Raw genomic sequence first — 72,089 nt, 5'->3', positions numbered from 1 at the left:
TAGTGTCAAAATGATGATGGAAGAGTTATGGCTATATTAGAATACACAAGTGAAATTGGTTTTCTAGTGCAATGTTCTATATCCGACATAGCATTTGTAATTAGTAAATGAGTAGATTTACTAGCAATCCAAATGATGAGCATTGGAAGGCCGTCACAAGGATTTTCGATCACAAGGATTTTGATTATCTTTTAAACCAAAGTCTTGACCTCTATTATGGTAGGTTTCCTTCCATATTAGAAGGATATACCAATATGAGTTGGATATTGAGTGTTGGAGATCATAAATTTACAACAAAGTGGATATTTACACTAGTTGGGGTGATATTTCTTGGAAGAGCAAGAAACAAACATGCATCACTCTCTTGACCATGGAGTCATGGTGTGTGGATCTCGCTTCCACTAGTCAAAGAAGTTGAATGGTTTAGGGACCTTATGTTGGAAGTTTCATTGGCTAAAGACAAGTTTCAAAGGTGTTAACACAATGTGTTAGTCAAGCCAATTTAGCAAGACAATTCAGATAAGTGTAAAATGAAAAGTCTGGGCACTGAGGCCTTAGACATTCTTTCGTGAGAAAATTGATTAAAGATGTAATCATTTCATTCACATATATACGATCGATCTATAATTTGAATAACTCATTTACTAAAATATTGGCCAGGGATTTAGTAAAGACAACCCTAAGAGGTGTGAGGTTGAAACTCCTTGAATAAGCGTTCCGACAATGATAGCAACCCAATCTGAAGTTAATACATCTTAACCTAAGATTCAATGTGTAACAATAAGTCGTTGATTTGGAAGTTAGTGCAACATTTTGTTACAATGTTGACTATTACATAATTGAGGGTTGAGTTTTTTAAAAACTCTTAATGAAGTTCTATATCGAGGAGGATATGTATCTCAAGAAATAGATACAAACTGAACTTCACCTATATGAATTTCAAGATGGTGCCTTCTTAAAGTGAGAGTTGAAGTTTCTCTCATGAAAACAGGAGAAGCACATGGCCATAAAATAGTGCTAGGCGAGATATGTAAGCGAAGAACCTTTAAAGAGTGTGTGTATAGTATTCCGGTCTGATCACATGGAATAACGGTTCAAAGCATAGCTACCTAACATTCTGATTAGGCTTTGTGTTGTCTTTACTAAGGTTAAGTTCAAATCAAAAGATACCTAACTGTATTAACACTCTTTTGCTTTTTACTTTCTGGAATTGATCTTGTCATTATTAGAACAAGTGGGGAATTGTTGTAATTATTATAATAGTTGTTCCAAAATGACAAGAGAAGTGGATTTGAAAAAATGGCAACACTTCATGAAGTGTTTTAGAATGAAACCATACAACTTTTGAAGTGTGTTGTTATAGGCCAATCATTGTGACTTTTGGTAAAAGACATTGTTTCACCAAGGGTCGCTACCTTGTGAAACAATACCAATGTGGCCTATAAATAATTTATTCTGAATTCAGAAAATCACAACACAAAAACGCAAATCCTCTAGAGTAAATTCCAGACACTATTCGCTACATTCAAGTTTTCGTCGGTCTTGCACAGACGAGAGAATGCTGAATTATCATGGGTATTCCTACATAGAAATTCTAAGACAATTTGAGAGTGCTTGAAATACTATAAGAAAAGTGTTATGTACACGATTCTAGCCTCAATTCCATTTGATTTAAATTATTTTTCTAACAGTTTTGAGAAGACAAGACATGTTTGAACTTGAAATAAAGTGTTTTTTTTGTAAAGGCCAAAATTTTATTCAAACATTTAACACTGGAAGTGCACATTACAAGTATTGTCACAATAAATTATAATTACTGTCAAAACAACTAACAAGTAAACCCAACACCAAAATAATAAGTAGATCCAACACCAAAAAATCCTCTATTTGGAACACAACCCAATCCTAATAAGGAGACCAACTGCTAAGATACCAACTCCATTCCAAACTAATAGGAATTAACAAAAGAATTATTTTTATGTAGTATATGACAAAAAAAATGACAGTATCTCCATTGACTAAGCTAAATTCAGCACCTGCATAACCAATCTAAATAAATCCAAATTGTTTCAGTCGACACCAAAAATGACACTACCATCCCGACCCGGTCGAACTCAGAGACACAGAGATGATGAACGCCCTTATGCTCCTCATGGTGTTCAAAATTCAATCTACTAATGTTTACCTCAACAGACATAGAAGCGCTTTAGGATTCCTAATAACACCACTCTAACAACACAGTATTACACTTATAAGTCTGCAAAAGCTCCCACCACACCAGGGCTAATATCTCAGTGCTGCTAAGACATGTTGCAGCAGACCAAAACTCTTGTCCAGATTGGAACTCTGCAAATACAACCTTGTATTAAAATACCCTCCTAAACTTCAACCACACTATCCATCGTGACAGAGATTCACACCACAACAATTAGCTACCCGAAACACCGAGACTTAGACAACTAGTATCAAAATATACTAGAGTTAAAGTTGACTCCTTCAGAGCTCCTTAGCACCACCTAACTATCGACACAACATTGTTTTAATGACTCGATCATCCATAATGGCTCTGCGGCGAAAGAGGGATCAATGTTGACTACACTGACACTCACTATACAACTAAGCACCAAAGTCGGGCCAAGCCAAAACACAACAGGACTCCTTAGACAAACACCCGCCAGCAGCTTAAGCCGAATCAAAATTACAACTAGCGAGCGAACCAACCACTCATTCATCCACTTGCTGAAGCTTCCATCTTGCAGGATCCGAAAGCCTTCAATTATGATTTTGTATGGTGTCTCGATATGAGTATTGAAAGCGGAATGTATGACTTTCATTAAATGTTGGTGCAGACGTTTAAAGTTATATGTGGTGGTATCTTGATATAATTTTTTTTTGAAAATATTGGTCCCTCATGTGTTCATATTTATCGTATTGAGTTGGTACAAATTGTATTGGATTGTATTAACGTATATTATATCATATTTATGTATGACATGTTTATTTAGACCATATTGTTTGTATATTGAATTGTATTGTAATCATGTCAATGTTAAGTGAACTTAATTGGATATCAATTTGATTATGTATGTGTATGAAGTTAAACTATATTGTATGCTTTTGTGGATTCTCATGCGTGGAGATGTTTAGTTTTAATTTAGATCTACTGCATAATTGTATGTATTTATTGAGGTATATTTTTGCTATAATGTATGTATTTGGTCAGTGTATTTACATTATATATTTTTAATCCTTTGCATTACACGAGTTTATTTAAGATTATTTTATGTACTGTTGTGATAATGACAATGTTCAATTTAAATAAACACTTTAGATATGTGGGAACAAAGAACAGTGAAAACCAAATGTCCTCAAGTAATAAAAATAATAGTAGGCGAGAACACAAGAAAATCATTTACTATGTTCGATCAAATGATCTACGTCTGGGAGAGAGAGCAACTCTCTAATTCACTATATTTAGAAGGTTGTTATAAGAGATTACATATGAGTTACAAGAAAATAGTCTTCTCCTTGAGAGATCCCAAGAATAAACCCTGAAGGCTCCCAACAACAAACTTATATTTGCTACCAAAGTGTTTCTTAATCTCTCCAACTCTCAATATATGAATCACACAAACCCAAGGTATCAAGAAGTGTTATTTGACCTTTCATTCAAGGTATCAAGAAGTATTATTTGACCCTTCTAAATAACTCTAAAAGGTTTTCCTTGATTACTAAAACCATTATTTATACCTTATGCTGCTCCCACTTAATAAATGAGAGAAAATCCATATTTAACTAACAATATTAACAGATCCAAGATATGACCCTGTAACTCGGTGAACTGACTTTATTTTTAATATGCAACAATGTTGCGGTGAGCATGAGTCGCCACCGACTTTTATTTTGTCCAATGTTAGGAAAGGTAAAAAGTACAGAAAAAGACCTTATTTGAAAGAAAACGGGCTCGGGGGGTAAGTTATGAAAAGGGAAGGTGTAAGCACCCTTTTCATCCGTAGTTATCTACGGGCTCTTAATTTACTTAGCTCATGTTTGATTGTTTTGAATTGAAAAGGGACATAAGGACTTTAGCGTAAATGCGTAGCCTTAGTTTTTCGAAAGAGTTTTGAAAAGATGTTTTTTATTGAGCTAGGCATATTAAGAGCACTACCCTAAATAGTTGGTCTTTTTCTATGCTTTTTAAAGTTCCTAGGACTATCCATACTATATAGAAGTAGGTAGTCCTTGTTTATATTGGACGTGCGGGTCATCGAAGAGTCATCGACGGTCGTTGAAGGCAACATGATAGAAATACCTTAGCAATTTAGCGGGACTATCATCATTTTCCGAAGGGACTCCGAGGGACAAGATCTTTTACCGTATGCAACTCCGAGGGACATCGAGGGACTAAGATCTTTCTATGATGATATTTTCGAGGGTCATCGTTTGCTAAAGTATCTCTACATTCGAGGGACATGACCGTTATTATTCGTAAGGCAACCAAGAGGGGCGTACCCTAGAGGTGAGTGTGTGAACAATAAAATGAGTATGTTGGATTCAGATATTTAATCTTTAAAATTAGTGAGCTAACGGTTAATTAAATTATCTTGCCATACACACCCTAATTAGCATACATCTAAACAATATAAGTTTTGCAGGAAAATAAAGTGCAGAAAGTAAATCCTACGCTATTACATCGCTTCGGGGTGGGGAATTACAAACCGCATGAAAATGAAGGGGAAAAAATAAAAGATAATATGTAAAATTAAAGATAAAGCTTGTTAATGTCCATGAAGTAGTCCAATGTATCATAATGGTACCTCACAATAAATAACAAAAAAATGTTAGTAATTATTCATAAAAATGATGTATGAGAGTTGACAAAATATGAACAAATATTGATCAAAATATTAAAAACAAAAAAAGTCTAAAAAATAACCAAATTAAATTAAAATTAAAACAAATATATTGACAGTTTATATTATTAAAACTCTAAATAACTAATATATTTTTTTTGTATTTTTTATGAATTGAAAGATAAGCAGCTATTAAAGAAAATAGAAACATTAGAATTAAAGGACAAAACCAACAGCAAAGAGGAAGTGCAAGATTTAATAAGGCCCAAAGTTCTAAAACTCTACTTTTATTCTATATAAAAATATAAATGAAAACTAATTAAAATAAAAAAAAACAAAATAAAGACAATAATATTATTCTAAAAATAACTGAAATGGGGGAAGAAACAAAATGGGGTCATACGACCACTCCCCATATATCTCATTTTTTATTTAATAAAAAAAACTTAGATAAAAATAAAATCTAATTAAAAAAAACTAAGATCCTAATTTTTTGGTGAGAATCGGTCTTCTCTTTTCAATTTTAGTTTTTTTATTTTTTAAATTAAAAGGATTAAAAACAATAAAATAGAAATAAATGTTGACTGAATTAAATAACCATAAAGACCTATTAACACTCAATATCTATCAATTAACAATAAATAAAATAAAATAAAATGGAATAAAAGTAGGAGAATAGGTACACGTAAAAACATATTCATATCTCTTTCTTCATCAACTCTCAGCGTTCTCTCTCCCAACCGATTCCGCCATAGCCAAAAGATCCATCAACATCACAACTCAAGGAAAACACAAAGTGCAAATACAGTTCAAAACAGGTTTTAACCTCTATCCAAATCTCACCCTTCAGAACTTTTGGGATCAAGACAACATTAATCGATTTTCAGTTTAGAATGTAACACACATCTCAAATCAAATTTAAACACCACACAGAAACTGTATTACTGAGGCATAGATTAATGAGCATTTGGATCATCATCACTGCAAATCAAAGAGGGAAAACTCAGAACTGAAATTAGACGTTACCGATCCGAAAGTTATCGGAGTGACGACACCCAAAGGGCAAGCTTTTCTCTGTGAAATCGCCTCTGAAGTCGTTCTTGTGTCGAGTTGCGATGATGCTCGTTTCGTTGATGACTCGCAGTTTGCGTGATTACGGATCGGATGCTGATGCGTTCTTTGTGCGAGTTACTTCGAACACGATCGTTGCGGATCTCTTGCTGCAAGCTGTGATGTGCCGAGCGCCGTTGAATGTTGCGGTGATTCAGTTTCCTTATTGATAACTTCAGTTCTTATTCTGTAAAAAAAAACACAAAAACATCTGTACAAATCTATATGGTCATGTTAAACTGTGGCTTTGGTGCCTTGAAGTTGAATGAGATTGTAGGTTGTTCTTTTGAAGGACTATGATAGAAAATGGTTTGTGGTATGATGGAAGGTTTGGTTATAACGGAGGACTATACTTGTATTGTTGCTGTAACTCTACGTGAAGGTTTTGGTGGAATTAGTAACTGGAAGTGGCCTAAAAAGTCAGAGAGAGCAATCGTGAGAATTGATAGTTTATGTCTAGTCCCCCCGATGGAAATCGATAGGTCTCTTTCTTATAGTGAAATTTTATATTAGGAAAAAAAAATTGAATTTAAGCTGAGTAATGTGAATTAAGAAAGGTTTTGAATGAGCTCATTATGATTTTATTTTGTACAGTTTTTTGAAATTGATATATACACGTAAACATGATGATGATGGATTTGGAATGTTTGATTTTTTTTAATGAAAGATTAGTAACCGAAACAAACAATTAAATGACCTAACAATAATTAGTTTAGAGAAAGAAAAAAAAAAAAGTTAATATCCTAATAAATGACAGTAAACACGTTAGTTTAAAAATTAAAATATGAAGAAAAAGAAAAATTATAAAAACAAGAAAATTAGAAAAAGGTGACAAATAAGAAAATATATTTAAAATAAGGAAGATGGTAAGATTTGAACTCGGGACCTTCTGCATGCAAACTTTATACTCTTACCAAACGCGTCATCACTTTTATTTGTAATAAAGCGACATTTGTAAATATATGAGTGCAAATTTTGGGGTACAACAGCTGCCCCTGTTCAATCTTCTTAAACCTGAAGATGTAGATTAGCGTGTTCGCCACTCGGAATCTGAAGGTGGAAGAGGATTGAACAATAAAATACCCAAAAATTTGCACTTGTTGGTACAGGGAGTAGTGCTATTGATGGTTTGAATGGGCTTACTGATGCCATTTGTTGGATTGACAGGATGTTATCGGAAGTGGGCTTAAAGATGCCATTTAGTTGAGGTATTTGTCAGCAACCTGGGGGGTCATGCTTCCCAGGGTGCGTATATGATAGATCTTCAGAATGTTTGGGGTTCAAGCTTCCAAACGTATATCTGGAATAGAGGCTCATAGATGTTCGGGGTTCGAGCTTCCAAAACATCTACCATAGAATTCAGATCGTTCGGGGTTCAGGCTTCCGAAACATATCTGCCGTAGATTTCAGAACATCCGGGGTTCAGGCTTCCGGAATATTTCAATCGTAGAATTCAGATTATTCGGGGTTCAGGCTTCCGGAACATATCTGGCGTAGGACATCAGAACGAGTTATTCATTAAACCATATCTGAAGAGGAATACCAGAACGGGTCGTACATTAGACCATATCTGGAAGTAGGACATCAGAACGAGTTATTTATTAAACCATATCTGAAGAGGAATACCAGAACGGGTCGTACATTAGACCATATCTGGAAGTAGGACATCAGAACGAGTTATTCATTAAACCATATCTGAAGAGGAATACCAGAACGGGTCGTACATTAGACCATATCTGGAAGTAGGACATCAGAACGAGTTATTCATTAAACCATATCTGAAGAGGAATACCAGAACGGGTCGTACATTAGACCATATCTGGAAGTAGGACATCAGAACGAGTTATTCATTAAACCATATCTGAAGAGGAATACCAGAACGGGTCGTACATTAGACCATATCTGGAAGTAGGACATCAGAACGAGTTATTCATTAAACCATATCTGAAGAGGAATACCAGAACGGGTCGTACATTAGACCATATCTGGAAGTAGGACATCAGAACGAGTTATTCATTAAACCATATCTGAAGGAGAACATCAGAACGAGCCATACATTAGACCATATCTGATGAAGGATACCAGAACGAGTCGTACATTAGACCATATCTGGAAGTATGTCAGAACGAGTCGTACATTAGACCATATCTGAAAGAGCCACACTTTAGGCTGTATTTAACTTTGTTGACGATAGTTGCCTGACCGATTGGTCGACCCGAAAGATAAAGTTGGTTTTATGCAATGTCATGATGTATGTATTGTATGTTTTTGAGATGAATGAGACTATTATGCATATGCCGTGTATGATGTATGAATGCAAATGTTGTTAATGATGACAGTAAATTGTATCAGTGTTTTGCGGGGAAAATAAATCCCCGAGTGTTCAGTGCCTTTGAGGTATTATTTGAATCTCGACTTGACTGCCCCAGATGAATTGGACAATAAAATGTCATGCCCCTTGTACACATTGGCGTTTTAACCAAATGAGTCATTTGTAGGAAAAATTTCTGCTTTTGACGTGCTTTTGAAGCGACTTTGTCTGTCTGGAGGACTTTCTGAGTTCTGTGATACCACAAGCAACCTGCCCCCAGTATCATGAGTTTAGGAACGATGCCCCTGATTGATCAACACTTTTTGAGAGAGTCCTCGAGTCTTGACTTGATTGCCCCAGATTGACTGAACTATTACTCAACGGAGTATCCAACTGCTTTTGTGCCCCTGAGGGTGATCAGAACTTGAGATATTCTCGCTCGAACTCAACGGAGTTCTGAAGATAACTTGTCCCTTGAAAGGATTAAACTTTTCATCTGCAGCTCATGATGGAAGCTTTCCTGGTGTCAAGTACTTGTTCATATGCAAAGAATGTTTAGAATGAGAAATATAATTCTAATGCGAAGTTCATACTTGTCTTGAAGTTTTAAAGAGGAAATTTTTGAAAGGATGTTAAAACATCTATTTTTGTGAAAGGTGGTGTGATACCAACTCAAGCGTTTTAGCAGAACTCCTAGGAGTCAGTTTACCGTATTCTCGTTTACAGTATGCTTTCGAATTAACCCTGCTTCAATTAGGACTTTTGAGGGTTGTAACGTGGTCAGGTTCACGGTTTTTTTTTAGAAAAAAAAAAAAAATGGATGTTTAGGCTCAAAATTTTATTGGTGCCCACCCCCTTCGTGATGTTCTCCAACCTAAGTTCAGTTAAATTGACGTGAGCATTCATCCTTCAAGAAGAGTTTGAGTCGATTTGAGGAATCGATGAGGTGTTCGGACGTGGCAGTCACTTACCTTTTATTGTTGGTGTCTGATCACACGATCTTGAATTTATAGACACGCGAATTTGCCCCTTTTGTTGAGGATCTTTTGCGTGGGAAAATTCTTTTGAATTCCGAGTTTGAAGTCTAGCGGGATGCCCTAACTTTTGCCTAAGTCATTTTTTTTTCAAGTTATTGACTTAGCGGGCTTTCTTTTTTCTTTTTTCGATTCGTTTTTTTGAACAAGTCGTATGATCCTGAGATGTCTTCGATTTGTTGGAAAAATTGTGACTGCCTCATTTCTTGGTCGACGAGGGATAGTCGTTGTTGTATCGTCATACTTTAACCTCCTATTGCGAGAGATGACCATTGCGGTCTCGACTTTTCCTCAACCTTTTGAAGGATAACCATTTTTGTATCCTTAGATGCGAGCTCCTGCTGAATTTTGAACACTCAATCAGGTTAACTGAACACTACCCTGCCCCTAGGTTAAATGTGAGGGTTTTTTCGTATAGAAAAGAAACTCCTACTTCAAGGCTCAAAGGGGTTGACAAGGGATTAACTTCCTTATATCTCCAGTGTTTGGATTTGAAACAATGCCTGTACGTCATCAACAGGGTTTTACTCGAAAGCACACCATTTGAGATTATAGGTATTATAGGTTCGTCATTCTCCCTTCAGAGTCATCATGCTTTATCACTGAGATTTTGGTATCACAAGCAAATAAAAACATATTAGAGCGAGAGCGAATGGATTTTTTCAAGACAAACATATTCAATGCATCATTATTATAGTTCAAAAACAAACAAGTATGACATATAAGCAGTATTGAACAAGAACAAGAAAGATTACGCATGAAAATGCATGAGAAATTACGAATTGCCAACATTGAGGAGATTTTCTCCGTATGGACTTGTTGCTTCAGAAGGTCCATGGAGTCGAAGGAGAACTTCAAATCTGGCCTGCAAGTGTGAATATGATAGCCTTTGCATCAATCAGGTCTTGTACCTTATCTCGGACTAGTTGGCAATTATCGATCGACTGACCAAGTGCCCCAGAGAAGAAATCAAACCAAGTGTTCGTATCTGAACTACAGATTACTTCTAAGAAGAAGATTCTGACGAAGCCACAAAGGAGTTGTAAGTATCAAGCTTTAGGGATTTGAGGCAAAAAATGATAAGCTCGTTGTCTGGAAACCTGTTATGCAATGACATGTATGCAAATGCATATGCAATGTTTTCAAGGATCTTTCTGGAACCCAATTTGCAACATTGAAATGTAGTTGCAGCTTTGTTGAAGAACTACGACTTCCATCTTTGAACGTCCTTCTTTAAGAATCAGGCTCACCATATCCAGTGGGTCATAGCCTCTGATTCAGGGTATGGTACTTTTGAGCTTAAGAGCATGTGGCCAAAGGAAAATAAATCCTCTTGCCCCTTGATAAGAACTGTACCCTTGAGTTTGAAGACATTTGGCTAGAGGAAAATAAATCCTCTTGCCCCTTGATAGAAATTTTACCCTTGAGTTTGAAGGCATGTGGCTAGAGGAAAATAAATCCTCTTGCCCCTTGATAGGAATTGTACCCTTGAGTTTGAAGGCATCTGGCTAGAGGAAAATAAATCCTCTTGCCCCTCGATATAAATTTAGGCTCTTGATAGTCCTTCCATAGTACCTGGAAAGTATGTGTTATGAATCCCTAAGATCCTTGAAAAAGGTTAGTCAGCATGTTAGGTAAAAGCATAAGGTAATATGGACAAGTAAGTCCTACACACAAAACCTGTTAGGGTATGAACAAATCCTGCAAGGAAACCAAACGATTAGGGTATAAACAAACCTTGCAAGAAAACCAACGGTTAGATAATGAATACAAACAAGTCACACAAGTAGCCTTAGGTTTAAAGGCTTGCATGAAGTTCAAAGGTAAGTACCCTCCCACTGAAGTTTAGTTGGTTCAACCTGTCCTAGATAAAGATCGGGTTCTAGGGAGCTCATATCATTGACCTTTCTCGAAGGCGCTTATTTCAGTTCGGCGATCGAATCACCAACCGAAAAGGTCCCGAAAGTCCAGTCCATATGAGTGTAGCTTCGAGTATCAACCAACTTCAGTCGGAACCAAAGCCAGCCATCTCGCTACTTTCTAAAAGGCCAAAGTTTAGTTCAACTAAGGTTCTAGGGGCGAATTAGTGCTTAATGACACCACGCGGTAGCCAAGCATTTCCTCGAGTCGGATCCCAAGGAACACCAGGACAAACCAATGTGTCGCACTAACGATGGCCATCAGATCAACCACATCAGTATACGCTGTGCAGTCTCCTTGATCTCATGCCATTTACCTAAGGTACTCAGATCCGGGTGTAGGATCTTTCACACAATAACAAACCCAAGCATTTTCCAAACAAACAATTAAAAACATTTACAATGAACTAAGCCCTAAGGTATACCCCTCTTAAAGACTCCCCAGCAGAGTCGCCAGTTCTGTAACTCGGTGAACTGACTTTATTTTTAATATGCAACAATGTTGCGGTGAGCATGAGTCGCCACCGACTTTTATTTTGTCCAATGTTAGGAAAGGTAAAAAGTACAGAAAAAGACCTTATTTGAAAGAAAACGGGCTCGGGGGGTAAGTTATGAAAAGGGAAGGTGTAAGCACCCTTTTCATCCGTAGTTATCTACGGGCTCTTAATTTACTTAGCTCATGTTTGTTTGTTTTGAATTGAAAAGGGACATAAGGACTTTAGCGTAAATGCGTAGCCTTAGTTTTTCGAAAGAGTTTTGAAAAGATGTTTTTTATTGAGCTAGGCATATTAAGAGCACTACCCTAAATAGTTGGTCTTTTTCTATGCTTTTTAAAGTTCCTAGGACTATCCATACTATATAGAAGTAGGTAGTCCTTGTTTATATTGGACGTGCGGGTCATCGAAGAGTCATCGACGGTCGTTGAAGGCAACATGATAGAAATACCTTAGCAATTTAGCGGGACTATCATCATTTTCCGAAGGGACTCCGAGGGACAAGATCTTTTACCGTATGCAACTCCGAGGGACATCGAGGGACTAAGATCTTTCTATGATGATATTTTCGAGGGTCATCGTTTGCTAAAGTATCTCTACATTCGAGGGACATGACCGTTATTATTCGTAAGGCAACCAAGAGGGGCGTACCCTAGAGGTGAGTGTGTGAACAATAAAATGAGTATGTTGGATTCAGATATTTAATCTTTAAAATTAGTGAGCTAACGGTTAATTAAATTATCTTGCCATACACACCCTAATTAGCATACATCTAAACAATATAAGTTTTGCAGGAAAATAAAGTGCAGAAAGTAAATCCTACGCTATTACATCGCTTCGGGGTGGGGAATTACAAACCGCATGAAAATGAAGGGGAAAAAATAAAAGATAATATGTAAAATTAAAGATAAAGCTTGTTAATGTCCATGAAGTAGTCCAATGTATCATAATGGTACCTCACAATAAATAACAAAAAAATGTTAGTAATTATTCATAAAAATGATGTATGAGAGTTGACAAAATATGAACAAATATTGATCAAAATATTAAAAACAAAAAAAGTCTAAAAAATAACCAAATTAAATTAAAATTAAAACAAATATATTGACAGTTTATATTATTAAAACTCTAAATAACTAATATATTTTTTTTGTATTTTTTATGAATTGAAAGATAAGCAGCTATTAAAGAAAATAGAAACATTAGAATTAAAGGACAAAACCAACAGCAAAGAGGAAGTGCAAGATTTAATAAGGCCCAAAGTTCTAAAACTCTACTTTTATTCTATATAAAAATATAAATGAAAACTAATTAAAATAAAAAAAAACAAAATAAAGACAATAATATTATTCTAAAAATAACTGAAATGGGGGAAGAAACAAAATGGGGTCATACGACCACTCCCCATATATCTCATTTTTTATTTAATAAAAAAAACTTAGATAAAAATAAAATCTAATTAAAAAAAACTAAGATCCTAATTTTTTGGTGAGAATCGGTCTTCTCTTTTCAATTTTAGTTTTTTTATTTTTTAAATTAAAAGGATTAAAAACAATAAAATAGAAATAAATGTTGACTGAATTAAATAACCATAAAGACCTATTAACACTCAATATCTATCAATTAACAATAAATAAAATAAAATAAAATGGAATAAAAGTAGGAGAATAGGTACACGTAAAAACATATTCATATCTCTTTCTTCATCAACTCTCAGCGTTCTCTCTCCCAACCGATTCCGCCATAGCCAAAAGATCCATCAACATCACAACTCAAGGAAAACACAAAGTGCAAATACAGTTCAAAACAGGTTTTAACCTCTATCCAAATCTCACCCTTCAGAACTTTTGGGATCAAGACAACATTAATCGATTTTCAGTTTAGAATGTAACACACATCTCAAATCAAATTTAAACACCACACAGAAACTGTATTACTGAGGCATAGATTAATGAGCATTTGGATCATCATCACTGCAAATCAAAGAGGGAAAACTCAGAACTGAAATTAGACGTTACCGATCCGAAAGTTATCGGAGTGACGACACCCAAAGGGCAAGCTTTTCTCTGTGAAATCGCCTCTGAAGTCGTTCTTGTGTCGAGTTGCGATGATGCTCGTTTCGTTGATGACTCGCAGTTTGCGTGATTACGGATCGGATGCTGATGCGTTCTTTGTGCGAGTTACTTCGAACACGATCGTTGCGGATCTCTTGCTGCAAGCTGTGATGTGCCGAGCGCCGTTGAATGTTGCGGTGATTCAGTTTCCTTATTGATAACTTCAGTTCTTATTCTGTAAAAAAAAACACAAAAACATCTGTACAAATCTATATGGTCATGTTAAACTGTGGCTTTGGTGCCTTGAAGTTGAATGAGATTGTAGGTTGTTCTTTTGAAGGACTATGATAGAAAATGGTTTGTGGTATGATGGAAGGTTTGGTTATAACGGAGGACTATACTTGTATTGTTGCTGTAACTCTACGTGAAGGTTTTGGTGGAATTAGTAACTGGAAGTGGCCTAAAAAGTCAGAGAGAGCAATCGTGAGAATTGATAGTTTATGTCTAGTCCCCCCGATGGAAATCGATAGGTCTCTTTCTTATAGTGAAATTTTATATTAGGAAAAAAAAATTGAATTTAAGCTGAGTAATGTGAATTAAGAAAGGTTTTGAATGAGCTCATTATGATTTTATTTTGTACAGTTTTTTGAAATTGATATATACACGTAAACATGATGATGATGGATTTGGAATGTTTGATTTTTTTTAATGAAAGATTAGTAACCGAAACAAACAATTAAATGACCTAACAATAATTAGTTTAGAGAAAGAAAAAAAAAAAAAAGTTAATATCCTAATAAATGACAGTAAACACGTTAGTTTAAAAATTAAAATATGAAGAAAAAGAAAAATTATAAAAACAAGAAAATTAGAAAAAGGTGACAAATAAGAAAATATATTTAAAATAAGGAAGATGGTAAGATTTGAACTCGGGACCTTCTGCATGCAAACTTTATACTCTTACCAAACGCGTCATCACTTTTATTTGTAATAAAGCGACATTTGTAAATATATGAGTGCAAATTTTGGGGTACAACAGACCCATTAACAAACGAATCTACAAACAAGCCCAAAATTGTCAGTACCAAAATATTTCTATTTTCTTTCTCTTTTTTCACTTGAGGTTTTAAGCATATTGCAACAACTCTCCATTTGACTTTAAACTGATGGTGATGCCAATTTAACCGCCAACCACCTTACTGTTTTCTCCAAAGCTTGAACCACTTTTCAACAAATTTGATCAAGTCCAAGCAATGCTTGAACCTTGATCTTGGCAATGATTTGGTGAATATATCAGCTAGATTCTCTTCCGACTATAATTTCTGAACCTGAATCTCCTTTGACTCTATCATGTCCCTTATAAAGTGTAAATGGGTGTTAACGTGTTGTCCTCTCATGATAAATTTGATGATTGGCCAGGTGAATGGCACTTTGACTGTCACAATTTATCTTTACATATTACTTAGTAGTCCCTAACTCCCCAATCATGCCTTTTAGTCATATGCCTTTGTTGACCCCTTCAATAAGGGCAAAATATTCCTCTTTAGTAGTAGATAATGCGACCACAAAACCTGATAAGGATTTTCTAGTGTCCACATTACCTGCATAGTCAGAATCTAAAAAAAACCTCCAAAGTGTCTTTCTCTTGAGTTGACCTTGTGTATTTTAAACCACTCTTTAGCATACCATTCAAATACCTCATTGCCCACTTCAAAGCTTCCTAATAAACCTGGCCAGGATTTACCATAAATCAACTTACTATGCTGATTGCATATACTAAGTTCAATCTACTATACACCATACCATACATAATGTTTTTCAGTTCCACTTGCATATGAATTACTCTCCATTATCTTATTCTCTTCGTCGGCTTAAGGACATTGTTTAATCGAAAGCTTCGTGTGATGACCCAAAGGAGTGTTGACGGTTTTAGCATCACCACATTCTAAACCTGTCCCAAATGAGTTCGGATATCCTCGCCCTGCCACCATCCATTTATAAACATCAATTTTTTAATAGAAATATTTATTTTTACAAAATCAAATTGCATTATAAATAATAAAATAAAACAATCTCAAAAAATTTCATACATACATTTCGAATATTTTAAATAATAAATACAAATTAAAATATCAAAACATTAGTGGCATATTCAATAATCTAGATTATAACAACTAAATAATAATAATATACATCATGTAATAAACTGGACAGGTTTAGGGGTGGGTTCGGGTGGATAGCCGCGAGTACGGGTTATGTTGCCAAGCCTGATAAGAATAATTCACTCTTCTTGTAGTTTCTCATGATATCCATACCCACGATTCTTTTAGCTTCACCAAGATCTTTCATCTCAAATTTACTATTTAAAATCTCATCGAGCTTACTAATCTCGTTTTTGCTAGAGTTTGCCATCAGAATATCATCAGCATATAAAAGGAGGTAGATAGTGACTTTCTCGTTCCTTTTCAATATGTATACACAACTATCATAATTACTTTGTACAAAACCATGTTTAAGAAGAAATTCATCAAACCAATGATATCACTGCCTTGGGCTTTGTTTCAACTCATATAAAGATTTCTTCAATAAACTTACCTTAGCCTTATCATTTACAACCTTTAGGTTATTTTATGCAGATTGTCTCTTCAAGGTATCCATGCAAGAAATATGTTTTGACGTCCATCTGTTCTAACTCAAGATTATATTGATTTACAATTTCCATAAGTATCCTTATAGAATAATATTTTATCACAGGTGAAAAAATTTCATTGTAATCAATCCCTTCCACCTGAGAGAAACCCTTCGCTACAAGTCTTGCCTTAAACCTTGGTTCTTCAATTTTTGGAATACCTTCATTCTTCTTGAAAATGCACTTGCATCCAACCACCCTTTGTTTCTTAGGTAGTCTCACAAGCTATCAAGTACGGTTCTTCATCAATGAATTCATCTCATCATTTACTGCAATCAACCATCTTTCTCTATCTTTGTTTTTTAGTGCTTCCTTGAAGGTCTCTGGTTCTGAATCTTGCACCCCTGCAACCGCATTCAAAGCATAATAAATAAGATCAACATAATTGTACCTTTGGGGTGGTACAACCCTCCTCCTAACTCTATCATAAGCCAATTGATAATTAGGAGACATTATATGTTTTTCTTCAATAGTATTGGAAATAAGAGTTTCTACTACCTCCACGTCTCTAGTCTCACTAGTAGGAACCTCCCTCTCAAACTGAGTCTTTTCCACCTTAGTTTTTTATTCTTTAACATCCAATTATTTGCACTTCATCCCCATACGAGTCTCGTCAAAAGTAACATTCCTACTTATGTTAAATTTTGATCCTCCAAGTTCCATCTTCCATAATTTGTAAACTTTCACCCCTTCAGGATAACTAATGAAGACACATTTCACAACCCTAGCATCAAGTTTGTCTTATTTGATATGAGCAAACGCCTAGGCTCCAAAAATCTTCAAATTTGAGTATTCTACTGGTTTTCCATTCCAAACTTTCTTAAGTGTCTTGAAGTTTATTCTTGTGGATGTACATTTGTTGATCAATTCGACAGGATCTTAGCATGTAGTAGTCAAAAGCCTATAATGTTGTAGTCGAAGTATGCTCAAGTATGCAGTAGTCCAAATGCTAAGTTTGTTAGCATGTCGAATTGGACTTGTTTGTTAAGTCCAATTGTTTAAGTTGGCTTATTCACTAAGTTAGCTTGTGTAATGGATCTGCATGTAAAAACCTATTAGTTTAGTGTGATAATTTTCTTATAAATAACATACTAGTCTTTTATCATTGTAATTGTAAATCCTAATCTTGTTCCAAAGAGAAATCAAATAATCACAATTTATAACTAATTCATTATATTCTTCTTGCTTCTCTCTTTTCTACCTTTTTTTATTGAAAATGAACACCAATCTTTTACATACTAGTATAGGTGTAGGCTAATAAATATAAAATTTACTATTAAAAAAATCCTTTGTTGTGTGTGCCAAAAACATTGTAGCCCGTGCATGATCTAAATCGAAGATAATCTTCTCGTTATATCGGTCCAATCTATTTTAGAGATAAGTTTATACTAATAAATCTAAGTGTTACTAAAAGAAAATCTTTTCTTGTGTTTGCCAAACAAAGATAAGATGAAAAAATAAAAAAATAATTATAACATTTGTTATACGCACTCATAAAAAAAATACAAAAAATAATGGATATTGATTACGTTTCCATTTTTTATAGTTTATCATATTCTTACATCAAAAACGTGTTTAAAGTTATTTTCAAGAAGATCAGAATCATTTATTACGCAATTTTAATGAGATTAATAACTAAAGACAAAAAAAGTAATTATCAAGTATCAACCCAAATAAAAAGAGTCAACAAGAGTAGAGAATTTTTTCATCTTCCTCTTCGTTTGGGTCTTTCGATTCTCAATTTCCCACTACACCAATGGCGCATGCTGATGTGAGAGACTTACAGCTCACTTTTCTACCCGCCGGCCGGAAAATCACCGCCACCGATGACTCCGATGACTTGGAACATGCATTGCTCCTTGACTCCCGCGACGGAGTTGACGATGAGAGAAGAAGAATTCAGGTGAGAATCTCCGGTATGACATGCACCGCTTGCTCTAATTCCATCGAATCAGCTTTGAAAGCGGTTGACGGAGTTCTCAGTGCTTCCGTTGCTCTACTGCAGAACAAAGCTGACGTGGTTTTCAACCCTGCTATGCTTAAGGTTCTCTCTTTTTTCCTTCACTGCTCAACTTTTTTTTTTTACTGCAGTAATAATTTTAAAAACTAAATAAATTAAACGTAATCACTGCCGATTTTTTTTAAGGTGACCGTGCTACAGTACTCCTGTAACATTTATCTGATGACTTTGATAACTTGTACTCAATTCAACTCTTTGTAGCAGCTATTGATTACAATTATGTAAATTATCAACTAGTGGATTTTATGTGTAATTTCTTGGAAATGATACTCTCATGCTACATTTTCATGACGGGGCGGCCATAGTTTAGGTGCGCACCTAAAACCTTGGTATGTCCCGAAAAAATATGAGGCTCGGGGCGGGGCGGCATGTGGGCCTTGCTTGCAAAACAATTTGTTAATACCTGCGCCCGCAAAAGTCCGCAAAAAACGGGACGGGATTAGAGAGTATGAGCCTAAAACATTTGTTTGACATGCAAAAAATGTGGGCATAATGGCTATCCCCGGCGGGCCGAACCTGTTTTGCCACAAATTGTGCTATCACATTTTGTGAATATTTATGAAGAGAGAGACGCACACAATTCTATTTGTTTTAGATTTTGATAGAATTGATGTTTAGAGAATTGATTTTAAGAAATTGAGTTTGAAAAAATTGGTTAGTGTTTGATACTTTGATAATGATGTTTTAAAAGGGAGTTTAGAAGAATTTGTTTTCGTCTGGATGAAAAAAGTGGAATCACTTTAGATGTGTAAATATAAAGTATTTTGTATAGGTCCACTCCCATAAATGATTTTAGTCAACCCAAAAGTTAGGGTGGTGTTGCTTCCATATTCAATTCTCGTGGTCTCAAAATTGATATTTTTTTCCCACCTTGTTTTTGTAACCAAACACAATACACTAAAAATTGATTAAATACATTGAAAATAATCTCAACCAAACTGATTAATTAGTACACTATGCAATTTTGTATCTATAAAACTATAGAACATGTATATGAGAAAAAAAACAAAAGAATACAAAATTGGCTCGGTGTCAGGCATGGCCAGTAGTTCCCTCTCCCACGCCCAATCTTGTACCAGTGTTCTTTGTTATGCCTGTTCCTCTACTTTGAGAGGTGTATTTTTGCATTGGGATATAGGATTATAGGTAATCCCTATAATCTATACACAATACATTAATCAACTAACATGTGAACTAAAATTTATTTGATGCTTCTTCTCAGTTTTATCTCATGATAATTCATATAGAAACTTCAACTGATATGCGTCCTCCTATTTTTTTTTGTATACTGGTACTTTTGTAGTAGTACAAATGCCTTGATGCTCAAGTATGAAAATTGTGTTGCCCAGTAAGTGGGCTTCTTTCAACTATCTGGCTCTGCTACTATTTACAAATAATATCTTTCTTGAATAGCGAACTATACAGATGCACACTAATACCTGAAATGCCTGCCCTTATGTTACATATCCGTTGAGTAAAAAATAATAACAAATTAAGCCTTTCTTCATCCATTAGTATGCATCTGTGTAATTCACCATTCAAGAAAGAATTTTAATAAAATGTCTGTATGAATTACTACCAGAAGATTGTATTCAATAGACATTGAATTATATTCTGAAACTTGTCATATTCCAGGATGAAGACATTAAAAATGCAATTGAAGATGCAGGGTTTGAAGCAGACATATTACCCGAATCCAGCGGACTTGGAAATATTCCACATGAAACCCTGGTTGGACAGTTCACAATTGGAGGTATGACATGTGCAGCCTGTGTAAATTCCGTTGAAGGTATTTTAAGAAATCTTCCAGGGGTTAAAAGGGCCGTGGTAGCTTTGGCTACTTCGTTAGGCGAAGTCGAATATGATCCAAGTGTAATTAGTAAAGATGATATAGTCAATGCAATCGAAGATTCTGGCTTTGAAGCCTTGTTTGTACAGAGCAATGAGCAGGATAAAATAATTTTTGGAGTTGTTGGTGCGTACAGTCTAATAGATGCACAAGTCATAGAAGACATGCTTAGTAACATGAAAGGAGTAAGGCAGTTTAATTTTGACCGGATATCAGGTGAATTAGATGTTCTATTCGATCCTCAAGTTCTCAGTCCAAGGTCCTTAGTTGATGGGATCCACATGGAAAGCAATGGAAAGTTTGAATTACATGTTAAAAGCCCTTATTCAAGGATGGCTTCTAAGGATGTTGAAGAAACCTCATCTATATTTCGGGTCTTTATCTCCAGCCTTTTACTTAGTGTGAGTATTTATTTGATCTCAATTTACTTAACAATCTTATGATTTCTTTATATTTTCCTGTTTTTCTTTCTTCATATTCCTTTTCACGTGATCATGAATCACAATTTCTTTGGAGTATTTGAAATCACTTGCAAAATTACTGAATAACTTTCGATTCCAATCTGTATAAAGATAAATTACATAAGTTCTGTTAATTGCTATTCTAAAATTAAGAAATACACGTTGTCATCACATTCAATTACTGATATTGTGTTAGCATACCTTATGTTTTTATGTTCTTGTTTGATCTTTTGAATTGATTTTAGCTTGATGCATTTATCAGGTTCCTCTCTTCTTCATGAAGGTAGTGTGTCCTCATATTCCATTTATGTATTCCTTGTTACTTCGGCGATGTGGGCCTTTTCTCATGCGTGATTGGGTGAAATGGGCATTAGTTAGTGTCATCCAATTTGGAATTGGGAAGCGCTTTTATATTGCAGCTGGAAGGGCTCTTAGAAATGGTTCAACAAACATGGATGTCTTGATTGTTGTGGGAACTACCACTTCTTACGTTTATTCTGTTTATGCTCTTCTATATGGCGCTCTTACTGGATTTTGGTCCCCAACTTACTTTGAAACAAGTGCTATGCTTATAACATTTGTTTTATTGGGGAAGTATTTGGAAGTCCTTGCTAAGGGAAAGACATCTGATGCCATCAAAAAATTAGTAGAACTTGCTCCTGCAACAGCTTTATTAATTATTAATGATAAAGGTGCATATTACATTCATTTTCTATGTTTGTTCTCTTAGGTTGAAATATCATTTCTTTAAGGCTATGTTTGGGAGTTTGGAGGGGAGGGCTTCGAAAATTGATTTTTTTTAAAAATATAGAGAAATTTTAAAAAAAAATTTAAATTTTTTTTTTGTTTAGAATGATAAAATAATGTTTATCATTAATGTATATTTACTTTTTGAAATACTATAACAACAAAAATTATATTTGAACATTTTGTCTAAGCCCTCCAAAACCCTCTTTTAATACAAATTTTGAGTTCCCCCAAATTAGGGGTTTTTTGGTGTTATGAAGAAAATCAAATCCTCCAAAACCCTCCAAACTAAAATTTTTCTATTCTTTTCCCCCAATCCTTCCTATTTTTCAAAACCCTCCCCTCCCTTCCTCTCCAAACTCCCAAACATAGCCTAAGGGTACTTCTTTTCTAATGTTTTAGACTTCATCAATTAATTGACAATAATAACTAATAAGCATGTCGATTTTCTAGATGGTAAGTCTTTTGAAGAAAGAGAAATTGATTCTTTGCTTGTTCAACCTGGTGACACATTGAAAACTCTTCCTGGTACAAAGATTCCTGCTGATGGTATTGTTACTTGGGGCTCAAGTTATGTAAATGAGAGCATGGTAACCGGTGAATCTGTACCTGTTTTGAAGGAGGTGAATGGTTCTGTTATTGGGGGTACAATAAATATGCATGGCGTCCTTCACATTAAAGTTACTAAAGTAGGATCTGATACAGTTTTGAGTCAGATAATAAGTTTGGTTGAAACAGCACAGATGTCCAAAGCTCCCATTCAGAAGTTTGCTGATTATGTAAGTATTTGGGTCTTGGTTGTTGATCTTCATGTTCTACGGGAGTTACTTTTCATTGTGTACGTGTTTCTGTATGTAGAACTAAATTGCATCATTCCCACTTATGAAGAATACAATTTTAGACTGAAACATATCTTCTGTTCTGTAAAATATTCTTGCGATTGACCGGAGGTAGTTTTACGAGTGGTTTTTTCTGCATTTTTATTTAGTTATGCAAAACTTTCAAAATTTAGCATGCGTCAGCTTATAAAAGATACATTGAGTAGCTCGGAAACAACATTTGGTTAAGGTTGCATAGTTGGGGTAATATTTTGAAGGCTCTCTGATTGCTGAAAAATGTGCTGTTAAGGAATCAACTTAAGCTGTTTTTTTGCCTGTTCATTATGTTCTGAAAGTAGAATTTTTTTGCCGATTCAATAACATCCAGTAGTTGACGGGTTCACAAATGATATAAACTCGGGTATCGTTCTCTTGGCTGGCAGGTAGCAAGCATATTTGTTCCGACCGTTGTTTCTTTGGCCTTGTTGACATTTTTGGGTTGGTAAGTTCATTTTAACTGGTTTTGTTATATTGCTTAAAGTTGACTTCTATAATATGACCGAAATGTTTATTCCTAATTTTATCTTTAAATTTGAATTTTTTATCTGCAGGTATATTGCTGGAGCTGTTGGAGCTTACCCAGAAACATGGCTGCCAGAGAATGGAAATCACTTTGTGTTTGCCCTAATGTTCTCAATATCTGTAGTGGTGATTGCATGTCCATGTGCACTTGGCTTAGCAACACCAACAGCCGTCATGGTGGGAACAGGGGTTGGGGCTAACAATGGTGTATTAATTAAAGGAGGAGATGCCTTGGAAAGGGCTCAGGTGGTGAAGTATGTGATATTTGATAAAACAGGCACTCTAACTCAGGGAAAAGCCAGTGTTACTACTGCCAAGGTATTCACTGGAATGCAACGTGGGGAATTTCTTAAATTGGTGGCTTCTGCTGAGGTGAATTCTGTTTTTTTTGTCCATTGTTGTCTTTTCATTATACTGTCACATCTTCTCATTCCTCCCTTCCTCTTGTCACAGACTGCTTAACTTCTTTAACTGTGTTATCGTTAGAATTCAAAATTAGTGTCACCACGTCAAAATTGAGCCACTGCTGTGATTTCTGTCAATCACAATTAGGGCTACAAGGTTATATTTTGTGTTTAAATTATACAGTCCTAACCCTCACCTTCGCTACGCCCAAGCAACTATCCACTTATTAGTAAATATGAGCAATACACATCAGTTAAGGCATGCTGTCATGGGCATGGGATATGCAACAAGATTGGAGTAGATTTATTTTCTTATTTGTTTAATTTTTGGGAAAAACGTACTTTTCTATTTTAGAGGGATCAATAGCAAGTCAATAACTTATTTTATTTGTTTATATAATTCAGGCTAGCAGTGAACACCCATTAGCAAAAGCAGTATTAGCATATGCACGCCATTTTCATTTCTTCGATGATTCTTCAGCTACTACACAGAATGATGTGAAGTCTGGGTGGCTTTTTGATGTCACAGACTTCTCTGCTCTCCCAGGAAGAGGTGTTCGATGCTCTATAAACGGGAGGCTTATTTTGGTATTGTCACTTTACTATTGTTTTGTAATATGTCTGTCTTTGTATCAAAAATACGTTGAAATTAACTATTTTTCTGTAAAGAGTTTCTTATGAGAAGCAGCATATCCTCAACAGGTTGGCAACAGGACGTTGATGGTGGAAAATGATATTGATATTTCAAAAGAAGTGGAGAATTTTGTTGTTGAGCTGGAACGAAATGCGCAGACAGGGATACTAGTAGCATATGATAATATATTGATCGGAGCTTTGGGGGTTGCAGACCCACTAAAAAGAGAAGCTTCTGTGGTTATAGAGCGCCTCCAGAAAATGGGTGTCATACCTGTTATGGTTACAGGAGATAACTGGAGAACAGCTAATGCTGTTGCCAAGGAGGTCTGTATATAACAGTACCATGTTTCTTTTTGTGCTGGCTAGTAAAGCCTATTTTTCTGATAACTAGGATTATTTATTTCTCTGAACCAAAATTGACAATATTGTCAATCTTGTGATGACAAATGTTTTGCATGGCAGGTTGGCATCCAAGATGTGAGAGCAGAGGTGATGCCTGCGGGGAAAGCTGACATTGTTCGTTTATTCCAAATGGATGGAAGCATAGTTGCAATGGTGGGCGATGGTATCAACGATTCTCCAGCATTAGCTGCTGCTGACGTAGGCATGGCAATTGGGGCTGGAACTGATGTCGCAATAGAAGCTGCTAACTTCGTTTTGATGAGAAATAACTTGGAAGATGTGATCACAGCCATCCATCTTTCTCGGAAGACGTTTGATCGTATTAGATTGAATTACGTATTCGCAATGGCTTACAATGTTGTTGCTATACCAGTTGCAGCTGGGGTTTTATATCCTTCACTAGGTATCAAGCTGCCACCATGGGTTTCTGGTGCATGCATGGCTCTGTCTTCTGTAAGTGTTGTATGCTCTTCTTTGCTTCTTAAAAGGTATAGAAGACCCATACTTCCCACAGTTCCTGAAATAGTTGTAGAATAACAAGACTAGTGAAAACAATAGATTACACCTTGTAACCCCATTGTAAAGGACTTTTGATCGGAACTTGTAATTCCAGTTTTGTGCTTGTGCCTTCAGTTTCTGCATCTATAAGGGTGAGTTATTGTAATTGTAGCTGCCAATTGGTTGTAAACTTTATTGTGGTTTATTATTGGTGTAGAAATGTAGGTTCTCGCCGCTCTCGACACATCTACAAGTTCATCCATCATTACTTGTGCGTATCTTCTCCCTTGAAGCCAAATGTGTAGTTAATACAATTAATTTCAAGTGTTCACGAGTAAGTTATCCACCCCTTCTCAGTAGAGTTTTATTGGTAGAAACCTAAACCGAGTTACTACTAATAATCTATGGTTTGGCCTATTGGAAGCGCGGAAATTAGAGATGCTAATGAGCTGGGTATTATAATATTCGTCTCCATATTCATGGTTTTATAATATTCGTCTCTATATCCATGGTTTAAAAAGATTATCTAAGTTATACACGTACTTATACTGGTTTACCCGTTTTTTTAATAAAAAATAATATATAATTTATCATGTTGCTCTAAATTTTTAACAACATTAAAAAGAATAGAGGATGTTATCATTGAGTTAAGAAATAAACAAACATTTATGTTAAAATGCGTACAAGTTTAATAGTAAAATCGATAAATTAACATGAGTATATGATAATAAAATAAAAATATCTAAATATATATTGTGCGGGTATGAAACGGGTGGATACTAAGGTATTTGTATATGTACTCTCCTTATTTTAGTGGATAATTGTTTGTCTATATGAAATCTAATAATTGGTGGTCAAATAGCATAAATTTAATAATGGTTAATCCACCGGATTTTAATTAAGATTCCAATTAAGAATGTGTAGTTTGAACTAACTCAAACATACAAAATCGACTTGTCCGACGAAAATTTCTTACACTTATAAATACCATATACAAAATTAAAATAAAAAGGTAATACTATTTTTTTTAATGACAATTATAATATGATTCTCAATTTCTCATGCACAATCTCTTGCATGAAGTATGGACTAAGTAAAAATATTATCCCATGAAAAATATACATAAAAAAAGGTATAGGATAGGTATGTGCCATGGAAACGAAGACCAAGACTATACTACCCTACACTCACGTGCCTCTTGACTTCTTCTCCTACACTGTACATCACCTATAATTATAAATAATAATAAAAATATTTTTGTTTAATGCAACCATCAAGTTAATTGAAAATAAAACTTACATAAAGTTCATGAAGTACCTTACACGTTCATGCCAATTTTATATAATTTCACAGGAAACTTAATTAAATCAAATCAACAAGGTATGGAGGGTAGGTAGCTATAACACATATATCTCAGTTTATAATTTTCAACTTAACAGTACACATTTTTCTGACCAAACAAACACTAAGACCAACATATCAAACAAACACTCCCAAGAAATGATGTTATCATTGATTTTGATTTTGATTTCGTCACTAATATTATTAACTTTTCAATATACGTTCTTTCCTCGAACCACACTATTCTTTGTCTCTAAGTTTCTCCCCTATCACTATCAAAGAATAGTCAAATTTAGACATTTTTACTTTGACCATGAAAATTGACAATACTCACATACATATACACACAACACATAACACATAACACATAAACACAAACACTTAAACACTAAACAAAAACATGTTTCATTTCATTCTTTAAATATTCTAAGACTATGTCAAATTGTCAATAGAGTTATATTAAGTACTTGATCCTCCTCAATATGAGTAATACCACTATGACTGCTTCTGCTTCTACTGATCAATATTGGATGCAAATCTACCAACAACCTCTCATGGAAGATCATCATGCTATAGAAACTTTCTCTGATTCAACTGTCATGACAACAAATCCTCTTCCATCACAAACCATGGTTATGAGTCCAACAAATTCATACACAAACAACACTAGTGACCAATTGACACCAAAGGGCGGTAATGTATCCAAACCTATCAGAAGAAGATCTAGAGCTTCTAAGAGAACACCAACAACACTTCTTAATGCAAACACAACAAATTTCAGACAGCTTGTTCAACAATTCACAGGTTGTCCTAGTACTAGTCTGTCGTCGTCGTCGTTGTCGTCGCTAGGTGTTCGTAAAGGACCTATTACCTTAAACTTTCAACAAGGTAGTAGCAAACAGAATATTCAACATGATACATCATCAACTACAACAGCTAGGTTAATGCCACAGTTTAGTAGCACAGGTTATAATCAAGTTTCTAGGCCGTTTCCATTGAAGATGAATCAAATTCAAGTGGCTCAGCAACAGCAGAATGGTTATAATAACTCATATGATTATGTCAATAACAACAGTTTTGGTTCGAATTCGGGTAACATGGATGTTTCTGATGGATTGGTTGTGGATAATGATTTTGGTTTGCATGATCTATCAGTGAATGCATTCTCTAATGATACTTTTATGTAATGAAAATTATTGTTTAATTAAGTAGACTTAGTTATAGTTTGTTACTTTGTTTATTGTTGTATGAATTTTCACCTATAATTATAACAATAATGTATAAGGTCTTTTTTCTATGCTGGCTTTAATATCTTTGAATTCATCAGAAGAAAGCATGTGAGTGAGGTGTTGTAAGCTAGTGTGATTCATTCATATCTTGTAGGTTTGAATTGACTTGGATAGTTCAAAAGAAGTATACAGTTTTGGTCACCGGGGAGAGTTCGAGGTGGATTGGAATAGAATGGTGGGCTAGTTTTGGCTGCATCTGTAGCATAGTACTACTTTGAACAAAGTTCATCCTTATCTTTTTTGTTTTAATATTACAAGGTTTATTTAATATGTGTACAGATGTTCAATATATTAGATGGGCCTGGTTATTTAATCAACTGCTAAAATTGAATTCACTTCAATTATTAATGAGCAAGGCAGTGCAATGAACTCATAATAAAGTTATATACAACATTAGTTTTTATCCATCAAATAAATTATATCTAAATACAAATTTAGTTGAGTGATATTTGTTCTATACGGGAATCAGAAATATATGAAGATCGAATGAACTTGAATTTTAAATTGGTGGAGTGAGTTTATGGTACAGCGAAGCGGAGGTTGACCTACAAAATTAGTATTATAATACTTAAATCAGAGTGAATGAATTGAGAAAGTAGTTTGAGCATGTAAATGAGAGAGTACTTGAAATGACGTATGTTGGACTTTATATAGTGTGGGGGATAAGAGTCATATCGCGGGGGTCATCCAATTATATCTAACGGTGGATGATCCACCAAGGACGAGGATCAGATGTGGGTCTAATGGTTGTGAGCACACATGAAAAACAACAGACAGGTCCAAAACACACCCTATCATGAATAGAACATCCTCCACTTCTAGGGACCATTCATACAACAATATGAACTTCTCCAAGTTTAAAGAACTTTTCAGTAGGAACCACCTACCTTGCCCATAATCAGAAAGTATCTTCCCTAGGATCTCATCCAGAAAATAGAACAGGATGCCTACTCTGATACCAATTGAAACTATGGTATTTCAGGCTTCAGATGTCTTAGTCTTATGGCATGTTGAGACATCTGATCTGAACAACATACAAGCAAGGTATAACAATTCATAAACAATACTAAAAAGTAAATGAGCACAAAAAATTGTTAACCCAGTTCGGTATCAACAATACCTAATCTGGGGGCTACCAAACTAGGAAGGAAATCCACTATCAATAGTATCAATTCGAAGTTAAACAACCTCAGGTTTACAACTCCTCACTTGATCCCTATCCAGTGCAACTTCTACCTAAGAACCTCCTAGATAAGAGAACTCCTTCCAATCACCGCGGTGATGTCTCACACTAACGACCCACGTTATTGATATTGACGGCCCTTGACCACAATTGTCAAAAACAAGATTAATACTCACTTAACCAACAAATACTTAGCCAAGACACTTGACTAAGAACAATACTTAGAGTTTCTTAAAAGCTTCCTCCAAGAACAATAAGCAACTTTATGCTTCACAACTTAAGAGAGATAACAGAACCTTACAACTCAAGAAACACATTCCAACTCACATGTCGAGTGGATTACAAAACAACCAATCCTCATAGAGAGTGGTACAAACGACAAACCCTAGTATTTCTACATCTTGGACTCGTGCCTTTTCTAGGTTACAAGGCTTATATTTATAACTTTTTCCCAATTGAGTTTGGGCTTCAAAATCACAGCATATCAGCTGCTACAAATCAGCAGAAGATTCTGCAAAAAAATAGGTCTTCGATCAAATCTTCCTAAATTATCTCCATAATTAGAAATTGAATATTCTTCTTGATTCTGACTTGAATCTTCCATACCTTTAAAATCAGAGCCATATAGGACTACATAATATTCTCAGAATATTCTGCATCTGTTAAATCTTGAACTGATCCAACAATCCAGCCCAAACAGTCACAATGTTGAATGACTTCTATATAGGACATCTTGTCCGACATGTTGCTCCAAATGATAAAATATTTCATCTCAACATGTTTCTTCATAAAATAAGACTTCTTGCTCAACTTGTTCTTCTTAGCAAGTTAACACATCCTATTTAGCATATTGCTGCTATATTTGTTTTACTAAAATTAATGCCAATCAGCAAAATAGAGAATTAACACTTTCCATGATACTTCCTCTTCTTAATCAATCAAAAACCTTTTCCTTTTCATTTTTTTTCTTAATTCAACCTTTTCCTTTCTTAATTCAAAGATAACTTTCAAAATAAATTCCAACGCTTGATTCAACGTCAAGTCATTAATGCAAAAACCTCTTTTCTTAACCAAATCAAAAGATCAAGTGACAATTGGAGTACACCTCTTGAATACCTTGATCTTTTGGATTAAAATACATTAATTAAACAAGTACAACAAGTGACAAATGGACTCGCTTCCTTTTGAATACCTAGGTAAAAATGTGCTAGGAGAACTCCTATGCTCAAACCTTTACTAAGAGTCCGCAAATATCATTTTTTACCAACTTGGATAACAAGTGACGATTGGAATCACATCCTTTTGAATATTTTGGGTGAACAACGCGCTAGGAGCAGACCTATGCTCAAAATGTTCACTAAACATCCCTTTAAAAACCAATCAAGCCAAAAATAATTCTTCCCGAACTACGAATGCTCTGACTTTCCTATTGCACAAGGGAATACGTAGGCATAAGATGCGATGTATTGACGATCACAATAACAAAAAACCAAATCCTTTTCTTTTCTCTTTTATCAATTAATAATTAGAAGAACCCAAACATTACACTAACACTCATTCATAAACTAACTAAATGGGCCCCCATCGAGTACGATGGATGTGAGAGGTGTTAATACCTTCCCCTCGCATAACCGACTCTCAAACCCTAATTTGGTTGCGATGATCATCTTATCCATTTTTTCTTGTGGGTTTTACTCGATATTTCCCCTTTCATGTTTTGGAATAAGTAAAGACCGAGGTGACTCTATTTGTACCTCGAGCGTGCGATACGCTCGATGGTGCAATTTTTGGCCGTCCGTGACACTAGCACCTAGCCTTCTCAAGGAAACAACCATAATAATTTCCCGATAAACCTTGCTGACAATCCCAACAAGTTTAGTTCATCCTTATCGTGAAACCACTTCATCGCAATTGTAACACTCCAATTCTACCCGACAAATATTATAAAAATCAAAGTTATAAAATTTCCAACAAAACATGGGATGCTACACTTCAACTTAAAACAACGGTAGTCAATCACATTTCAATTAGTTACATAACACATAATTTCCGAATGAACCGATAATAACCTGTTTAGTTTTTAAAATAAAATAACTTTCATTACCACGCAGCGGATTCACAAAATTCAATTTAAAATGACATAATCTCTTGTCCAACTCAAAACAACTTCAAGACATCAAGTCTTTAATGAAAACAACTTAAAATTTCAGCAACAAAATAAAAACCAACAATAAAGAAAACACGCGTTCATCCCCCCGAGTGTTACGTATCAGAGCGACCAACACCTGATTTGAACTAATGAAGGTAAGTAGCTTTCACTCTGGATTACCTGCATGTTACCAACATATGGGTAACATTCAAACAGAAGGGGTGAGATATCGAACCATATAATTGAGTTTATGATAAATAATATAATAGATCAGATTATATAAAATCACCACTTCACGGTATCAACATCGCAATTCACTTCATTTCGCATCATTATATCCAACAAGCAATTCAAGTCACAATTCAAGTCACAGCACTTCACATCAATTGACACTTATGCATTATAAAATGTGACGCTAACTATGCACATGCATGTGGTACCAACAGGACTTCAGTCCCCATCACTAAATTTCCAATAAATAGAGGCATGAACAAGGCATAAGCCTTCATCGCAATTTGCCAGTCCAGGCCGTCGCAAAGTATGCAAATGTATGTGACTCAATAAATGCAACATTACATACTCAACAACAACAAATCTCACCGCAAGGCATACACCTACATCACTGTTATTACCAATAAATAGAGGTAATTCATCATCACTGTTGTGAATTTAATGCCACGAACAAAGTATAAAATAAGGGATGAATAAAGGACAAGGAAGAAGAGGAGAACACAGTATTGGTTATAACTGCTATTCTTTTACTTTCTCTTTAAAACAAGATTACAAGTTTACAAGAATAACAAATAACCTCTCTCACCCTAAATTAGGATTTGCAGCTTAGCAATGATGAGAGACTAGTATGCTATTTATAATAAAACCTAACATACTAACTAATGGGCTTTTTCCACAAGGCCCATTACACAAGCCAACTTAATAAACAAGCTAACTTAACAAATTAGGGTTTAAACACTAAAACCTAATTTAACATGCTAACAACCCTAGCATCTTCGACACAAGCATGTGAACAACCTTCGACTTCATGCTTAACCCTGTCGAACCAAGAAGCTACCCTTCGGCCATACTAGAGTTCGATCCAATATCTCACAAATATCCACCTTGGATCTAACTCTACAACATCAAGAGAACAAACTAGCTTTCTTCATGTAGCTTTATCAACTGCATACAATGGAAAAACTTGCAACTCGGCAATGTCTTGGTGATCATATCAACAGCATTATCTTCAGTCGAAACCTTCAGCACTTGGACTTCTCCGCGCTCGATTACTCCTCTGACGAAATGCAGCCTCACATCAATGTGCTTAGTTCGCTCATGATAGGCTGAATTCTTTGACAGGTGTATTTCACTTTGACTATCACATTTAACAGTGATACCTCAACCTTGAAGTTTCAGCTCCTTCGCAAAACCTTCAAGCCACAACGCTTCTTTCACAGCTTCAGTTAAGGAAATATATTCCGCTTCAGTGGTTGATAGAGCAACAACCTTCTGAAGTGTTGCTTTCCAACTAATTGTTGTGCCAAACATAGTGAAAACATATCCAGAAATAGATTTTCTGGAATCCATACAACCTGCATAATCAGAGTCGACATATCCTTCGATTACTGCTTTACTATCTTCACCCAAGGCTCCACCATAAATTAAGACTCTATTCAGAGACCCATTTATGTACCTTAAAATCCACTTCAATGCTTGCCAGTGAGCCTTTCCAGGGTTCCCCATGTACCTGCTTACAAGACTTACTGCATATGCTATGTCGGGTCTAATACAGACCATAGCATACATCAAGGAACCAACTATATTAGCATATGGGATGCTATTCATATAGGCTCTTTCGACATCAGTACTGGGACACTGATCAATACTCAGCTTGAATTGAGGGTTTGTTGGAGTCACAACTGGATTCGAATTCGACATACCAAACTTTTCAAGAATCTTCCGTAGATATGCCTCTTGAGATAGGCATAACTTCGACTTCTTTCTATCTCTTCGAATGTCAATTCCAAGAATCCTGGAAGCAGCTCCCAGATCCTTCATATCGAACTCCTTATTAAGTTCAGCCTTCACCCTCATCGCATCTTCGACACTATTGCTTGCTATGAGAATATCATCCACATAAAGCAACAAAATAACAAATGAATTACCAGGTCGAAATCTGAAGTAAACACAGTGGTCGAACTCACTTCTAATGAAACTTATCTGTGCCATGAACTTGTCGAATCTCCTATTCCACTGTCGAGGAGATTGTTTCAGCCCATATAAAGATCTTTTTAGCTTGCACACATAATCTTCCTTTCCCTTTTCGACACACCCTTCAGGTTGCCTCATCAGGATCGTTTCATCTAAATCACCGTACAAGAACGCAGTCTTCACATCCATCTGTTCCAGTTCAAGGTCGAACTGTGCCACCATGGCAAGCAACATTCGAATGGACCTATGCTTCATAACAGGAGAGAACACATCATTGAAGTCGACACCTTCTTTCTGAGTGAAACCCCTAGCAACTAACCTTGCCTTGTATCTTTTCGACGTCACTCCTTCAATTCCTTCCTTAACTTTGAAAATCCATTTACAGCTGACTAACCTTGCCCCAGCAGGTTTCTTGATCAGTTCCCAAGTGTGATTATCATGAAGAGATTTCATCTCATCATCCATGGCCTTCAGCCATTCAGTCTTATTTTGACTCCTCATAACTTCCTTGTAGTCTCTAGGTTCTTCGTCTAGAACCTCACTTGCAGAGATTAAGGCATAAGCTATAAGATCTGCATACCCAAGCCTCTGAGGTGCCTTTATGACTCTTCTCGACCTATCTCTCGACAATAGGTAGTCATCGTCAGTTTCCTCAACTTCCTCAGCATCTTCTGCTTCTTCTTTGACTTCATCAGGGATATGCAATTCAGCATCAACATGCTCCACCTCAACAGGAATCTCTACCTGTTCCAGCTCTTCGTCAGATGTCTCTGTACTTCAACCAACATCATCAGTTTTCTTAAAAGCCATTTCAGCTTCATTGAAAACTACATCTCGACTGGTGATACACCTCCTGTGACCTGGCTCTAGGCACCATAGCCTATAAGCTTTGACTCCTTCTGGGTATCCCATGAACATGCATTTCAGAGCTCTAGGTTCGACCTTGTCTTGCCTAATGTGAGCATAGGCTACGCAGCCAAATACTCTCAGTTTGTCGAGATCTGGTGGATGTCCCGACCAAACTTCTTCAGGTGTCTTCATATCTAACGCTGTCGAAGGACATTTGTTTATTAGATATGTTGCTGTCGAAACAGCCTCAGTCCAGAACACCTTCTTTAACCCAGCACTAGTCAACATACATCTGACTCTCTCCAAAATAGTTCGATTAAACCTTTCAGCCAAACCATTTTTTGTGGAGTACCGGCAGTATTTCTATGCCTTGCAATACCAGAGGCAGCACAAAAACTGTCGAATGCCTCATTGCAAAATTCAAGGCCATTGTCGGTTCTCAACCTCTTGACCTTTCTGCCAGTTTGATTTTCAACCAGAGTCTTCCAACTTTTGAAATTCTCAAAAGTTTCATCCTTAGTTTTCTGGATGAATACCCATAATTTTCTGGAATAATCATCTACTATGGATAGAAAATACCTTGCTCCTGAATGTGATAGACACCTTGCAGGCCCCCAAAGATCAGCATGGATGTAGTCAAGGGATCCATGTATTCTTTGTTTGCCTTTGTTGAACTTCACTCTGCAAGATTTTCCAAGTACACAGGGTTCACAAAACTTCAGCTTTTCGACTTTGTCTCCACCAAGCAGATTTTGTTTCCCTAATTCGACCAGACCCCTTTCACTGACATGGCCCAATCTCATGTGCCAGATTTCTGTTTTCGACAAAGGTTTCGTGGATGCAACATTTATCAAACCACTTACAACTTCAGCCTCAAGGGTATACAAGCCTTGTTTCTTCACGCCTCTCAAGACTTCCTTCGAACCCTTCATGACTCTTAGGATACTTTTCTCTCCTTGGAAAACAAATCCTTTCTTTTCGAATTCACCAAGAGAAAGCAGATTTCTCTTCAAATCAGGAACATACCTGACTTCAGTCAACAACCTTATTGACTCATCATGGAACTTGAATCTCACAGATCCAACACCTGCAATCTTGCAAGCCTTGTTGTTTCCCAGCAATACTGATCCACCATCTTGATCACATAATTCCTCGAACAAGTCTTTGTTTGGAGTCATGTGCCAAGTGCAACCTGAATCCATAATCCACTCCTTCTTAGAGTCACTACTTGAAACCACAAGAACATTAGATGATTCGAAATCATCTTGAACAATGGCAGCGTTGCCATTATCCTTACCTCCATGATATTTCAGGCGTTCAGGGCACACCTTTCTTGTGTGACCCTCCTTCTTACAATGGTAGCATCGAATGCCAGATGCTTCGCCACTGTAAGACTTCGACTGACTTTTGCCTTTCTTCTTGTCGAACTTACCATCCTTTCATAAGAGTTTTCCTTTAACGACCAAACTTTCGCCAACAGTCGAAGGTTTATGCTCCTTTCATTCATTCAAGTCCTTAGAGTACAAGGCTGATTGAACTTCTTCAAACGTCAAGGACTCCCTTCCATACAAGAGAGTTTCTTTGAAGTGAGCATGTGATCGAGGCAAAGAACACAATAGTAACAGCGCTTGATCTTCATCATCGATCTTCACATCAATATTTTCAAGATCAAGAATCAGCTTGTTGAACATATCCAACTGCTCAGCCAATACTTTGTCTTCAATCATCTTGAATGAATACAAAGCTTGCTTCAGGTAGAGTCGATTTACCAGCGATTTGGTCATATACAAACTTTTAAGTTTCACCCATAACCCTGATGCCGTCGTCTCCTTTGATACCTGCCGAAGAACCTTATCACTAAGGCTCAACAAAATTGCGCTGTGTGCTTTCTCGATCATATTCGTCTTCTCCGCTGCCGTCAATTCTGCATTCATGGCTGCCTCTCCCTTCAACGCTTCCAAACAACCCTGCTGAACCAGTAGGACTTTCATCTTCAAGCGCCACAGACCGAAATCATTCACTCCGGTGAACTTTTCAATCTCATACTTTGTTGAAGGCATCTTCTCCACGCTCACCGCACCAATTTGTTGTGAATTCAATGCCACGTACAAAGTATAAAATAAGGGATGAATAAAGGACAAGGAAGAAGAGGAGAACACAATATTGGTTATAACTGCTATTCTTTTACTTTCTCTTTAAAACAAGATTACAAGTTTACAAGAATAACAAATAACCTCTCTCACCCTAAATTAGGATTTGCAGCTTAGCAATGACGAGAGACTAGTATGCTATTTATAATAAAACCTAACATACTAACTAATGGGCTTTTTCCACAAGGCCCATTACACAAGCCAACTTAATAAACAAGCTAACTTAACAAATTAGGGTTTAAACACTAAAACCTAATTTAACATGCTAACAACCCTAGCATCTTCGACACAAGCATGTGAACAACCTTCGACTTCATGCTTAACCCTGTCGAACCAAGAAGCTACCCTTCGGCCATACTAGAGTTCGATCCAATATCTCACAATCACAATAATTCTTACAACTTCACATTATCAACAACAACGGCCGCACAACAACAATAACAACTACACTGGCCATAAGCCTACAACCTGTTATCTGCCAATAATCAAAGGCAATACCATAAATTAAATCATCACCTGCAATTTACATCAACAATATTCACTTTACAACAACTTGATATAATTCCTCGGTTTTCAACCAAAATATTCGCAACACTCCATGTGATTAATCGAACAATTAACTACTTTCTGCTAAATAATTTTCCGCTACAGTTACTGATAACTTTCGGTTCTACTATATTAGTCAGTACTGTTATTAATCATTTATTTCAGTAACACTAATTTATGTAACACCCTTCTAAACCCCCGCAGATTATTTAATAAGTTCCGAGTAAAACATGTACAAGGGCATTACAACTTGAAAATATTTGAAAACATTCAATCATGCCATGCCTTTGAGGAACATAAAACAATGTTATTCAGCAAACATGTTTAACACATCAGAATAGTTTCAAAATCTAAATAACTCAAAACGATCAATATTCATCACCAAAGAGTCATCGACTCGTAATCCAATCAGAATAATCCAAATAACTGAAAATAAGAGTTTATAAAAATAACTCTAAAACAAACGTTCCCCAGTGTTACAAGACCAGAGCATGACACCGACACGGCGTAACTATAAGAACTACTCTACGAGCAATCCTCACCAAAATGAATGCTGCTACTCCTCAATCTAAAAAATGTCAATAGTAAGGGTGAGTCTTATTCGCAATTAACAAATGTTATAAGTTTATAAACAATAAAACTTCATAAGCATATTATTCACCCAATTGTAATATATTCAGATTTACAGCAGCATTCATCAATCACAACAAATATATTTAATCACATCACCATGAAATAACACTGGAATTCTTCCAATTATGTTATAACAACATATATGTAATATACTGACACTATGCATCGGGTACCAATTCGTCATGGGATTAACCCATCCAAGTGATCTAAACATCACCGAGATACGGACTAGTCAGCACTAATTACACACTATGGAAATTATGCCATCACTGATCCAAAACATCACCGGGATTCAACCACCAAATGATTATGAATGCATGCAAAAACATCTAACATACTTACCATCATCACCAATCACGATGAACAAATCATCTTAACACCACATCACTGAATTTAGTATGTTCATGTTTAGCATTATTAAATAATCAAATATACATAATCACACTTAATATCATATAAATATCACCTCAATATCATAATATATCATCACCATATTATCACATTGAAACAATTCGCATACATGCACATAATGTATAATTTCACCGAGATAATAAAAATTGGGATTTTAAAATAAAATCGAGCCTCTTCCCATTTCACCATTTTATAAAATAAATTATTTAATTATCTTCACAATGCTCGAAACGACACTTAAAACGGATACACGGTTCAAAAGTTACGAATAAAACAAGTATTTTTCAAAAACACAATAGTGGTAACCAATTACCTCAATAGAGTAACCGGTTATTGCCTGACGGAATAACCAAAAATCCTATTCGTAACAGCGGTAACTGGTTACCTCAAATGGAGTAACTGGTTACTACCTCCCAGACAGCCCAACAACACAAAATGCAACACACCGGTTACCACCTCTCAAGTAACTAGTTACTTCACAACGAAAAGGCCTCCCTCTCCTACATAACGTCAGGTAATCGGTTAACACCTCAGGTAACCGGTTACCACGTACCTGCAACCCAAAAAAATCACTTTTGACAGCACTTTTCCATTTCAAACTCAAACCAATTCGTGTCAAAATGATTACCACATCAAAGCAGTACCAATTCACATATTATAGCACAATTCTAACATGTTTTAGGAGTCATTTAACATCATACACAATCATCATCATCCAATTTCATCAAAATCACTCAAAACCCTAAGAATCCCAAACCTAACATGCATCCCAATTGAAACAAACAAGAAACCAATTCAATCCTATTCTCCACAAACTAATAAAAGATAATAATCGAAAGAGTCCTCCCTTACCTTAGCTAAAAGTCTTGAATCTTCCTCTTTCTCTTCCTCTGCTCTTTCACGTGTTCTTCGTTATTCTCCTCTTTTGCTCTTTTCCTTCTATTTTTTCTTCTTTTCTCAAATTCCTTGTTTTATGAAAATTAGAGTCCAACTTAGTAAAAGGCCTAACCATTAACACCTCCCATTTACTAATCACCACCTTGGCCCAATTACTCTATTTTCAAAATTTCTCTAATTAATTCACAAAATTTACAATTAATTCTAAATAATTAATTTAAATTCTATTTAAATTAATAAATGAAAAATATGGGGTGTTACAACTCTCCCCCACTAAAAGACTTTTCGTCCTCGAAAACGTACCTCAAGTAAAAAGTTCAGGATAGGAGCCATTCATCTGACCCTCCAACTCCCAAGTAACATTACCACCTGCTGGTCCTCCCCACGCTACTCTGACCAACGCTATCTCTATACCCCGCAACTGCTTCAACTTTTGATCTTCAATTCTCACAGGCAATGTCTCAATAGTCAAGTTGTCATTCACTTGTACATCATCCACTTGGATCACATGAGAAGGATCCGCAATGTATTTCCTCAACTGAGACACATGGAATGCATCATGCAAATTTGCAAGCATCGGAGGTAAAGCAATACATTAGGCCACCTCCCTAACTCTTTCCGTAATCTGAAACGGACCAATAAAACACAACGTCAACTTCTTTGACTTCAGCACTCGACCAACACCAGTCATAGGAGTAACTATCATAAATACATGATATCCCTCTTGAAATTCAAGTGTTCTCCTTCTCTTATCATGATATCTCTTCTGATGATTCTGAGAAGCTGTCATCTTCTCCTGAATCATCTTAATCTTTTTTGTAGTCTGTTGAACAATTTCTGGTCCAATCACAGAACTTTCACCAGATTCATACCAACATAGGGGCGTCCTACACCTCCTACCATACAGAGCTTCAAACAGAGTCATACCAATTCTTGAATGATAACTATTGTTGTAGGTAAACTCAATCAAAGGTAGATAACTATCCTAAGCACCACCTTTCTCTAACACACAAGCACGCAATGGATCTTCTAACAACTGAATCGTCCTCTCTGTCTGACCATCAGACTGCCGATGATAAGAAGAACTCAATCTCAACTTAGTACCCAAAGCCTTCTGCAAACCTTCCCAAAATTTATATGTAAATCTTGGATCTCTATCTGACACAATACTCGAAGGAATACCATGTAGGCTAACAATCTTATCAATATATAACTGAGCTAACTTCTCCATCGAATAATCCATTCTCATTGGTATAAAATGAGCAGACTTCGTCAATCTATCCACAATAACCCAAATAGCTTCACAATTCTTCACCGTCCTCGGCAAACCAGAAACAAAATCCATAGATATGCTATCCCACTTCCATCCAGGAATAAACAACGGTTGTATAACTCCATACAACTTTTGATGTTAAATCTTCGACTTCTGGAAAGTCAAACAAGAATAAACAAACTCGGCAATTTCTTTCTTCATTCCAGGCCACCAAAATAACTTTTTCAAATCATGATACATCTTGGTGGCACCAGGGTGAATACTCAATCCACTATGGTGTCCTTCTTCAAGAATACTCTTCCTAAGCTCAGCAACCTCAGGAACACATACACGATCACCAAACCTCATTATACCATTCTCATCAATTCGAAAATCACCTCCTTTACCTTGGTTAATCGAAGTCAGTCTATCAACTAACTCAACATCCATTTTCTAACCCGCTCTAATCTCATCAAGAATACCACTCGTCAGCTTTAGCATACCCCATTTAACACTATTAGGAGTACCTTCACATACCAAACTCAAATCTCTGAATTATTCAATTAAATCCAATTCTCTCACCATTAGCATAGACATATGTAAAGACTTCCTACTCAATGCGTCAGCAACAATGTTCGCCTTACCCAGATGGTAATTCAGCCCAAAATCATAATCTTTAAGGAACTCTAACCATCTCCTTTGCCTCATATTAAGCTCTTTCTGATAAAAAAGATACTTCATACTCTTGTGATTACTGAATACTTCAAACCTCAAACCATATAAATAGTGTCTCCACAACTTCAACACAAAGACTACGGCTGCCAACTCTAAATCACGAGTCAGATAATTCCTTTCATGCACTTTAAGCTGTCTCGACGCATAAGCCACTACTTATTGATTTTTCATTAGCACACCACCTAATCCCAACAACGAAGCATCACAACATACTACAAAAGATTCCACCAGATTCGGAAAAATCAAGATCGGCGCACTAGTCAGCCTTCTCTTTAGCTCTTGGAATCCTTCTTCACACTTCGAATCCCAAATAAATGCTTGACCCTTCCTTTTCAATTTAGTTAACGGCAACTCTAACTTTGAAAATCCTTCTATGAACTTCCTGTAGTAACCTGCAAGACCAAGGAAACTACGAATCTCGGAAACTAACTTTGGAGCTTCCCACTGAGATACCGCTTCTACCTTCATAGGATCTACGACAATACCATTCCTGGAAATTACATGGCCAAGAAAGCTTATTTCACTTAACCAGAACTCGCACTTCGACAACTTTGCATAAAGTTTCTTCTCTTTCAACAATTCCAAGACAACTCTAAGATGTTCTGCATGCTCTTTTTCGTTCTTGGAATATATTAGAATGTCATCGATAAATACTACCACAAATTTATCGAGGTAAGGATGAAAAATCATATTCATATATTCCATGAAAACACCGCGTGCATTAGTTACTCCAAATGGCATTACTGTATACTCGTAATGACCATACCTCGTTCTGAATGCAGTTTTCTGAATATCGCCCGCCTTCACACGAATTTGATGATACCCAGACCTCATATCAATTTTACTAAACACACATGCTCCGACCAGTTGATCTATCAAATCATCAATCCTCAGCAACGGATACTGATTCTTGACACTCACTTTATTCAGCTGTCTATAATCCACACATAATCTCATCGAACCTTTTTTCTTCTTTACTAACAACACCGGCGCACCCCACGGCGAAACACTGGGACAAATGAATTCTTTCTCCACCAACTCTTCTAATTGACTGTTCAACTGAGCCAACTCAGATGCCGATATACGATAAGGCGCCATCGACACAGGACTAGTTCCAGGAATCAATTCAATAGTGAATTCCACTTCTCTCTCAGGTGGAAATTCTCTAACATCTTTTGGAAAAACTTCCGAAAAATCTCTCACAATTGGTAATTCATTGCTTACTGCTTTTCCTTTCACTTCCATTGATGCAAACAATATGAACACATCAGACCCATCTTTAACCGCTTCGTCCACCTGCCTAGCTGCCATTGCCAAATCCTCAACACTGACAGCTTCCGGAAAGATAACTGTCTTCGTAAAACAATTGATATAAACCCGGTTGAATTACAACCAGTTCGTTCCCAGGATAACATCAAGTTATTCAAACGGAAGGCACACTAAGTCCATTCCGAACTCCCTACAAAAAATATCAATCGGGCAATTCAAGCAAGCAAATGAAGTAGTCACTGAACCCGACGCAGGAGTGTCAATAACCATACTACCATTTATATCGGATATTTCCAAATTCAATCTTTTCGCAAAATCCAAAGAAATAAACAAATGAGTCGCTCTAGTATCTATAATTGCAATTAAAGGCGTTCCATAGATAAAACACATACCTTTAATCAATCGATCCTTTTGAGTAGTCTCTGACCCAGAAAATGCAAAGACTTTTCCACCAGCTTGATTCTTCTTCGATTTCGTGCACTATGGACTGATATGACCTTCTTCACCATAATTGTAGCAAGTCACGGTCTTCATTCTATAATCTGCAGCAATATGACCCGCTTTACCATACTTGAAGCACTTATTCTCTCCACTCTTGCACTCATTCCTACAATGTCCAGTTTCACCACAATTATAGCACCTAACAGGAGCACTAGAGTCTCCCCAACTAGGCCTTTTCCAATCACCAGCTTTTGGATTTCCTTTACCAAATGGCTTACCTCGGTCCATAAGTTTCTTACCTCTCTTATCAACCAACTCGCGAGAGTGGGATGACTTCAGCTTAATGTTATCCTCCTCAAAGATCCTACTACAATCCACCAAATCGGCAAACCTACGAATCCTCTGATATCTGATACCTTGCTTGATCTCATCACGAAGGCCATTCTCAAATTTGATGCACTTCGAGAATTCACTAGCCTCATCATAGTTGTAGTGGGTGTAGTACTTAGCGAATTCCACAAATTTAGAAGCATACTCTGGTACTTTCACATTACCCTGCTTCAGCTCAAAGAACTTAATTTCCTTTCTTCCCCGAACATCTTCAGGAAAGTATCTCCTTTGAAATTTTCTTTTGAATACAACCCAAGTAATCGCCACTCCGTCAGCATCCAGTTCAGCTCTAGTATCAACCCACCAGTCATCAGCCTCCTCGGATAACATGTGAGTACCATACCTCACCTTCATATTCTCAGCACAATCGATAACCCGAAAAATCCTTTCGATTTCCTTCAGCCACTTCTGAGCACCTTCAGGATCATGAATGCCTTTGAACAATGGAGGATTGTTCCTTTGAAAATCTCCCAGTTGTCTGTTAGCACCAATTCCTGCTCCGTTGAGATTTTCTCCCAACACACAAGCAATCATACCCAAAGCCTCAACAATTGCGTCATCGTTTCTCCCACCTCTTCCAGCCATTATTCTGCTAAATCAAAAAATAATCTCCATTAGAATAAAAGTATCGACAATGGTAACCTTCACTAGTCATATACACAGGGATAACTGACACTAAGACTCTGGTCACACGACCGACTATGCTCTGATACCACTATTGTAACACCCTTCTAAACCCCTGCAGAATATTTAATAAGTTCAGAGTAAAACATGTTGTCGCTACCGCGAAAATTAACAGAGTCGCCACTAACATATTTATCCTGAAAAGGAAGGGAATGCCAGCAAACCACAAAACAAAACAACGGTCTCACGACCAGAGAAAAAGGGTAAGGGAGTCGGTTACGCGAGGGGAAGGTATTAGCACCCCACGCGCCCATCGTACTCGATGGTATCCACGCTTGTCTAAAACTATGGGTGTGTAAGCAAACTGCGCTAACCTGGACTAAAATGCATGCAAAATGTAGGGAAAAGAAAGAATTATACTCGCATGGGCCCTACCCCGCTGCCTACGTATCCTTTTTGAGGAATCAGAGGTATCGTAGCTCGGATAACTAATTTCTGTTTGTTTTATATTTTTTAGGTGAGCGAGTTACATTCACACTCTGCTGCTCGACCTTTGGAGGCTTATGCTTGGGAATGGAGCAGAAATAACAAGCTCTTAAGAAAAGAAAATCAAAGAGTTTGGTTTGTGTTTAAAAGAATGCATGAGGAAAACCTAAGCTAAGGGGGGGAAGCTTGCTACCTATGTTATCATACAAAGGGTACAAGTCTAAACTAACCTAGCAACCTATGGGGAAAAGCAAAATGCAAACAAGAATATCACACAAACGAGCTCCGCTCGTAAAAGCAAACAAAACCACCGGCGCAGGCCGAGTAGTAGAAAAGCGGTCCCTCCATAGCCAAGGGGAGCAGATCACCTGAGTCAACCAAGCATTAGACCTCGCGCAAAGCGATCGGGCCATAGACAAGAGGAGCGAATCCCTCTCAGCAACCAAGCCGTCACAGATCTAAAAGGAAAACGGTGCGTGCGTACACCGAGCATCAACATCGGTCAACGTGAGCTATAGAAAATGCAGGATTCCGATTGCATGGACCCTTTACCTGACATACTCGATAACAGGATCTTGTGCTAGTTCAGAAGCAAGCAACGCGCAGCGTACGCTTACTAAACGGACTCGATGAGACTGGGCGGGGGTTGATTGCTAACCCTTTTCGCATGCCTTCCATGAGTACTTAACGGAGTGCCTTTAAAGGTCTTATTAAACCGTGACTCCCTGTCGCAAAGCACAAATATAAACACACCGACAAAAACAGAGCCTCTTTCAAGGGCTTGGCCAGATGAATGTCTAGGTCCTACTTCTCATGTTATAGGATGATGCGAAAAAGCGGTAAAGTGCGAGAAAAGATAAAATGAAACGAGATCAATATCAAACGGATTATGATCCGTGAAGTGCTGCAAATAGTAATAAAGAAAACCAGAGATCCCGCGAGCGAGCGAATCGTCGACGGAAAGGAGAAATCTCGCCGGAGATTCATGAACAGGAGGCAACGCACGATCGGTCTTCGCGGACAGCGGACAGAAGGATTTCGCGCGGTGGTCGGAGTGGAAGGGAGGTCCGGCAACGTGTGGTGGTGCTGATCGGAAGAGAAAACACAACAGTTCAGAGGGAGAAGAGAATTTAAACTTCAATCCATTCTTGTTGTTGTGTTCTTGAGAAATTGATGAAAATTGTTTGAGCTTTTTTTAGTAATTTGTGTGTTTTGATTTTGAGAGAATTGGGAGAGAATGAGAGAAAGTGTTTTTGAGAATTTTGGGTGAATTTGAGATTATGAGAGAAAAGGAGGGAAAAAAGAATATATAGTGTAAGTGGTGAAATGTAAAAAATGCCCCGACGTATCTCTTTTTTTGCTCGTTTTCGGGGAAATGCGACTCGGTGCGAAATTTGGAAATGAAACCAACATCACTGTGAAGATGACCAAATTTGTGACTCATAGCCGCGAGAATCGTCTCGATCCGACAAACGGTGAAGAAATTACGCGCGTTTGAATGACGAGAAACGTCTGTTCATCTGGTGCGACTGTGCAAATTTTTGTAAGTACCGCTCAAAGAACTCGATAAAACTCCATCTTCAGCTCGAAATCGGAACGTGCATGTGTGACGAAGAATCGAAGATAACAAAATTTCCGAGAGAATGCCTCCGGAATGTACTTCATATGATAAAAATCGAAGAAGTTATGAATTTTCAAACTTGTCGCGACAAACCCGAAAACACACTTTTCACTGCGAAATCACGACGTTCTTCAAAATACTGGGCATTTTCGGTGCATAACATCAAATGCTTCCGTATATGTATTTCACGAAGTCTTCCATAGTGCATCTACGGAACAAAACAACTTTAAACCAAAAAATAGTACTAGTACTTCCGAAAGCACATCTAAAAAAATAAAGAATATTTTAAGCAACACGTGGTGCATGAGAAATACATGAGATGAAATGAGAAATACATATAAGAGTTTTCCTAATATAATTATTTGAAATCTAAATGACAGATTTACAAGATTTTTTACATAAAAATTCACTTTTAATATTCTAGTCTAGAAAACTAGAAAGAAAATAAAAAGTTAGAGAACACTAAAATAAATTACAATTACTACAATTATAGTGTGCAACACCCTCCCATAGCGTGCACCATAGACACTACACAGAACCCACTAACACCATTCTCAGTCGTTCCTTTCTTCCCTCTCTCGAATTCACTCACAGTCGCCGTCACTCCATCGCCACCATTTCCACCGCCGTTACAATGCAAACCATCAACCGTTTCATCTCCGTCACAAGAAGACTCACCACCGAACTCCGCCACGAAAACCGCCTCCAACCTTCCAGAGCACTCTCAACCACTACTCCCGGAGGAGGATCCCTCGACGACGCGAATTGGGAAACACCATCCACATGGTCAACAGGCCTAACAAAGGACCACTTCAACGGCGAAGCGAATCCTCAAACAAGTCTCTCCGATCTCCAAGAGATGGAAGATAAGCTTCAGGAATTGGAAGAGGAGAATCGGAAGAGCAAATCGTATGTTGATAGCTGGAAGAAACGAATGGCCGATACGTGTGTGTTGTTGAAACAGGTTCGTGAGCCTGGTGCGAGAGGATCGTATTTGAAGGATAGTGAGAAAGCGGAGATGTATCGATTGCACAAAAAGGATCCTGAGGTTTATACTGTTGAGAAGCTTGCTAAGGATTATAGGATTATGAGACAGAGAGTTCATGCCATTCTTTGGCTTAAGCAGCTTGAAGAGGAAGAAGAGAAGAAGCTTGGTCACCGGCTTGATGATTCCGTTGAGCTCTTGCTCGATACTTTTCCAGAGTCAGTACTTTTTTAATGTTTAGTGTTTAGGGTTTATGCGTAGAAAGATTGTTCATATGTGTAGTTTAATTTAGGGTTATGTAGAAAGATTGTTCATAAGTTTAGTTTAATTTAGGGTTTAGGGTTTATGGTTTATTTACTATTGAAATATTTAGTAGAATTTAGGGTTTTTGATTGTTTTTTCCGCTTGTGTTGTTGCAGATTTTTCATTTCCCATGATAGGGAGTTCCATGTGGCGTCTCTTCCTTATAAACCTGACTTTAAGGTGATGCCTGAAGGGTGGGATGGCATTACTAAAGATTTGGATGAAGTTCATTATGAAATTTCCAAAAAGGAGGATGATATGCTTTATCGAGATTTTGTTGAAAAGATGAACTTCAACAAGAAGAAAGTGAGTTCTCTTTGGCTGATGTGCTTTGTTTTGTCAATGAAATGCATACCTTGTTGTATACTATAGAAATAGATAGATATATAGATGTCTTGTGTACCTTATTTTGGCCTTACTATGTTGTTGTAGAGTAGTAGAAGTATTTGATATCTTCATTCATTGTAGAGATTTAATATGTATGGGGATAGTTTGGCATGACATATCAATTTTTTCGTTATCCGTAGAGTATAGAAGGTATTCAAATTTCATGTAGAACAAAGTGCATATATAAGTCTCTGCTGAGAAATAGAAAATGTTTTGTAAGAAACCAGGAAAGAGAAAGCTGCTTCTTGATAATTCAGGTTTTGGGTGTATATTCAATACAAAGGACCTTATTAAGCCTTTAGCTTTTATAGTTGCAACTGTAAACTTTCAGATTATCTTATCTTTGTTAGATGGTTCAGCAGGGCTTGAATCGGTTAGTAACAGAAATAAGAGGCGGCGTCTGTTAGGATTACATGATAAGAGGGAAGAAATAGTGTGAACTATGGAGTCTAGTTATTGAGGTGGAATTTGGAAAGGAAATTTAGGTTTTCTGAATACCTGAAATGTAGAGCAGAGATACATTTTAATTGTTACATTCTGGGCTCTTTGAACTTGTATCAAATTGGTGCTGATCAGAGGGCATTCTTTTGTAAAATAGATTGTTGTTTTGCATGTATTTTAATGAACTAGCGCCCAACAACTGATACTAGGGCTCCCAATGTAGTCGTGCTACAAAAATAAATGCAATGTAAGTCAACAAGTGAATGGAATAGTACAAAACACAAATCATAATAGAAACAACTTATGTGCCTGAGCTGAATAACAATTTCCTGAGTACTGGGTGATTAGAAGGAACCGAGTTTGCTTCTGTTTCTATGTGAAAGTTATAAGGTGTTAATTCTGAGACTGAGCGGGGTTTAATCATGGATACATATATGTATTCAAATAGAATGTTATTGTACAGACTATATTCCAGCGTATTGCATCCACTTGTTTTATTTATGATAGAACATTATGTCGCCGTTTGACCAAACCATGAACACCACCCACTAGTTATGTTTAGTGCAGTTTTCTGTTAGAACCCAACCATGAACACCCCTAGCTATGATAACTCAACTATAGAAGATATGTTGCAACTTCAGCACGGATGACAGTAACAGCAAATATGTGACTATAGCTTAAATATTCTTCAGAAGAAGGAAATTGTGAATACCACAGTTTTAATATCCCTCAAAGCTATGAAAAAACCGACGGGTAGGAAACAATGCAGGGACTAATTCCCGTAAAAGGCACTTGAAACTGTTAGATATGAACCCTTAATTAGGATTGTAAGGGTCTTGTTAGTTATTAGGGAGGCAGTTTTTATTAAAGATAACTGTTCATATGTGACTGCAGTAACTGTAATTGTAACTGCAGTAACTGTCATGATTGCAGTTTTAGAATAGAAGTTAATTAATTAGGATAATGAGAATGTTGCCGATAAATAGAGGAGGCGATTGAGAGAGAGCATATATGGGAATTTGATTGGAAAGGGGTCATTTTGGCATTGGGGATTTTGACATTGGGGAGGTACAGACCCTTGAAGTTCTGCGATTATCATTCTGTAACCAAAGGGATTTTTCCTATTTACTAGTCTATATCAGTTGGTTTCTATCAGAAACCTTCATAAATTCTTCAGTTAGTAGATGGTGGTATTTAATGCGTGGCCCTGTTAAACCCATCAGCAATAGTAGGCTTTTGATTATTTTCATTGAGGATTCATTAGTGAAACATGGATTTTATGGGTAGAGAAAAGTCACACGATTTTTCTGTTTTCAAAATATTAAAATTTCATGTTGAGAAGGAACCTGATTTGTTTATTAGATGCTCACAAACTAATCTAGTCAGAGAGGTTATGTTGCACTACCCTAACTTTTGTGATATGCATAATATTGATATATAATTGGAATTGAAAGTTACTTAGTATGTTAACACAAGAATAGAACTATTATGTGAATATGGTTTACTGCATGCTGTCAAAAAAGAAAAAGTTCTAACTTAGTAAGTTTGAAGAAAATGACTTCTAATATGCACATATACTACTATCCAAGCCCGTTTAGGAATCCTTGCGACTTTAAACAAGACACTAGAACTCTTAAATTCATAAGCTGGGCCTGCAATATTACCCAGAACCAGAACTGATTTAAACAATTTGAAATATTTGGAAAGTCAAAGATAACCTGCTTCTAAACTCTTTGTATTGCTCCTGCACAGACTGATGTTATTCACAGCTGATGCTGACAACTGCTTAGTTAGCATATATAGTCAATGTAATTTGAAGCTTTGTGTTACTCATTTGATCAATATATCTTATGAAGATCTGGATGTCTAAATATTATAGGGCAAAGCTTGGGCATGAAATTTGTATGGCTGTACATATATTAAGAGACATAGTTTAGGTCTATAACTACTTGGATACACAATTTTCCCAATTGTCATTTCTTCCGAGTAAATTATATAGTATATTGAAAGGGAAAACTATGGAGCGGAAGAGTGACAATTGATGACATGGATGGTTGATTTATTGAATAATGGCATGCTCTGGCGATGCTGTATTGTACGACCATTAAGATTAATGATGGACCATTAATAATGAATGTAGAAAATTTGTCTGAACTCTAATGTGATTTGGCAATTGGTAGAAGTTTTGGTGAGAAATGCAAATCAAATGGTATGTTAAAATGGTTTTCCTGAAAATTGGTGTATATCATTTTGGTTGATCCACATTACAACTAACCTCCTTAGTAAGACAAAACCTGGCTGCTAGTATATGATTTCCTTTTCAACGTAAAAAGAATAGTTCAAAATATAGTTTGGCCTTTATTACAATTACCAAATTTTCAAGTTTGCTGATCAATGCACATTTTAATAAGTACGTGTACAGCTCCCCTAACACCCATACTCTGTATATTCTATGATCCATGTGCTGCTTGTCAGTTTTTTAGTTGTTGAACCTACTGAATAATGTGGTTGTGATCATTGTACAGATGGCTGGAGAGGTGAAATGTCACAAGTATAGTCGACGACGCCCTGAAGATGGATGGACTTTTACTGTAGAGAAAATGGGAGCCCGGGGGAAGCGAGGAGGTGGCGGGGGTTGGAAATTTGCTAGCATGCCCGATGGATCAACCCGACCACTGAATGAGATTGAGAAAATGTATGTGAAGCGAGAAACTCCACGCCCGCGACGCAGGATCCTTCCTTGATTACATTTTTATTTGTTTTGACTAGCTGTTAAAATTAGAATTTTTAGTCCAATGGTTTGAGATATGCAAATGTATTTTTGTATTGTTATTTTTCCTTTTTTTTTTGTGTGGGGATGAGTTATCTTAGGATGATCCTTTAGTTAATCCTCGTTATATTGCTCAATTTATACACAATGATGTCAATAATTAAGACCCTCTTTGTTGTCAAGAAAAAAATAACTTCCACTAATTTTAAAGCAGGAAACTTCGTGCTTAAATGTTATGCTTGCCTTCAATTTATTGAAAAAATATGGTATATAGACCATAGTCATGAAGAGATGATATTCTGAAAAAGTGTGATGGTGCATTTCTGGATGAGATTAACTTTTATATATTCGTTATTTTTTATAATCTCCATAATATTTTCATTAGAGTTATTTTGAACATAGAAAATACTGAAAAGGGGGCGCTTTTGTTTAACCGCCAAAGCTGTTTGTATGAAGTAAAGAGACAGTCTTGTGTTAATTGGATGTTCTTCAATTTCAAGTATAATGGGGGAGAAGTCTTCTCTCATCTTCAATATTTGCAGACAACCCTTTAACTATTGGAGGGATGAGTTGGAGAAACATTTAGATTATAGAGTAAAGACAAACTTCTTGTTTGAACGATGTTGGGATTAAATATCAACTTCCATAAGAGTCTTTTAGTATGGATTAAATATCCCTCATAATTTGATTGAAGAAACGATTAATTAATAAATAGTAAGCTACGATCTATGATGGATTTCTTTCAAATGTCTTAAATCGTAAATGTAACTCAATAGCACTTGGTTAAGATGATAGATGTCTCTTTCCATTTAACTAGAGGTCTTGAATTCGAATCTAATTCTTGACATGCAACAATGTTAAATCTCTCGAGTAACAGTTTTGCCGTCTAATATGGTTCTCTTGAGATGCTAGGGGTCTCTTTCCATTTAACTTGAGGTTTTGTGTTCAAACTTAGTCCTTGACACGCAACAGTGTTAAATTTCTTGAGTGAGAATTTTGTCGCCTATCTTTGACTTGATGGTTAGTTTCTATAGTTGTGTGTAGAGGACACTTTGTTAATATATAAAAAAAATAGTATATCTTAAATGTATGTTATGATTTATGCCATTCAAGTATTTTAGTTTATCGAACGAGGCAAATCGAGATGAATTTCTACATGGTGATTGATGAAGTGAGATTTAAATTGTCTAAGTTTGATTATTAGAAACAAGAGAACTAGCATGTAGACGTAATTTGCATGAGAAACCGATATTTGTCAAATATATAAGGAGAATCGCGATTTATAAAATTTGTACTCGCTAAAAGAAATATATAATTCATTAGAGGTCTTGAGTTCGATTCTAATTCTTGACACACAGCAGTGTTAAATCTTTTGAGTAACAATTTTCCCATCTATTATGATTCTCTTAACGATGATATGAGTCTCTTTTCATTTAACTAAGGGTGTGTTTGGTTCGAGGTAAAACGAGGGGAGGGGAGGGGAGGGGAGGGGAGGGAATATTTAAAATGAAATGTGTTTGGTTCAATTTTTAGGAGGGGAGGGGAGGGGAGCAAAATCCCTCCAAATGACACTTTTTGCGTTCCCCCAAATCGGGGGGATTCGGAGGGGAGGGGAGGGGATCTGAGTTTTAATATTAATTAAATTAATATATTTATTAAAATATCCTCAATTTTATTTTATTATTTTAAAAATATTATTTTCTTTCATGTTCCTACTTTTCTTTTTGTAATTTTTTCTCTATTGCTTTCAAGCCTTCCATCAACTTATTATAATTATTCTTCACCTTCAAATTATTTTTTATTTTTTTTATTTAATAAAAATTATAACTACTATAGTTTTTTGTTTTTTATTATAATTTATTTTATGTATTCAGGAGTTGTTATCAACGCATAGTTTATTTTGTGTCGAGAGTTATAATACGAATCAAGTGCACTCAATTTTTTTAATATTATGCTATAACTTATGACTTTTTAATCACTCAGTTATACAAATATTATTTCCAAGAAAATATTTATGAAATTTTTACAATTGAATATCATATCACTTATATAAAATTACAAGGATAAAATTGTAAATTATTATTAATATCCCTCCCCTCCCCTCGTGAACCAAACATATTTTTAAACGAAATCCCTTCTCTCCCCTCCCCTGGTTTGAACCAAACATATATATAATTACAAAAAATCCCTCCCCTCCCCTCCCCTCCCCTTCCCTTCCCTTCATTAAAATCCCTCCCCTCCCCTCCCCCTCATTTGAACCAAACAGACCCTAAGGCTATGTTTGGGAGTTTAGAGGGGAAGGGAGGGGAGGGCTTTGGAAAATAAGAAGAATTGGGTGAAAATGATAAAAGGATTTTGGGTTGGAGGGTTTTGGAGGGTTTGAGTTTATTCATAACACCAAAAACCCCATAAAATGGGGGAACTCAAATTGTATTGAAGGAGGATTTTGGAAGATTTTGAAGGGTTTATATAAATTTTCCAAATATCTTTTAGGTTGTTATAGTATTGTGAAAATTAAAAATTTAGTAATGATAATGACTCTTTTATCATTCTAAACAAAATCATTTTTTCAAAAAACGTCAAATATTTTCCTATATTTTTTTAAAATTTCATTTTTGGAAGCCTTCCCTTCCCCTCCCCTCCAAACTCCCAAACATAGCCTAAGGCTATGTTTGGGAGTTTGGAGGGGAAGGGAGGGGAGGGCTTTGAAAAATAAGAAGAATTGGGTGAAAAGGATAAAAAGATTTTGGGTAGGAGGGTTTTGGAGGGTTTGAGTTTATTCATAACACCAAAAACCCCATAAAATGGGGGAACTCAAAAATTGTATTGAAGGAGGGTTTTGGAGGGTTTTGAAGGGGTTACATAAAATTTCTAAATATCTTTTAGGTTGTTATAGTATTCTAAAAATTAAAAATTTAGTAATAATAATGACTCTTTTATCATTCTAAACAAAATCATTTTTTCAAAAAATGTCAAATATTTTCTTATATTTTTTTAAAATTTCATTTTTGGAAGCCTTCCCTTCCCCTCCCCTCCAAACTCCCAAACATAGCCTAAAGGTTTTAAGTTCAAACTCCTTCCTTGACACGCAACACTGTTAAATCTATTGAGTGAAAATTTTGATGCCTATTATGGTTGCAAGAGGCGTCTGTGAATACAAGATTACACTCAAAGATGTTTTTGATTCATGGCAAACTCAAATAAGCATTTCAAACAACAAGACGGAAGCAGAAAACTTAAAGAAAAACAAGCATTGATCACTCATAGGTCAACCCATTATGTTTATATGTTTAAAGGTTGACTCAACACAAGCAAACCAAGAAGAATGCAGAAAAGCAGCAGTTAGGTCGACCTACCATCAACCCAGGTCAACCTAAAATGGAGAAAAATTCATATACTCCTGCTAGGTCGACCCACACATCATTTAGGTCGACCTAAATTGATGAATTTTACATACCAGCCTGTTAGGTCGACCTACACATCAACTAGGTCGACCTAATCTGTGAAAATGTCCCCAGAATGCATCAGAAGAGGATTTTGGTCAACCTACTCCTTCAACAGGTCGACCTAACTGGGAGCAAAATTCTGCAAGCTCTGTTAGGTCGACCTAAGCACTACAAGTGGTCGACCTAACTGATCAAGAAAGTTCAAAAATCAGTTTTTCTTGGTTCTAACTGTTATGCAATCATATATATTGTGCAAGGGTAATTATTCAACACAACACCAACGACTGAAAGATACACAAACGCTTCTCATCTTCGTTCTTCGTCATCTCCAACACAATTACACATAATCATTCTTGCGTTGCGGGTTAGTGATGAGTTCGATAACGTCCATGGAACGGAATTGAAGATTCCTAGTGGGTGAAGGTTTGTGGGGTTTGTTGGTGAATAAAATCTGCGGGTTTTGTCCTCCACGACGGGTGGTTCTTGGGGGTTTTTATCAAGAGGCGTTCATTGAGGATTCGGCTGAGTGTAACGATTGAGGAACGGGGAGTTCAAGGAATCAAGACACTGCAGAAGGGAATCAAAGTGAAGCTCTTGGATAACCTTGATCTGGCTCAAGATTAAGGGGGAAGAAGATTCAAAGGATCGACATAATTGGTTTATCGTTTATCGCTTTGTTATCTTCTTTGTATATACTACTTTCAACATTAATGAAAGATTACCCAATTTCAATTTGGAATTGGGGGCAGACGTAGTCGTAGCGAGGACGATCGACGAACTGCCTAAACAAATATCGTGTTCTTGTCGCTTTTACTTTCTCATTTACATTCTGTTCATATTTGGTTATAATAGCAAATTGATCAACGATTCGAGTGTTAAGATTGTGAATTAAGTTCGTTCATAAACATCACAATCCATCACACATTGAATTACCTTCAATTTGATTATTATCACCAAGTGTTTGTATATTTGTTTCTATCACTCTTACTACATTGCAAACATTGTCCATCATACAAAAAGTTAATCTGATTTTCATAAGAGAAACGTCTTGATTCTGCGACATATACTCTTATCATTTACTTCAAGTCTTTGACTGGTTTTTTAAACACATATATAATCGTTTCGATAGTGGTTCGGAATAGACGCGAGTCGATTCAGAATTCACTTCCGCTGAAAAGTCGTTTAAATACGTAAAACTGTGAACGATCTATTCACCCCCCCTCTATATCCTAAGGCCAGCGTCTAACAAGTGGTATCAGAGCTCTGGTTTATTTCGTGCTACGTGAAACACTTATTGGAAAGATGGCTTCCGGACCTAAAGGGGCTCATAATAGAGCTCCAGTTTTCAACGGTGAAAACTACGGCTATTGGAAGGATTGTATGTGTGTCCATATCAATGCAATTGATAGGAACATCTGGACAGCTATTGTCAATGGTCCATTTCAGATCACCATGACAAATGCAGCTGGTGCAGTTGTTCCAAAACCAGAAGATACTTGGAATGCTGAAGATGAAAAGAGATATGCATACGATTGGAAAGCGAGAAACATTCTAATCTCAGCTCTAGGAGTTGATGAATACTATCGCGTTTCCCATTGTAGATCAGCTAAAGCTATGTGGGACACATTGCAAGTTGCCCACGAGGGAACGGATGATGTCAAACTAGCTAGGATCAATACGTTAACTCAAGAGTTCGAACTCTTCCACATGGAAGATGGTGAATCCATCGAAAACATGCAGAAGAGATTCGTTCATCTGAAAAATCGATTAAATTCTCTTGATAGACCTGTTTCCAATGCAGTTGCTACTAACAAAATCTTAAGATGTTTGAACAGGGAATGGCAACCTAAAGTTACAGCAATTAAGGAAGCAAATGATCTCAACACTTTAGACATTACCACTCTTTTTGGTAAACTAGAGGAACATGAACAACATCTTAAATGCCTTGACATGCATGAGAAGAGGACAAAGAAAGAAAAGAACATGGAGAAAGAGGTAGAGAAGAAGTCAATAGCTCTAAAAGCTTCGAGCTCCAAGACCTCAAAACGAGAGCCAAAGGATAGTGACACAAGTGATGACGAAGACTCCGATGATGAGGAAATGGGACTGTTTGTGCGAAGATACAACAAATATCTAAAGAAAAATGGAGCAAAACATTCCGACAAAGGCTTGATCAACTATAGAAAGCAATCAAACATGCTCAAACAAGATGACGACAACAAAGGAAAGATCAAAGGTCTTTGCTTCAACTGTGGGAAAGCCGGTCACTACAAACCGGATTGTCCATATCTTAAGAAAGAAAAGGAGAAGAACCAAAGCAAAGGTCATAACAAATCTAAAAGAGCTTACATAGCATGGGAAAGTGATTCATCTAGTGAAAGCTCATCAAGCGATGAAGAAGAATCAGCAAACCTATGTTTCATGGCTCATCAAAACAAGAAAAAGAAAGCTGTAAGTCATCTTAAACCTGAACTCGTAGATAAGGTATCTCATTCTCAACTAAAACTTGCTTTTGAAGAATTACATAGAGATGCAATTAAAGCTTTCAAACTTTTGGCCTCAAATAAGAAAATATTTTCATATCTTGAATCAAAAGTTGAGAAAACCGAAAAGGATATGGAAGCTTTAAAACAATCTATGCTAGACATTCAAAAGGACAAAGTTGAAATAGATCCTACATCATGGTTTGGTTGTGAGACATGTCACATTTGGCAAAAAGAAGTGAGAGATCTAAAAGCCAAGTTAGACAAGGCTTTACAACCAAAAGTGACTTTTGCGGTTGATCCAAACAAGTTCAAAAGATCGTATACTCCTTTATATAGTAAATACACTTTTGTACCAAAAGTATCAACTAGCAAAACCCCATATTCTCATCATATTACCTGTCATTATTGTTGCAAAAAGGGACATACCATTGAAAAATGCAAATTTAGGAGAATTTTAGTTCCTAAAGGAGTATTTCAATGGTTGCCTAAGTGCAACAAATTGTGTACTCACCATCCAGGACCCAATGAAGATTGGGGACCTTCCACTCTAATTTAATCTCGCAGGAAAAGTGTCTTGACATCGCCGAACGGTGGTGGTTCCTTGACAGGTGGTGCTCAAGACACATAAAGGAAGACATACCAATCTTGGCATGTCATCTATGAAGACAGATTGAAGAACCATACTTGGCAAAGGAAATGTAGGTGTCCTGGCCATCGCAAATGTATGAGATACATTACAAATACAGATATTCCGAAAAACACATAGGACGCAGTACTTGATGTGCAAATTGGCAAGTTGCATTGCAAAGAGATTTTAAACCTATTCTTAGCAGAATATTGTTTGGGACTATGTCCCGCATCCGGGAGAACATCAAGTAATCGATACTAGATAAGTTTTTCGCAAAAATCAACCTGTGAAACATTCCATCAAATCAATTCATCATCAAATCTAGGAGTATGGCACACTGACAAGAAGACTCCACACAATGATGACAAAACACCTACATATTGAGAAAGCGGTAACATGTTTATTGTTCACTTCCAAAAATTTTATTGATGCTATAATATGCTATCAATTAACATGCTTATAGTGACTTCATGTGCTCTTATCTACTCTTTTCAAATACTTATGTATATGTGTTCATCATTTTCATTCATAACATACAATGGTTGTGCATTCAAGCAAATGACAAAACAAAAATACATCATATAGAAACATCTCTAAGGCATTTTCATCATTGAAAGAAACTTAGGTCGACCTACTCTGTATTTTGAGTCGACCTACATAAGAAGCTTCTTTAGAAAAACTAAAAAGGTCCAGTTGCGTCGACCTACTCACAATTTAGGTCGACCTAATTTGGTCATTTGTTTTGTTACTTCTGTTAGGTCGACCCAGCTTCACTTTAGGTCGACCTACTGCGTTAATTTTTCCATATTTGGGTCTGTTAGGTCGACCCGACCCAATATCATTCATTCAAAACATTCCATTCTTGCATTCCCTCTCATTCTCATCTCTTTTGGTACGGCTAACCCTAATTCCTCAAACTCAAAATTGTCAAAATATCATCCCTCTCTCACTCAAAGCATCTCCAACCATGCCTCCAAAATCAAGAAAAGGAAAGGAAATTGCTTCCAGTTCATCATCTCAACCGGTAAGTGCTCTTGTTCATCCTGATTGTAGAGAAAACTTTGAGAAGTGGCAGATGAAAAGGAAAATTGTTAAGCAATATACTTATGATCCAAATCTTGTCGAAAACATGCATATCCCTGATGTCGCTGCGTTAATTGAACATCAAAATATTCATCCCTTAGTGCAATGTGATACCCCGTACTGTGAAAATACCGTTAGGGCTTTCTATGCAGGATTTACAAAAGGGGACGGTTGTAATTTCCGTTTCAAAATGGGATCTAGGTCGCATGTTGTTGACAAACGGGTCTGGATTAGTATCTTTGGTCTGACAATCGTTGGTGATGAACTCCGTATGGTAGACGGGGATGTACCGGGAAACTATGACCATGAGGCCTACATGAAGTCAATCCTCAAAGATCCTTCCGTATTTGACAGATCAAATGAAACAATAACAGCTGGTCATTTGAAGCGAGATCCTAGGCTCTTGAATTGGGTAATCTCAAGAATCATTCGACCAAGGGCAGGAGGATATTCGAGAATTGAAAGAAATGAAGTGGTGCTCATGTATCTGCTGCAAAATAGAACGCGTTTACACTGGCCTCACTTCCTAGCTGCTAAGTTTCATGAGGTCAAACAGAAAACTACAGCCCTGTGTTATGGTTCAATCATTCAAACAATTGTCAATCACTTTGGTATGCGACTTGATCACTTACACTACACTCGCATACATCAATCCCAAGAATTCTCACAAACCACCTTGACTCTTATGGGATATCATTGGAATCCTGTTAGGAAAACCTATTATCTCATTCAAAAAGGAACAGGGAAGGTTATCTACAACTATGATGATCCTACGGAGTTTGGAAACAATGTAGGAAATGAGGAAGAGGGAAATGATCAAGAAATAGCAAATGATGAGGATCAAACCATGGAAGACATAGCTCATGACACGGATCCAAATTGGCAATATGTTCCGTCTCAACAGGAAGAAATTCCTTGGGGATACACTGCTCCACCTCCTCCTGATCAATCCAACATAATATCTATGCTTGAAGCTATGCAACTTCAACAACAGCAGAACTTTGAAACTCAACAGCTTCAATTTCAAACAATGCAGCAGCTTCAACAAGATAGATATGAGGAACAACAACGTCAATACCAATCTTTGTACGGCTTGGTTCAGGAACAAAGGAACGATTTTGAAACGTTTGCATCCAACTCCATATTGAGGCAGAATCAGTTTGAGGAAACGGCATTGCATCGCCATGCTAACATAAGCCAAAGCTTCAACACTCTTAACATGTCTGTGCTGGATTTGTTGGAACAGGTTGAAGAAGATCGACCTCATACATTTCAAAGAGGAAGAGGAAGAAGGGGCAGGCGTTAGGACATATTGTTTATCATATCATCATTTCATTGCATTACATGCCATTAAGTTTTTGTTTTTTGTTGTTAAAAACATTATATGATGTAGTACTCTCTGTTTTCTTTTATTAATCTCTTGAACTACTATGTATGTTGTTGGCTTTCTTTAAAACATGATTAGTTCTTATGATTTCACTATTTACATGTTATCTATCTCTATGACTACCGGTATTCTTTATTTCTCTTGTTACTCTCCTACTCTGTTCTCTTTGTTTCTCTTTTTGATGTTGTCAAAGGGGGAGATAGATACAATAGATGCTGAGTGTACGGGGGAGCTTTGTTGAGAGATTGCCCTGTTGAGAGATAGATGCTGGATGTACGGGGGAGCTCTGTTGAGTCTTTATCATTTACTACCAAAGCTTAGACGAATGGTTTGCCATCATCAAAAAGGGGGAGTATGTGAATACAAGATTACACTCAAAGATGTTTTTGATTCATGGCAAACTCAAATAAGCATTTCAAACAACAAGACGGAAGCAGAAAACTTAAAGAAAAACAAGCATTGATCACTCATAGGTCAACCCATTATGTTTATATGTTTAAAGGTTGACTCAACACAAGCAAACCAAGAAGAATGCAGAAAAGCAGCAGTTAGGTCGACCTACCATCAACCCAGGTCGACCTAAAATGGAGAAAAATTCATATACTCCTGCTAGGTCGACCCACACATCATTTAGGTCGACCTAAATTGATGAATTTTACATACCAGCCTGTTAGGTCGACCTACACATCAACTAGGTCGACCTAATCTGTGAAAATGTCCCCAGAATGCATCAGAAGAGGATTTTGGTCAACCTACTCCTTCAACAGGTCGACCTAACTGGGAGCAAAATTCTGCAAGCTCTGTTAGGTCGACCTAAGCACTACAAGTGGTCGACCTAACTGATCAAGAAAGTTCAAAAATCAGTTTTTCTTGGTTCTAACTGTTATGCAATCATATATATTGTGCAAGGGTAATTATTCAACACAACACCAACGACTGAAAGATACACAAACGCTTCTCATCTTCGTTCTTCGTCATCTCCAACACAATTACACATAATCATTCTTGCGTTGCGGGTTAGTGATGAGTTCGATAACGTCCATGGAACGGAATTGAAGATTCCTAGTGGGTGAAGGTTTGTGGGGTTTGTTGGTGAATAAAATCTGCGGGTTTTGTCCTCCACGACGGGTGGTTCTTGGGGGTTTTTATCAAGAGGCGTTCATTGAGGATTCGGCTGAGTGTAACGATTGAGGAACGGGGAGTTCAAGGAATCAAGACACTGCAGAAGGGAATCAAAGTGAAGCTCTTGGATAACCTTGATCTGGCTCAAGATTAAGGGGGAAGAAGATTCAAAGGATCGACATAATTGGTTTATCGTTTATCGCTTTGTTATCTTCTTTGTATATACTACTTTCAACATTAATGAAAGATTACCCAATTTCAATTTGGAATTGGGGGCAGACGTAGTCGTAGCGAGGACGATCGACGAACTGCCTAAACAAATATCGTGTTCTTGTCGCTTTTACTTTCTCATTTACATTCTGTTCATATTTGGTTATAATAGCAAATTGATCAACGATTCGAGTGTTAAGATTGTGAATTAAGTTCGTTCATAAACATCACAATCCATCACACATTGAATTACCTTCAATTTGATTATTATCACCAAGTGTTTGTATATTTGTTTCTATCACTCTTACTGCATTGCAAACATTGTCCATCATACAAAAAGTTAATCTGATTTTCATAAGAGAAACGTCTTGATTCTGCGACATATACTCTTATCATTTACTTCAAGTCTTTGACTGGTTTTTTAATCACATATATAATCGTTTCGATAGTGGTTCGGAATAGACGCGAGTCGATTCAGAATTCACTTCCGCTGAAAAGTCGTTTAAATACGTAAAACTGTGAACGATCTATTCACCCCCCCTCTAGATCCTAAGGCTAGCGTCTAACAGCGTCCACCAACCATCAGGCTAACTAATTCTTTTGTTTGCATTATGCATCAAGTGTATATATATATATATATATATATATATATATATATATATATATATATATATATATATATATATATATATATATATATATATATATATATATATATATATATATTTATATATATATATATATATATTACATTATTTCAATTAAAATTTTTATCAAATAAATTTTGAAAGTGTAATTTATAATTATAATGAGAATGTAATTTTAAAGTGTATATTTTCATCAAATAAATTATAATTCTTGAAATATATAGTAATATAATTTTAATACATAATTTCTAAAACATATTTACTAATATATTTCTAAAACGTTAATCTAATATTTACTAATATATTTCTAAAATGTTAATCTAATATTTACTAATATATTTCTAAACGTTAACTAAATATTTAATAATATATTTACTAAATATTTATTACATAATTTCTATAAAAATATTTATTTAATAAATATTTATTATATAAATATGTATTTCACATTTAATAAATATTTATTATATAAATGTATAAATAAATATCAAATTTTTAATATTTATAAATATTTTTTCAATAACATCATATTATATAAATATTTCTCAATTACACTTTCATTCTAATTATACTTATTTTTTTTGATGAAAGTATCTTTTTTTAAATTACACTTTCATTTTAATCATATATTTCAATATTTATAGAAGAAACTATTATTTAAACACATGGAATTAAAAATATATAATAAATGATTTATTAAATATGAAATAAATATTTAAATAATAAATTAATAATATTAAAAATATTAAAACTTTATATTTTACTTTAATTATAATAATTTATTTTTAAATGTTATAATTATTTAAATAATAAATTAATAATATTAAACATATTAAAACGTTGATGAAATTATTTAATTTAAAATTTCACTTTCATTATAATTATATATTTCAAGAATTATAACTTATTTGATGAAAATATGCACTTTAAAATTACACTTTCATTATAATTATAAATTACAATTTCAAATGAAATAATTTATCTATCTATCTATATATATATATATATATATATATATATATATATATATATATATATATATATATATATATATATATTATTTTTTTTTGATGCAAACAAAAGAAGCAGTTAGCCCGGTGGTTGATGGGCGTCCCTTGCAATAATTTGGTCATGAATTCAAAAACCCATGGGAGACAAATTTTTATGCTTTCATATTTAACCTTTTAACTACCAAACAATAAAATAATAGAAAGTGCCACTTCTTTACGGGGCAGGGGAATCTTCATAGGGCAAAGTTAAAATTTTTTTTACATGGACGTTTTTCAAACCTTGCCCATATCGTAGGGGGCAAAATAGCTATTATTCATATGTAAGTTATGATCAATACATTCAAGTATTTTAGTTTATCGATGGAGGCAAATCGAGATGAATTTCTACATGGTGATTAATGATGTGAGATTTAAATTGTCTAAGTTGGATTATTAAAAATAAGAGAATTAGTATATAGAAGATAATACATTAAAAGGTATCGATTAAATCTAAAATGCATCAAAAGATCCATCACCACATAAATCTACTATTAGTTTTGCCTTCGACTTTTTCTAATTTGATTCTCTTTCAAGCTCGTTCAATTTGGTGAACTCTTCCATCCTCTCCAAAAAATAATCTGACCAAGTTTCTGTCTCTTTTGTTAAACGTGTCGTCCACTCCAATGATATACTTGCTATTGGACACCCTGGTTTCAAATAAACCTCAACAAAATATAGCGATTTTGAAAGCCACCCTATGCACATGATGCGTCTGAAATGGTCTTTAGGATTACCACTCCGAAGTGGAAAAAATGTCTCAGAGAATCCATATCTTGTCAGATCGATACACACCATGTCATATGTACTTGCTATAAGATGATCCATATCAAGGAAGCGCATCCATTTTGAAAACAGTGGAGGACCATTAGCACAAGGAGTAAATGCATATTGAATTGAATCAAAATATTTTTTTGTCTAGTATAACTTTGTGTAGAATTTCGTATGTGTCGTTAACTCTTTCAAAAGGGCTATGCGGATAAGACAATGATTCTCCTTTCCTTAACTAAGCAAGTTGGATACAGCCCGAAAATCGCAATTACCGTCGTCCTTAACATTCACAACCCGCTCAGTGTGTTTGTGCATAAAAAACGACATTTCTTCAATGAATTGGGTCTTCGACATCAGTGGTGAAGGAGGTGGTTTGCTAAAGCAAGCATCCTTATACTTTTTTTGAGATTTTGCAGTTGGAGAATCCGAAAAATTGAATCAATATGTTCAAAGTATGATGAAAACCGCTTTGTTGAATTGTCATTTTGAGTCGGTTTTATCTTTTCAGGGGCACTTTTGATTTTATACGATTCTGAAGGAGGTTTCAAATATGTGATTTTTGAATAGACAATCTTCCCCAACTATTCTTTAATGTGCAATTTCATAGTATCATATGTCTTAGAAAATCTATCTTGAATTATTTCCTACTTAATCTGAATAGTTATAAATAAAATAAAAAATATTCCTAAATTTTTTATCAAACAATGTAATCTTAACCCTTCCAACAAACTCTTTGTGGAATATAAATCAACTTCTTATTAATTGAATTCATTTTCATTGATATATTCCAACAAACTACAGAATAAATTGATAGATAAAAAGGGTTATGAGATTCTTATTTATTTAAAATCCAGAAACTTTTTATATTCATGAATTTTAGAAGTTTCATAATCATTTTATTTATATTGAATATTAAGATTATTTCTGTTAATATATAACGTTGATTAACTAATTACCTGACAAATTGCTGAAACATGTGACACAAACCCTTAATATTTTTCTAAAAAATTATATTTTTAAACTTTAAAAATTTTAAAACTTATATTTGACTTTAAAAACAGAGGACCGAAAATATATATAATGTTGAATAATTAGTTAGCTAGATGTCATACAAACACTCCATATTTTTCAAAAAAACTAGCTTTTTTAAAATTATAAACTTCAAAATTTTAAAACTTATAACTAACATTTACATTTGACTTTAAAATAGAGGAATTTAAATTGTGAACTACGTAAAAGTAGAAGTTGTACCAAAAAAAAAAAAGAAAGTAAAAGTAGAAGACTAAACATATGTGTGAACATAAAATAATAAAATAATAAATTGAATTTTATTTATTTAGTTAATTCAAGGGTGCAAATATAAAATTTACTTACCCACTCAGGAACAGGCCCAGTTCGGCCCAATCCAAACCCAAAACATAACATTGTAGGGTTTCCAAATCCTTTATACATCAGAACAAACTAGGGTTTTCATTTCTAACCCTGAAACGGCGATTCAGTGAGCGAGAGAGAGTAACAAAGATCGAAAATGGTGAAGTTCCTCAAGCCAAACAAAGCCGTCATCGTCCTCCAAGGACGCTACGCAGGGAAGAAGGCAGTCATCGTGAAGAACTTTGACGATGGAACCCGCGAACGTGCTTACGGTCATGCTTTGGTTGCAGGGATCAAGAAGTACCCAAGCAAGGTTATTAAGAAGGATTCCGCCAAGAAAACCGCTAAGAAATCGCGCGTGAAGGCTTTTGTGAAGCTTGTTAACTATCAGCATCTGATGCCTACTCGTTACACCTTGGATGTGGATTTGAAGGAGGTGGTTACCAATGATGCGCTTGTGAGTAAGGATAAGAAGGTTACTGCTTTGAAGGAGGCGAAGAAGAGGTTTGAGGAGAGGTTTAAGACTGGGAAGAACAGGTGGTTCTTTACCAAGCTCAGGTTTTGAGTTAGCTTTGTTGGAGTTTGTTTTTTATTTTTCTGTTTTAGTGTTGTTTTATTTTTGAATCTGTGAACTCATTTTGGATCTGTTGTTGGTAATTGATAATTTTATTAAGTACTTCATTGAGGATTATATATTTGCTTTTTTATGGCTATGTTATGATCTTTATATTTCCTATTTGGCAATGTTTATTTGGATCCTGAATTAGGGTTTATTAAATTGGTTTGTGCGAATTGATTTTGTTATTTTTATTTGGATCCTGAGATAGTGTCTATTATTTGTGTGTTGTTTATTTTTATTTGCTTATTGTGACTATTATTTGTGTGTTGTTTATTCATGTCATTGGGGTAATATTCTGGTCTGATATGAACTATAATACTGATTTGCTCTCTTTAAAGAGTTCAAGGTTATAAGAGACTTAAACCTATACTCCCTATTAGTATTTTGTAATGTGATAAACTGATTTTTAGTAATGGAGCATCTGTTTATAGGTATTTTGCTATATGTTTATGTGGTCAATTTTACATTTGGGACCCTGTTTTTATGCCTTATGTTAATCCTAACCTTTTTGAAACAGTTTACATTGTGCAGTGCATAAGTGTTAAGGTGATAGGAGACCTAAATCTCTACTCTAATAATCTACCAATGTTTTGATATATCAGATTAACTGTTAACTGGTTTTTAGTGTTTGAGCATTTGTTTATAGGAGTTTTTCTAAATTATTATGTATTATTGATCTATTTCACATTGAGACACTGTTTGTTGACCTTTTGTTAAATATCACATGACGCCGTTTAATTTGTTCCAAGTTCAAGGTGATAGGAGACTTAAATATCTACTTTTATATTCTAACAATCTTTTGATGCGAGAGTAACTGTTATCTGGATTTTAGTGATGGATCATCTATTTATACGATTTGTGCTAATTTTATGATGTTTATTTGATCATTTTACTTGGTGGGACACTAATTGTTTTTTACCTATTTATTGGGTCTCTGTTGCACTCTGTTCTTTGGAAGAAAGTTTGCTCCATTGTTATGTTTTTAATGAATTTGTGGAATCACTTGAAAATAGTCATTAATGTGTCATCCTGATCCATCATGGTAATGCTGAAAATGTTATTATTTTAGACTGCAATTTTCAAGTTTGTTGTATACATTATCTTATGACTGAATAACTGGTATAAGAATTAAGTATGATTCTTGGAACTTTATAAACTTGTTTTAAACTTAATTTCAACTTGATTTGCTAAATCTTTTTGATTCGTACCAGTAGTTGTGTTTTATCTTTATTTATGGGATTGCATTAAAAATGTCATCAAATCATCCTATCCCACAGTTAGCACTGATATTTTAGGTAATTTCATTTTTTTTAAAAATACAAAATTTCAATTATTGTCGTAGTTGGAGAAAATAGTAATAAAGGTGAGGTGTTGGATTTTTAGCTTGAATAATGAATTTGTTAAATAGAGAAATCTAGTTAATGTATTTTCATCGATTTCACAACTTTGGTCTTGTTTAGTTTAATGTCAATGGTATATATATTATTCTTTTCGGTTTTTTTTTTTAAAAATTTTGTTATTACGCTGGTTAAAATCTCGTTCTATTAGTTTTTTTTCTTGGAAGTGTTTTTAGATTGATTGGCTTATACCTCATTTACTGAATGAGACAGTTCTGTTTTCTCGGCTAAAAAAAGTCTTTTTTGGATATAGTATACGTCAAACAATAGGAATTTAAATTTTCTATTTCGTGAACAGAATACTTCAAATGAATGTGCATTTTAAATAGAGAATATCGCATCAATTGAAGAATTTTGAGGTTTTTAGTGTGTTTGGAAGAATTTTAATTAAGGTTTGTAATTATTTTAGATAATTTAAAATGATTTGAACAAAATGTATAGAAATTATAATTTTTTATAGAATGTTAAAATTTTATACAATTAAATTTAATGATTTTGAAATTATACATACAATAAAATAAAATGTAATTATTCTTATACTTAATAAAATTCAAATGTAAAATATTTTAAACAAAAAAAACTACTTTTAATCTATTATTATTATAATTTTGAAAGTTGGTCATCATATTTTTTTAAATTTTAAAATGGATTTCTAAAGTTGAAAATATATTACTAAATGATCCTTAACAATTATTTTAAAATTGGTCTATTTTAAAAAAGTATTATGGTGAATAGACATCGGCAAATTTTAATCTTATTATTATACAAAATTAATTTATTGTAAAAATTGTAAGTTATATTCATAAGCTTTCAAATTTTAATCTTATTATTATACAAAATTAATTTATTGTAAAAATTGTAAGTTATAATCATAAGCTTTCAAATGTCCATCGCTTCTCATGTGAGTCGGTTAATAATTCACTAAGAGTGTGTTTGAATGAAACATTTTAATGAGAGAAAGTAATTTTTTAAGGGAATTTAAAATGATTTGACCAAAATTCATTATTTGGATACAAAAATGAAGAATTGTTAAAATGATAGAAATTTATGGAGTATTATTATTTTTTCAAATTTTACAAATTGGTTCTCATATTTTTCAAGATTATAAAATTTACCCCAAAATTTTTCAAAAAATTGCAAATTGGTCCTTAATAATTTTTAAAATTTACAAATTAGTCCTTTAAATTTTTAAAAATTATAAACTAGTCCCTACTTTTTTTTTTTTTTTTTTGGAAATGAAAATACTTTATTTCAAACCAAAAACAGTGTAATACAAGGCGATCAAAAGATCCCGCCAATCATGATCTCCTTATGGCATCATTAACTTAGCAACATAATGCCTCAGTTTATGATTCTGCCAGCTCCTATAAACAATGTGATCAATAATTTTTGGTCCTATGCTACCATTATCACTCGCCTTAGATCGTCCAAAACAACACCTATTTCGGAACAACCAGGTTTCATACATTGTTTCAGTGAACGCACACTTTAGAATTGATGCTTTACTACCTTTCCCTTTGCTCTTCATCATAACCCACTGGATTTCCTCATCCCACCTAAGTGGGGTATGAACCAGCTGCATCCAAGAGAGAATAAACATCCAGATCTCACGAGTGATTCTGCATTCAAACATTAGGTGATTCAGAGTTTCTATTTCACTACAGAACGTGCATTGGTTACTATCGAGGAGGCCAAAACGATGTAGACGTTCTTTGCATGGGAGTCTATTGTTACACGCAATCCACAAGATAAACTGAGCTTTAGGTCTAGCAAGGTTTTTGTAGACTAAGCTTTGCCATTGAACCACGGGAAGGTCTTGCAACAGGTCATGGTAGGCAGTTTTGGTGCTGAATTTAGGCTGCAGCAACATAACGTTCCAGCAGGGAAGGTCTATTGCAGATTGCCTTTGGTTCAGGATTGACTTTAGAATCCAAGAGCATGAAGCTTTGACAGGTACAGTCATGAAAAATTTAAATTTGATCAAAAATGACACAAAAAATCTAACAATGAATTATTTTAACACTCTATCCAAACAAAATAATTTAAAAATGAATGAATTTGAATTGAGTCATTTGAATTGCTTTGAATTTTAAATTGTTTTAAAATTTTTAATTACCTCATCCAAACACACTCTAAAATATTTTGAATAATTTTTACACTCTATTGAGATAAAACAATATTTAAAAATAAATTAATTTCAATTTATTTTTTTAAATTAATTAAAATTTTACATTATCTAAAAATTTCTAATTATGTTGTATCAATAAAACTTAGTTTTGTACTTGAGAAAAACAAAAGAAAAAAGAGTTTTAACTCATTTTTTTTCCAACTCATTTTTTTTCCACTGGAAACAATCTGTATCTTGATGGTAGAGTTGTCAAAATAAACTAGTTCTTATAGGCCAATTTGTCCTGTCAGTAAAATCATAGGGCTCGAGCCTTCAAATTACACTCTATATTTTTAAGGGTTTTTTAATTCAGTTTTAAAAAATCTGCTATCCATTAGTGCTAATTTTTATGGGTTGTGGGTAACCCATTAGACCCGCATTGCTATAAATTTTAGTTATATTAATTCTTTTAATATGTTAATCCAAAGTAACAAATTAATTTTTCTCAATTCATTAAATTTTGTCTCTATTCTATTCATTCTCTCTTTTAAATATTATACATTAATATAATCAACATTTTTTTTATTCTATTAGTTTTTTTATGTTAAATATTTTGAATATTATTTTATATATTTTAGATATTTATTGTATATAAAAACACATTATAATATTTATAAAAAATAATATAGTGCTTTAAAAATATATTATATTTAGAATAATATAATTTTTTATTTTATTTATAATCAATACTATGAATTTTTAATTTTTATTTTTTTATTAAAAAAAACTCATTTAAAGCCGGGTTGTTTGAAGTCCATTTAGGATTGGACTCGAGTAATAATTTTGAAATCTATATTATAATAGTTTTTTAACTCAGTCCTAATAAATTCAGGCCCATGAAAGCCAGTCCTAAATAGGTTGGGTAGTCTATTTTGATAGTTCTGCTTGACTAAATGTATTTTTAAATTTGCGTTTAAATTTGAAGGATAATCCACCGTAAAATTGAGCAAACACTTTTTGGATGTGCGTTTGAAGGATATTCCACCGTAAAACCGACTTTCAAAAGTCACTTTTTATTCCACCGTATTCCACCGTCATATAAAGATGGCAACTTCTTAGTCACTTTTTATTCCACCGTAATATAAAGATGGTAACTTCTTGTTAATTTAAGCTCTTTTAATTTGCATTTATAGATTCCTCCTAGAAAGCTTTTGAATCTCATTTTTGTGACATTTTAAGTAGGGGTGGCAAAACGGCCCGTGGCCCGCCGGGCCGGTCCGCCACCCGCCAAAAAATGGCGGGTTGGGATTTTAGGCCCGCTGCTCGCCAAAGCTCGCCCCGCAAAAACCCGCCGCCCGCCATACCCGCCCCGTCAAAGCCCGCCGTCCGCCAAAATCCGTCTCTCCTTCAAAACTCACTCTTTTTTTAGTTAATTCTAGTAACTTTAATTCTTGATGGTTTATTTTATACATTTATTTATAAATATATGTAATATTTTTTTAAGTAAATTTGTTAAAAAGTTGCTTTTATAAAAAATTGTTTTAAAAAATAAGTGAAAAGTTTAATTAAAAGGTAAAAAAAGTCTATTAATCTATTAAAAAAAATATAAATAAAAATAGGCGGGTAAGCCCGCCGCCCGCCAGCTTGGCGGGGCGGGCATGAATTTTATGCCCATTTTACTTGGCGGGCATAAGGCGGGGCAGGCGGCGGGCGGGCGGGCGGCCCGTTTTGCCACCCCTAATTTTAAGTGCTTGCATGTTTTCCGCTGAAGTCTTTTTATTTTTTTTATTTTTTTTGGACAAAAGAAATATTTTAAATAACTGCATTAGATGAAATTATGACAAATAAAAATTTAAGAGAAGATGGAATTATGACAAATAAAAATTTAAAAGAAGAGGGGATGTGCATTGTCAACCAACGAGAACCATATATCTTATAAATGAGTCTTTAAATTTTAAATTACTGTTATAATTTACTATTGAATATTTGTGTAATACTTTTTTACACTGACAGTGCACCACCATTAAATTCAAAATTGTATTTTGTACTCATATTTATTATAAAACTATCTAACGAAAACCCTTGTATATAAAAATTGTGCTCATATTTTGTTCCAACTTAGATTTCAATAAGTCCAACATAAGAAGTTTCAAATAAATTTTCTTAAGAATTAAATAATGGTATATATGTCATCTGTTTTTTGTGTTCATTTTCTCAGTCCACTCTATTTGATTTCCTTTATAATAAATGTGATGTGCAGGTAACTTGAGATTTTCTGAACTCAGTGACGGAGACAGGATTTTTGGGACAAGAATTTTTATAATTTTATGAGTATCAACTTTTCTATCCTGTAATTTAAAATTAATTTCATAAAAATATGAAAAATTACGATGAATTATTTTTTTTTCTAAAAAATTATATATACAAAAATAATTATTTTCAATCTTGTAACAAACTAAAAATTATATTTCTAAAAATTTGACTTTTAAACTTAAAACAAACACACATAGAGTTGGTATAGTAGTTGTTTTGAATGTCTAAAGGAATGAAATGTTTCATCTAATTTTAATTAATTTATATTATTTTTTATTTTAAAAAAATCATTTAAATATTTTTTTTAGAATGTAAACGAAATGATCATAACTAATAAAAATTTAAGTATTAAAGTGTTCAATAAAAATTTAAGTATTAAAGTGTTCGGTTAATAAAAATATGATTTTAATTAACTATAAATTAATATTTTAAAAAATTTATTTAAAATTTTTTATTATTTTTTTGTATGTTATTTCCAAATTATATGTCGCAACGACTCACTTCACACAGATTAAATATATAATTGATAATATAAAATGACAAGTATTTTGGGACAATTTTTTTTTTTTAAATTGTGATATTTATTTTGAGACAGATGGAGATGGGTGAATTTTTTAAAATATATATTTAAATTAAGTTATTTTAAATAACGGTATATAGTATGATATTATTTTCAACTGTACGTGTAATGGATAGATTAAATAAAGTTTCTTGAATAAATTTATGATTGTTTCTTCTGTAAAATATTAGGTCGCCCGCCACTATAATTTTCTTTCATTGCGTCAACACTGTTAAAATTCTTGATAACTGCCTTAATTATAATATTAATATGTTTCCTTCTATAACTAGAATAATATTGATTAGAGTATTACACTTATCAAATGCACCGAAGATTCATGGCAAGTTATTAAACTAGAAACCAAGCAAGTAAAATGTATGTGTGTGAAGTGTGAACCCAATATCAATGCTATAGTCTATATATTCCCTTATAGGAGAGTTTCCATTACCATATTTGAAAAATACCTACTAGTACAACTTTGCTTCATGGATGATTTGGCAAGACCAAGATCCAATTTTACTAGAATTCATGAAGTGACAGTTAACGTTGTCAGTGTTGTTCATGTTTATAACAACATCATGGGAGTAAAACTAGAAAGCAATCCTCTTCATGGTCTTGTGACCTTCATGTTTTTTGTACTTCTTGCTTTCCTCCAAGTT

General features: G+C 35.1%; 4 protein-coding genes across 4 annotated transcripts; all 4 read left to right on the top strand.

Moving 5' to 3' along the window:
- The first annotated feature begins 18,092 nt into the window (after nt 1-18,092).
- Nucleotides 18,093-25,125, top strand: LOC131634527 (copper-transporting ATPase RAN1-like). Its single transcript, XM_058905197.1, has 9 exons — nt 18,093-18,508; nt 20,120-20,734; nt 21,057-21,486; nt 21,995-22,320; nt 22,803-22,861; nt 22,971-23,313; nt 23,751-23,933; nt 24,048-24,305; nt 24,444-25,125. Exons 1-9 carry the CDS (start codon nt 18,221-18,223, stop codon nt 24,918-24,920), a joined length of 2,979 nt encoding a protein of 992 aa, XP_058761180.1. The 5' UTR covers nt 18,093-18,220; the 3' UTR covers nt 24,921-25,125.
- A 1,477-nt stretch (nt 25,126-26,602) lies between these two features.
- On the top strand, nt 26,603-27,780 carry LOC131634530 (VQ motif-containing protein 22-like). Its single transcript, XM_058905200.1, has one exon. It carries the CDS (start codon nt 26,705-26,707, stop codon nt 27,407-27,409), a length of 705 nt encoding a protein of 234 aa, XP_058761183.1. The 5' UTR covers nt 26,603-26,704; the 3' UTR covers nt 27,410-27,780.
- Nucleotides 27,781-45,847: 18,067 nt separating this feature from the next.
- LOC131634531 (protein GAMETE CELL DEFECTIVE 1, mitochondrial-like) lies at nt 45,848-50,472 on the top strand. Its single transcript, XM_058905202.1, has 3 exons — nt 45,848-46,555; nt 46,757-46,946; nt 49,994-50,472. Exons 1-3 carry the CDS (start codon nt 45,987-45,989, stop codon nt 50,210-50,212), a joined length of 978 nt encoding a protein of 325 aa, XP_058761185.1. The 5' UTR covers nt 45,848-45,986; the 3' UTR covers nt 50,213-50,472.
- A 14,057-nt stretch (nt 50,473-64,529) lies between these two features.
- Nucleotides 64,530-65,126, top strand: LOC131634526 (large ribosomal subunit protein eL27-like). The gene has a single exon (XM_058905195.1). It carries the CDS (start codon nt 64,593-64,595, stop codon nt 64,998-65,000), a length of 408 nt encoding a protein of 135 aa, XP_058761178.1. The 5' UTR covers nt 64,530-64,592; the 3' UTR covers nt 65,001-65,126.
- Nucleotides 65,127-72,089: the final 6,963 nt, after the last annotated feature.

This window comes from Vicia villosa, unplaced genomic scaffold (assembly GCF_029867415.1).
Source record: "Vicia villosa cultivar HV-30 ecotype Madison, WI unplaced genomic scaffold, Vvil1.0 ctg.001311F_1_1, whole genome shotgun sequence".
NCBI classification, from domain to species: domain Eukaryota; kingdom Viridiplantae; phylum Streptophyta; class Magnoliopsida; order Fabales; family Fabaceae; genus Vicia; species Vicia villosa.
This window is presented reverse-complemented; position numbering and strand designations above follow the sequence as displayed.

Excerpts from the sequence above, each read along its gene's own strand:
- LOC131634527 (XM_058905197.1), top strand. The coding sequence starts at position 18,221 with ATGGCGCATGCTGATGTGAGAGACTTACAGCTCACTTTTCTACCCGCC. Across the intron at positions 23,314-23,750 it reads AATTGGTGGCTTCTGCTGAG|GCTAGCAGTGAACACCCATT; the intron begins GTGAATTCTGTT and ends TATATAATTCAG. Across the intron at positions 23,934-24,047 it reads TAAACGGGAGGCTTATTTTG|GTTGGCAACAGGACGTTGAT; the intron begins GTATTGTCACTT and ends TATCCTCAACAG.
- LOC131634530 (XM_058905200.1), top strand. The coding sequence starts at position 26,705 with ATGAGTAATACCACTATGACTGCTTCTGCTTCTACTGATCAATATTGG.
- LOC131634531 (XM_058905202.1), top strand. The coding sequence starts at position 45,987 with ATGCAAACCATCAACCGTTTCATCTCCGTCACAAGAAGACTCACCACC. Across the intron at positions 46,556-46,756 it reads TTGCTCGATACTTTTCCAGA|ATTTTTCATTTCCCATGATA; the intron begins GTCAGTACTTTT and ends GTGTTGTTGCAG. Across the intron at positions 46,947-49,993 it reads TGAACTTCAACAAGAAGAAA|ATGGCTGGAGAGGTGAAATG; the intron begins GTGAGTTCTCTT and ends ATCATTGTACAG.
- LOC131634526 (XM_058905195.1), top strand. The coding sequence starts at position 64,593 with ATGGTGAAGTTCCTCAAGCCAAACAAAGCCGTCATCGTCCTCCAAGGA.